We start from the raw sequence: 72089 nt of genomic DNA on the forward strand, positions 1-72089 counted from the left end.
GAATAAATTCATAAAATCTGCTTAGAAATCTTTTATTTTCTCTCCTTTATAGTTTTTATCTCACAAAAATTGATGGAAATACTATATCAAATTTTAAAAGTAATCAATTTCCCAAGAGTTTTAAAAATAACTTTAAATATATTGTGTTAAAAATTAAGCTGTATATTTTAAAAGATCGCATTGTATTCTCTATAAAAAATACAGTTCATATTTGAAATGAAAGAATATTATTTATTAATTTCTACTTAAAGATTCCTTCTAGTTCGAATAGTAGTAGCTCGATAGTGTTCGAAGTTCAATTCTTCTTTTGTATAAAATTTATAATTTAAAAAAAAAAAATGTAGCAATCATAATGCACGCGAACAGAAAAGAAATGCATCTTATTTCTACAGTTGAAGAAATAAACATATTTAAATATATATAAAAGTATAATTAAATATGCTAAATGCTTCTTAAATTATTAAAATTGGAGAAAGAATTAAATAAAAATTCTAGCTAATTTTTTTAAAGCCTTGCGCTAAGGTTTTTGTACTATAATTTGCTTCTGTCGTTTTGGGGAAAATCATTTTAACTTCCGTAAATAATTATTTCATTTTTTAAAATTTTAAATATAATTTTTATTGTGTACTTATCACCGAAGAATAATTATGTGCTGTATGTGGTAGCTCGAAATCGAAAGGACTCGGTGATTGTTTCTATTTAAAATAATTTTATTCACTATGAGCAAACAACTTGCCCTGATAGAATTTTCACAAATCTACTTTATTCAATGAACTCGCTAGCTGTCGGTTTACCGTAATAATGCAATTAAAAATTGTGTATCATTGCATTGCTATATGATGGATTATATTTAGGGTTATTAATTTGAAAGCATTTATCGTAGTTGTGAAAGGAATTAAACTGCACAGGAAAATAACTTTCGCATAGGATATCAATTATAAAAAACAGAAGTTGTGTAAGTAATTAACATTGGATTTTTAGGGGAATTCAAACGTAAGTACGACTTTTTAAATTTTTGATGTCTGGTTCAAACTGATTATAAACTTTTTCAAAATAGATTGATTTTTATTTAAGAAAATGGTTATGGTATCTTCAAAGATTTAAATCAATTACTTCCCAGTTACTTCCAGAAAAATCATAAATAATGTGTTATTTCCCGTACAAATCGGACAACAATAGTCTCATTGTAACAAATCAAAATATAGCGTGAGTAAAGTCTCCATTTTTAAATAAGTATCAATCGGTGAACACGCTTATTTTCCCACAAAGGCAGATAATTCCGTTGGGCGGTTTCTGTCTCGATATATTAATGATTTGAAAGTTTAGTTTGTTTATGGCTTGTTTCTTGTCGACAGCATCCGCTACTGAAATACCATTGTAGAATTATCGTTCGTGAGACGTATTCCTGTTTTATGAGGTAAATATTTTTAAAGAAAGTAATTAACAAAAATCTAAACCATACTCGCGTAGCATATAGATAGATCGCGAGCTGGTATTTGGCCAACCTTATCGTGTTGAGAAACTTTCACTTCATAAAAACAATTAAAACATTTAAGTTTCAATATCTTGTTAATGATTTCAACGTCTGAAATTAATACTTAACTTTATTTTCACATACGAATAATCTGTGTTAACCAATCTAATGCGGTCTTTTAGTCCATTATTTGTCGTTTTAATATATTTTTGATATCTTTTTATATGCATTGTTATTAATATTTTTCGTCCTTTATCCATACAATTGGAGTTACCATTCAGCGAGAGTGAAGAACATTCAACTGGGCTGAAGAAACCTTTGCTGGTCATACCGGACAGGAGTGCAGGTCTGAAACTCCTCTCAATGAAGGACCTTTTACAAGTGACTGAATTGATAGTGTATTAATCAAGGACACCTGTTGACATTTGAAAGGACAATCTGCTGAATTTGTTACTGATCCATGAACAATGGACATTTTTTTTTTCTCAGAAGACTTAAACACACTTTCTTCTCCACTTTCTTGGACTTTTTCCTTTGCTTGTTCTTCGGAATGAGACTATGTTGAAATATCTTTTGTGTTGGATTTCTTCATTCTTTAAATCATTAGGACTTATCACAGATATAGACATTGGACTTTCACAATATGCAAGAATATCTTTTTATAAAAACATGCAGGAGCTTCCACATTATTTTGTAATTTAAATTTTATCTATTATTAGTAAGTGACGAAAGAAAAAATAATATATAACTTCATCTTTCTCCTACAAAAGAAAAGGAGATAGAAAGCCGCCAAAAGGCACCCATAAACCCGCATCACTCGCATCACTCGCATCCAGACGCCGTTTTATGAGCTGGCATGCGACTGCTGTGTGGTCAGTGGGTCTGTGTTGTGTTCTTTTATTTGCGCTTTAGCTCCTTCAATTATGGAAATCTGGTATTATTCTAAATTTGTAGTTGTAGTTTCTACTTCCTGTTTCAAGCGAATTACCTTCTTTCTATTTAAAGAAATTAGTTTGTTGACTTTTAAGACAAATTTGCCATCTTATATAGGGAGTATATATACATATGTTTTATCTTAGGTTTAGAAAAATTTAAATAATTATCAAAATCAAGCCTTATATTCTTATTTTAAATTGTCATTTAAATGAGATTGGAGTAGTGGGATTCTATTTAAACATAGTAAATTGAGTTGGTTTAAACTGCATAAATGATAATTATTATCACTATAGTACGATTAATATTTTCACTTCTCTATTTGAGCATTATTGCATTTAATATTTTATACCAGGTACTTCCGAATGGTTTTTTTTTAAATTTTAATTTCACAAAATTCCTAGCTTGAACGAAAATGGTCAACCACACAATGTTTTCATATCATCGATGTCAAAACTCTATTCTAAAAACTATCATCTTTCAAATCACTAAAGTAAAGGTAGCTTAGACAGGAATTTGCGCTGATGATGGAAACTTGAATTTGTTAAATGAAAAAATAGAATAGAAACTATCTCTAAAACACTTTCTCGCAAACTTTTAATAATGGTGCATTTGTTTATATATACGCCTTTTTCCCAAACGCTTGTAATCAAAATTGCAGTTAAAATTAAAACGTACCAAAATTTAATATATTTAAAAGGTTGCATTTTTGAATTGGCTCTTTTACATGCTTCTGAAAGTACAAACCGGTGGACGTTGAACCTCTCTCGTGGAAATTTAAAATTTTATCTGCGTCAAAGCGACTAGAATTATAAATCTGTGGTATTCATGCTGAATTTAGACGTTTAGTTTTAACTAGGACTCTCCTCTTGCGAAGAAATTTCGTGAAATCTCTTTTTCAAAACAAAACATTTTCTTTAAATTTTTTAAATAGAGCTCCCCAAAGTCACAGGGAAGGAGTATAAAAGGCCCAAATGCTTAGTCTTATTAAAATCATTATACAAATAATTTGAGCTCACCGCGACGATAAAAGCGGGCCTTTTTAATTAGTTTAAATGGTTATTTAAAATAGATTTAAGTAGTGGATTTATATTTAAATACCGTAAAATGAGTAATTGTCCGTTATCTCTTTTAAAGCATGTTCTCTGGTGTACGACGAGTTCATTGTTCACATCCCTGTATTTTTTTAAAACATGTAATTGATTGGACTTGATGACAGAAACTTGACGCGTAAGCCCCGGAAGATTGCTCCTTGATCTCGAATAGGATAGTTTTCAGACTTTAATTTTGTTATTTTGCGAAAATTCCTGGTTAAGTTTTAAAAGCAATAATGCACAAAGATCTCTAAATATCGGGCAACGTTACTTTAAATGAAAGTCGAAAAAATGATGTTATAGAACACCATGAATGTTGACCAATTTTCGAATCGTTGTCAACCATAGAGGCTGCTCAGTACGTAGCAGAAAAACCGGAACTGTTTTCTGCAGTCGATTTTTAAATCTTTAGAATAAATGAAACTTGGATAGAAATTCGCGCTAATGTTGAATAAGACGCGTGACAAGCGTAAAACAAGTGCAGAAAAAAAAATGCGAATTTCAACCTTCAATTAATTACTATTGAATTATATAATATCCCGTAAATAATGGTCAGTTTACTGAATACTATCCAATTTCAGTTTCTTGAATTTTTAAATAGTTTGTAAATTTGAAAAAATAATTACGATATCATCGGAAATACTGGTAAAACTGACCGCTTGGCCGATACACTTATAAAATTTAACTGGTTTGATCATGGTCGTAAAAAGGTTAAGTTCATTAATTATAAATGGTTTATTAAAAAGAACGGAAACAATGTAATAAAATGATCTGAAAATAATTGAAATTTCAAATATAATCCATATATCGTAAATGACCAACGGTCTAGTAACGGGATGTGGCCTTTTGTAGTAAAAATCATTAAAAGGAGAATTTTTTTTAAAAAAATTTCGGGTTTGGTAAATTTTAAATCTTCTCATTGGCAAAATAACGGTTATGGGAATAAGAAAACGATTAAAATTTAGATATGAATAAAAAGCCAAGATTGGGTTTCAGTATTCAATTCATTGCATAGTTGCAATTCAAGTAAACACGTTTCGAATGCTCAAAACATAAAATTCAAAATATACCATCTATAAAATCACTTGGCAGTAATCGCAGATCTTTTAGAATAATATGGCAATTGATTGTAAGTAAATTTTTAAAAAAATAACCGCACTACTTGAGCACGAACTTGATTCAAGGATCGTGTGTATATGTGATATAAACATAATTTTTTTTTTAATTCTGAAATTCCAAACTTCAATTAAAAGCAGGAAGAATAGTCGCATTTGTGATTTCTTACTGCCCTAATGTTGAAAGTTAAATGAAATTATACTTTATTATAAATTCTGTTATATGTACGCACTCCCGCTGGAATGTTAAGAGTTGGCAGAAATTCGAAATGGTGTGCATTACTTTTCCTTGCCGCGCGAAATTTCCATTAAAGGATAATATACGTTCCAAATAAAATTGCAAGGTGGGAAAAAAAAAGGAATAATTTAGAACTTTAATTTAAATTGTAATACTTTTTGGATTTTGTGGAATACTTTTTGGAATACTATGTGGATTTTTCTCGATAAGCTGGTAATTCAATTAATTAAAAACTTGGAGAATTGAACAATTTCTCTTTATGGACAGTTTAAAGGACCATTGAAACTGCATTTCGATAATAATTTTATTTAAAGTTAGATGTAATAGAGGTTCGAAGTTAATATCCAATACGAGGTATTAGTCATCCGTTGGGAATCCATGCATTTTCTCTTTTATTACCATCTAAATGCTAGATAACCTGAAGTGATCGAATGGAAAATGTCTTCCATTACTTCCAGCTGAATTCTCCTCGATTATTTAATTATTTATTCGTTAATTGAAGCAGAGTCGATAGAGACAGTGGCTAGGTATATATATGTAAAAAGGCAATTTCTGATGTTGCATTCATTTTTATGTTCTGTCTTGATCGTTGGTGGGGGGGGGAGGGGTCGATTTAATTTTCAGTACCGTATTCACTTCGAATTTTGAAATATTTATATGTATGTAACTATTTTGAAACTTCAAAAGCTAAAATGTTAAGACAAAATTATCATTTGGTCAGGTTCCTACATATCAATTTACGTTCATTTAATTATAAGAATATATATATTTGAAATTTTAACTTTGATTTATTATACCACGAGAGTCGTATTATGAACATCGAAAATGTGATAGAATTTCGTCTATCTACATCGCGACATAAGAGCAAAATGTTTCTGTTCAATGATTTTACTATGACATTTTGATAGGGATTTTTTGGACACGTGCAGACATGGGAAGGATAATGTTGAAAAGAATATAAAATTTTTTATCCCTTCGTTGTTATGGAATCGGCAGTTTTACTTCGAATGTGTTATAATTCAATAAACAAAGCAAAAAGTAAGAATTAAATCAGGATGCAAGAGAATGTTTCGGAAGAAAAATAATGTGGGCTGAATTAAGATAAAATTAAGAAATCATGTTTTAACTAGATATCATTACATATATATATATATATATATTAGCATAAAAATTTAAGTCTCTTGTAAAGCTTAGAATAGAAATTTACATGGATTAAATTAAAATTATCCGAATGTCCCGAAATCGGTATGAGCGCCATTATTTATAATTTTATGCATTTATGAAAAGAATTTTGTGTTCTTATGAATAAGAATATAATAATATAGTGATTTCTAAATTATTATCCCCAATGTTAAAAGAAATTTTATATATTTATTCCATTTAAAAAGCAAAATTGCATTGCATTACATGGTAAGCTTTATAAGAACACAAATTTTGTGTTTTGCTTTCATAAATTGTAATCAATAATTCATTCTCTTTGTTCTCCATCGTAGAAAAATACTAAAACTTTAGAGGATTTGTTGGTGAGTAGAAAAAACTTCCTCAGTGTAGCTTCATACATTCATAAAAGCAAGCTGGCTTGCAAATGAATAAGTAATCAAAACTTTCTTTCTTAAAAAAAAAAAAAAAAAAGAGATGAAGGTGATGGGATCTTCTTTTAATAACATTATACCGATCGAAAGACTACGAAACGTATTGTTTGATAGATAGCCCCCCCACACACACATAGAATCTAATTTTTTTTTTAAATCAAAAAACTAAATGGGAACGTTGATTTGCATCTTTAAGTATTGTTCTGTTTCTTCAATCATGTAGTTAAATTTGTATCTCTCTTCCTTGGCGTTGATTTAATTTTAGTTTGTTCAGAAAAGTGTTTGGAAATAACGTCGCATCTTAATTGCCTTCATAAACTTTCAAATTGCCAAAAAGGCATTTATATCCAGATAAGAACAATGTGATTGTTTTGAAATTGCTTATTTAAAGAGGTATTTTAATATTAAAATTTAAAGTTTTGAAAATCTGGGAATGCAGTGATATTTGTAATTGCCGTTATCATCTATTCAAAATCTTTTTTCATTGAATAATAAGTTGCTCAAGTTTCAAAAATATGCCTTATAAATTTTTAATGCAAATAAAATCAAAACACAGGACCTTAGCTTTATTATAATTACTGAAAGGAATAAATGTAAAACTGAACACAGATATTTGCTATTTAAGAGCAGACGATTGTTTCGTCGTGAAAAGGATTTTAACCGGACACGTATTCTGTCTAAAATTGTTTGCTTACTGCCGTCGAGCTCGCACCTGTTGTGCACTTCTTGTATTTGCTTTTATGTCGATCGCTCTGTATGAAGTTTATCACATTCAGGGTTGGTGTTCAAGAGAAGAGGGTTGAGGATCATGTCTAACAGGGTGGAGATCAGAAAGAAGGCTCGAGATATAGAGCTTTGGGAACTAAGGCAAATGCTGCAGGTAAATGAATCAATTAATTACTATACTTTCTGGACTGAGGAATATTTCATGAGTGTTTTCTAATTGATTAAAAATTTTCAAATTTATTCTTTAAAAATATTTTTTTTTCTGTTTGAGGTGGAATGACTCGAATTAAAAGTTTTATCTGAAAATTTCCGTTTCGGAAATACGGAAGCTATCGGTGGAGAGTAATTTTAGGCAACAGACATTTTTCAGATTCTTTACATATCTTGTTAGTAGTTTTGGTGCTTTCAACAAACTGGATGGCATGCAAGTAGCATAAGTTCAGTTTTGTTTACATAATATTCCATTATAATGATCAATAAATATGTAAAATAATATCCTGCAGCATAAATTCCTTTCAAATAGCATTGAATATTTCAACAATGCGCTAGTTTCTCAAGGCCTTTTTATATTGTTAAAAAATTCACTGAATTTTTCATGAAATCTTTCTATGCTGTTTTTATTGTTCGAATCTTTCAATGTACCATAGAGATGTTTCATATTCTTTTGAAAAAACTGGTGTAATTTCGCCAAGCGTCTTATTTGCAGAATATGCATGGATTAGAAATTCTTTTGCAACTTCTTTTTACTTGCATTTGCTGAATGAATGCGAAAGGCATCGAGTCAAACTGGAGAGTATTTTCTTGGTTGGTTTCTCATTGGTATGAAAGAGATAAATCCAGATTTGTGATTTGCGTTTATTTTTTAATCCTCATCGGCTTAATCTCAATAAATGTGTGCCATTACTGTTCGCTGCCACTGTCTCTTCTGTTCCATTATAATGCCTTTAAGGAATGGTGTCTCTTGTAGTTCGGATCTTGGAAATATAGATAGGATAATTCTTTAATTGTCTCATTCACATCTCCTTTTATTTACAAGTAAAAGTTTGTATTTATAAAAAGTGTTGAGGAAGTAGAGTTCCTTTAACTCTTTAAATGGCCATTTTTTTAGTCATATTATGTTAAAATATTTTTAGGCTTGAAATTAGAATAAAAAAAGGGATTCATGTAGCTTATTAGATAAATTTAATTTGATTAATTAATTAATTTGGTTATCAATAATTAAGTAACAAATCAAGACGCATCATTTTGTCTGAGATAAAGAACTGAAGTATCTAAGTTTCTGACTTACTAAAAAAATTGTCAGAACTTATGCCAACCTACATAAATTCATACAAAGATTGATAAATTTGGTGAGAAGCATATTTCCCACTGCCCTAGAAAGGGTTAAATTGACAGAAACCAGCATAAACCATCAAGAAAGGCTTTCTTTCTATTTACTTTTATGGATTTAATTTTTATTTATCGTCTTTTAATTCTATCTTAATTGGGAATCTATTTTTTAAAAATTTCAATGTGTTATTCGATACGCCTGAAAAGATTATTTAAATTGAATCTGCCTATTAAAAATTTCTGGCACGAATATTAAAAGAAATGTACATACTTTGAAATAGAATCGGAAAGGAATCGATTATAATATTGGTGGACGCATGCGACTGAAATCAAAGTAAATTTTTAAAAATATCGAAAAAATGTACGCAAGTGAAACTGACATCATTATAAAGGTAATTTTTAAAAAAAATTTAGTAACACACACACACACACACAAAAAAAAAACATGGAATACTTCTAGAAGATATGAGCATCAGTTTTCATAAGCGAGATATAGCAACCATCAATCAAGCGGCGGTTCAGCCTGCTTTCGCACTCAATTCAATTGGTTTATAACGTCTTGACTTCTTTTATATGTTTTTTCCTGGGACTGTACACCGTATATAATGACACAGCAAACCCAAAAATTCTAATACTATTTTGTTTTTCTATTAATTATTTGAACTCCATAAATTGAAAATTGCAGCTCCGTTAAAATGCGAAGTTTTGAATTAAGTGCAGCTGTACAAACGTTCAATAAAGTAGTCTGAAACCTTTGCATGTCGCTTTGTTTACATTAGACTGTTGCCATTCGATGATAAGTAATAAGAGTGATTTCTATGACACGTTAGCGTTATATATAGAGAGAGAGAGAAAGAGAGAGATTCTGTTAATTTAATTTATTAAATGAAACTTAAAGTGATTTTTTTTTCATTTAAATATCCTTAATATATGCATTGCTTCATTAGGATCCGAGTATTGATATTTTGAATGATGTTGATGCCAAGTTCGAGAAAGACCCTGATAGAATAATCACGGAACTTGAATTAAAACATAAAAAACCTCAAAACGATTTTATGAATAAGCTATCTTTACCCAAGTAAGCATCTTTATTATTTTTAGTTTTTTTTTATGGCTCTTAAAACAGAAAATTATTTTTATATTTATGCAAAACAATTTAATCTCAAAGAAAATCAAAACTGTTTCTATACATTTGAATTTTGAAAGATTTTCAGAACACATAAAAGGTGTTATTTCTTAAAAAAGCGGATATTTATTTTAACATGTAATCAGAAAGTGGAGTATTTTTTGCTAAATTATTTTGTTATAATATAATATTATGTATGTTTTAGTGACTTAGAATATCAAAGCAGCGCTTAGATATTTTCTTTAATTTTCTTTTTGATTTAATATATTGAAATATGCCAGATTTTTTTTAGTTCATTAATAGTGAAGAAAAATGCCTCTAAAATGCAAAGAACGAAATAGACAATGTTAATCTAGAAATCTTTTGTATGTATTAGTTTATTATTAGTCTTCCATTAATAAATAAATTTTACATTAATCATATTTTGTTTGCATTTTTATTTCCATTATATCGCTTTTCCTAGTGAATTTTTATGTCCTTCGTGCTTTTCCTCTCAATATCTTTTTAGTATACAAAGTGTCTCAAAAACGTTCTAGTATTATAGTTCCGTGTCTTCAGCGAACTCCACCCTCTCAAGGGTCAGTCGAAAGCAATAACAGTCCTTATCATTGTGACCCAAATTTCTCGCTGTAATTTTCTGACTCGATAGATTTAATGTGGGTATATTTATAATGATGCACCTAAATGATGCAATTTAATGAACTTTAAGGAATATTTACTATTATTTTTAGTTTAAGGATGTAAGAAATGTAGAGATATTTTCTTGTAAAACTGTAAAGAAATTATTGATAATGACAACTAACAACTATGAATATTTATAATTGTATACTATTTCTATCTTGTTATGAAATATTTTATCCCTGATTAATTTCAGCTTAAGGTAAGTGTTTAAAATCTGATCAAACTTAAATTTTAAAACTTTAATAGACATTTAATATATAATTAAATGCCTTGCTGTCAGATTCATAATGTAAATAGTATTAAAAGTCAATTTTTCTTAACATTTTCTGCATTAAATTTTTTAGAAAAACAATACATGATTTCAATTAGTATATTTTTGGCAAAATAAATGAGTTACAGGGTGACAACAAAATTATTTAAAAAATTCAATACATATTAATTCTACAGCATCAAATCTTTCAATCACAGATAAGGTTTTTCCCTATGTCTCAAAACAGTAATTATATCTCTTATTAATATACTGTATGTGAAATACACTATTGTTCTCTTTTGCCTTATTTGACGATGATTATAATACTGTAAAGGGAATCGGTATCATTTCAAAACCAAAAAGTACCTCAAACATTCAAATCCGTCATACAAACAGAATACTGCAATATTTTTAAAGCTGTTGCATGTGTGGTAAAATCCAATTAATATAAGGTAGCTTGATTTTAAAATATGTTCTAATATTTATCACAAGTTTACATTTTCTTTGAGAAACATTTACTATTTGTAACATGCGGTTCAAATCTTCAAATTATGTGGATCTAAAGTATACAAAAAGTAGTTAAAAGAATAAATGTTAGTTGCGTATTACACGAGTGTGACTTAGAAACATAAAAAGTTTGAAAATTCTAACGATAAATGATTCTTTGAGACGCGAAATTGATTAATTAAAAGTAAGAAACCAAACGGTGAACTAGTACCGCTCTGTGAAAGGTCTTAATTAAGAAACCAAACGATAAATTAGTAGCTCTACCTGTCGGAAATGTCTCTTCATAGAAACGACGAGCAAAAAGCATTAAATCGAAAATTTATTCTTCAAGAAATTTCATCTATGAGATAAAAAGCACGATATGGATTCATGAAAGAATCCATATCGTGGATTTAAAACTGGAATGAGTCGTGAACTCTATTCTAAATAGCTAATTTCATAAATTGATTAAATTAGTTTAAAAATCTGATTCTGTTAATGACCTTCCAACAAGTTAAAAGAAGAAGAAGACAGGTTAAAAAAAGTAATATATTTCTGGATCTTGTTTATTATTTTTTAGCGCAATCCTACAAAATAAATTCGTATTGCACCAAAAGAAACATTTCAGGCATCTAGGACTGACACGTTTCAAGGAGACCTGAATTGTGTGCCTATACAGAACAAACTGTTCGGACTTTTCAAGCATTGTTCCTGAGACAAGAATTTGAAATTGAGATTCCCCGTGGAATAAGTAACGACAATCATCACTTAAATCGGATTTGTTCTTATAAATCATCCTTTCATGGCGTCGGAAGGGGTAAAAATGCAAGTAGTGTCCGAGTCTGAGAATTCGAGAATCCATAGGTAGTTCCATAGATAAAGTATATAGCGCTAAGAAATTTAATGCTTAACGAAAGATATATAGCAGAATTTCACTTTTACACTAGCAATAAAAATTATGTTGCAATTAACTAAGGCAATTTGCCTATAAACATATACTAATTATTTACAAACAATAGTAGTTTGTTTAAATATAATATTTCTTTGCTTAATGAATTTTCATAACCAGGGAACGACGCCATATTCTGCCTGCAGTTTTCCATCCACATTTATTCATCTAAAATATTTTTCAGAGGTTCTGAAGCTCCGAGGGAATTACGAAGAAAAGAATTTGTTTTAAGAAATTCAACTTTAACGTAAGTCATAAGATTATTACTTTAATTTAAATATATTTCACTCCATTCAGATAACCATGAAAATGATGTTTTATTTTAGATGCCATGCCATTAAATATTTTTGCTAAAGTATCATTAATTCTTATAACTTTTAAGTTTAATAAATACTATTGTTTCAAAATATTTAAAATTACGAGGAAAACCAAAGAATAGTTCCTTGACTACAACCACTTAATATATATATATATATATATATATATATATATATATATATATATATATATATATATATATATATATATATATATATATATATATATATATATATATATATATTATTTCAAATGAAAGTTCATTATTCCTAGATTTGTATATAAGTCACCAGCCATCTTGGCTTAGTTGAATATTGAACTCGATGTGATTAACCATGGTTCAAATCTTTTTAATGGTAGCTTGGTTCAATCTTTCATTTTAAATGTTGTTTATTGCTAATTTATGTTTCTAGAGAATAATAGATCTTTTTTTACATTTCTGAATAATTATTCCCGAATATTCTTCGAATACATAGAAGAATTTTGAGATGCCCTACAAGTTGTGGACAGTTTTCCTATTCTCGTATGTTACGATATGCTTCAAAATAATAAATTTTATTTTATCGTTAAATTGTATTCTGATTTCTTTGCAATTTTTTTTTCCATTTTTCACTAAACCTGAGGTCATTTCGAAGTCACTTAACTCGATAATCGAAAATATTTGCAATGTTTTTCATTTAACTTGTATGTCAATAGATATTTCAAAAAAATTTGTGAATATCGCTCAGTTATGCTGACTTCATAATAGAGTATAGAAGACTTGAGTCAGGTTTCAAAACAGGGACTTTTTTCTTTTACGAAATTCCTGCAAAATCATAATTTATATTCTATGGATGCATGCAGTTTCGTTGTGTTTATATTATTTTCTTAATTCTCATTTATAGTACACGATAAAACATATGCTATTTTACAAATAAGAAAATGTCTGCAGAAATAATTTCAAAAACGAATTTTTATTCAATTTAAATTTGATTTATTTCATGTTAAGAAGGACTGACGATTGTTATTCCTTTTTAACACGCATTCTGATATGCTGGAAATTAGAAAATTTTAATTCCTGAGTACTTCGAAAAAATGCAATATTTTAATACTTCGAAACTTAATTTCTTATTTTATCAATCAATTCAACTAAATTTGAGTTGAATTTAAATGTGTGGGAAAATGCGAAATATGTGGCTTCACAAATTCAAACTCCCTTTGCGTTGTAAATAATTTCAGAAAAATAATTACCTTATTACACGATAATTTTAATTATGAATGAAAGATTAATAGGAAGAGTAAAAAAAATTAAATGAAAGCTATTCTGAGTTTAAATATATTAATAAAAGTAGCTCCAAAGAATAGTTTTATTCGGTTCATTGTTAAATTTGACGATATCTAATATGGCGAATTTTTAGCGAATCTTAATGCTGTTTAATTTTTAATAAAAATGTCTATACTTGCGCATACGAAGAAATAAAATTGCTAGCATGTTGATACCACCTGAAATGTTAACATGGTTTTTTTTAAACAATATTCTTTTATTGATCAAAATATGTAATTTTAAATAATTTTGATTTCTAATAAAATGTATCAAGAAATTCTTAAGAATCTCTATCTGATTTTATGTTTAAATGTTAAAAATTTAAAACATTAAGCATTTTAAAAAGTTATTTTTATTATTATTATTGATTTTCCGTTTCTATTCAGAAATCTTTGGAGAAGTCCTAATGTACGCTCTTTATACAACTTAATTCTTGCTTTTTTTGTATTCCTGTACCTGCACATCGCTATCTTCTATTACTTTAATGTTGAACGGTAAGTACCAGATATTTTTTTTCTTTTCTTTCTTAGATTCCGTTTGCATTCAGTTTCTAGAAATTACTATGCTGTAATCTTCATTTGAAAAAAATGTATATATAAGCATACAATTCTTTTATTTTAATCGTCTACCATAGACTTGTTTATTAATCACAATACGTAAGCATACCATTACTTAACCCATCTTTGCATGATGATAGAAATTTCCATCATAACATCTAGTGAACAAAAAATGAACTCAAAACAGGTGTACTGTAAATTTATTGACTTTTTCGCACCTATTGCGTAATAAGGAACGTAGCTGTCAAAGAATTTAAATGTCACAATCATTATAGGAGGTTTGAACTTGCCATTTCGCTGCTTGTTGTGGTTGGAAGAAACTTTCTATTTCTTGAATATTTTTTATAACACATCTGATTTCTTTTTCTTTTCTTTTCTTTTTTTCTAATAAATACGATAATGAGTGGAGGAATTTAGAAGAGAGGGACATTGAAGATTTCCTTTAATCTAGAGCAGGAATTATCCTGATTTATTTCACAAAAAAAAACCATGCAAAGGAGGGTTAAAAATCAGTAAACAATGTGATCTGAATCATGCCGCAGAATATAGAAATGCGCCAGTTGATCATTTATGATATGCACAAATTTAAACTGGATCACTGATCAATTTATAATAAAGGTTTTTACTTTTAAATATCATATAAAGCCTAATGATGATAATCCGCATGGAAAAATTTTAATATTGTTATAAACCTAATTCAATTTTGAAAGGTATTCACTGATTAACAATTTAAAGTAAACAATACAGCATGATATCCATATTTTCCTCCCTTTTGTTCAGGGCAAATTATCATTTGCATTATTTTATTCGTTTATTGACAATATTTTTTCTATTATTAATTGGACGATAAATTCTTATAAATTGAATTTTAATCGTTTTTTCTTCTTTTTTATTACTCTGCTTCCATTTATTTAAAATATTTGGAATAATCCCTTTTTTATTTTTACTGATTTTATGAAAATTTCTATTCGCTCATATTTCTTCACTCTTTATGACATATACTTTATTTTATGTCTTCATATATGTGATGGATTTTTACACTTTTGTGACGCAAATTTTTATGTGAATTTTATTATGATATTTGGATAATCTAAACATTTTAACTGTACAGAGTTGACGAAATAAATTCACTGAACGCAGATTTTATTGTTGATTATTTATATTTAAGCACAATAATATACATAATTAACTTTTTATAAAACATATTACATTAATACAATGTCATATGTTCTGTATCATTTTTTTTATTTCTTTCTCGAATTATGTTCTAAAATCACATAGCCACATTTTTTTATGTTCTCTGGATAAACATTTGAAATTTTTAATTGAAATAGTGTGTTCGTGTTTTGCCTTCTTCTCAGTCTAGCTTTTGAGGAATACTATTTATTATAACTGCATTATAACTATTTTCTGTGCTATTCCGATTCAAGAAGCTATTTGTGTTCCAGTCAGGTGCAGTTTTTATAATTATAATTAAATTTAATCTTATTTTAAAAATATGTTAGTAAATTGTTTATAGTTAAACATATTTCTACCTTTAAAATTACATATTTTGCTACTTTTTATTCATTTGATCATGGTTCAAAATTGAGAAATCTGTTCCAAATAATCTTTTGTAGTAACATTATGCAAACAAAACTAAATTGAACTATTTTTTAATTTTTCATTTGTTTTTTTATTTGCTAAAAATTGAGAAATCTGTTCCAAATAATTTCTTATAGTAACATTATTCGAACAAAGCTAAATTGAACTATGTTTTAATTTTTCATTTGTTCTTTTATATAAACCTTTACTCCCATTGAGACTTTTAGGTCGACCCAACTACCTTAATAAAAAAATATGTTTAAAAAATAGTTGATACTTAAAAAACTAAGGGATATATTCGATCAGGTTGCGTAAATATTTTTTAAGTCCATAATCCAACTCAAATAAAGTTTTTTTTAAATTTAAATTATGATTTTATGAATAATTGTGGCATTCTATTCGTTATTTTATTTTATTGTGATTTAAATTTTAGGTTAAAAAGAGATTTAGCATTGGTTTCATGGTCATTTGGTCAGTTTCACATTGTTACTGCCGTATGGATTGGCATCAACTTATCGATTGTTTTCTTTTTACATCCTGTCTTTCGATTCTGGGCTTCTTCTAGAGCATTTGCGAAGAAGAAGGGTAAGTATTAAGTATTTTTGGGTATCTTAAATAAATATGCCATTGAAATAATGAATAGTCCAGAAAAATATGGGATAAAGTAGAAATGAAATGATTTGTGTTGTCTCAAGTGAAAGATATGATGATAGTAAGATAATATTCATATGATTCAAGTGATACTATTCATCCTCTTTATAAAAAGTTAATTTGTATTTTCGTTATTATTTTATATTTTTAAGCTTTCTAAAAAGAAATATTTTCCAAAATGTTCAAAAACATTTTGAAATAAACATATTTAATTTTGAAGTCAGTGTTGCTTTGCTAGATCTTTGATCATTTTTCAAAGCATGTTACATTTAAAAGGAAAAAATCAGCATATTTTATGACTTTCAAATTCAAAGTTTAGTGTTAAGTTGCAAATGGAAAAACTGATTGTTATATAGTTCCTTAGAAAATATATAATTTAATTATTTTGTGATTAAGATCTTATATTTAAAATTTCTATAACGAAAGAGAACGTTGTGCACAAAAGACAAAGGCTTCATATGATGATAGAATTTTTCATATGCTTGTGAAACTGGTAGAATCGAGAGCTGAATGTGTTTTCTGCTCGGAACATTTAGACATAATTTTTATGAAATATGAAATTTAAATTTCCAGATACTTTGGTGTCATATTTTTGATCTTAAAACGCACTAACTTCTTTGAACTGTGATTTACATTTTATATTTTGCTTTTGGAAGTAATTTTTAACTAATCAAATAAGACTTTAGAAAACTCTTAAGATATTTATTTTTAGTTATAAGATTCAGGTCTTTAAAATGATCTCAAATACCTTAGCTAAAACTTAGTCCTTCCAGTTATTCTCGCTTTGTGTATAAAGAAATACAAAAGACCATGTTAGCACTATAAAATTCAGACTCCGACTTCAAGTACATCTTTCCAAAAATGATGATTTGAATAAATCATTTTTAGGACTTGATTCAGCAAATATACTTATGCTACTTCATTCATCTTTACAGGATTTGTATGCCACGATGCGCTGTATTTCTCTCTTAAGCGTTCCCTATTCTATTTGAATTTTTTTTTAATTCCCTAAAATTCTAATTGGATTTTTTTAATCCTTTAAATTCTACTTGGATTTTTTCGTGTATTTTTTTTTGTTGTTGTTATGTGTGAACTTTCCATGACAAAAATAATTTTTTTGTTTGAAATTAAAAAAAAAAAAAAAAAAAAAACTATGAAAAAACTAACTAAATTACATTCCAATATTTCCTTCATACCGAATCGTCGTTTATTGCCAAGAGTTCAGTTTAAAGATTGATTGTTGTTGTTTTTCTGTAGTTTATTTGGCGCAAGAGTCATATTTGGCTTAAAGATTGAAAAGGTTGCTGGATAGAGATTCGATTGACCGCTGGGCTGTTGTATGGCAAACCTCCGTCCACTCCTGCTAGATTTGGACGGAGGTTTGAAGAGGATATGGTGGTTCACTTTTCACCTGCATTTTTTAATCGCGTTCTAAATTGAAAGTTGAATCCTAAAAGAGCTCCAATATAGTTTCAAAACGGGTCGTTATTTTGACAAAAGCTGAAAATCTCAGTTATTGGTTATGTACTTATGCAATTTGATTACGCTTTTATTGAAAGGATTTAAAATTTGAATGCAAAAACATAACATTGCAGATTATTTTTTTTTAATATTTTGTCAAACTCTTTTATCTTAGGGAATTTCTCATTTTTAAATCTGTATTTAACCATAAATTTATTTTAGCTTTTAATTAAATGCTACGTTTTATTTTTTACTTCTATTGCTATTGCTTAAAAAAGAAAAGAGCATCTCATATTCTTAAGAGAATTTAATTGATTTTTGTTTTTTAAATTAATATTTTTATTAATTTTAAATAAGCGTATACAGAATTAAAGAACGTAAATTCTGTATTTAATGCATGATACGTCGTTAAAGGATTCAGTTAAAATAGTAATTCATTTAAAAGATTTAAAAAAAGAACGCTTGTGTGTGACTTTAAATTTCTCAGTTGTCATGTGAATGGAAATGACCATAACCCCCCCCCCCTAAAAAAATTTCTTTTAAGACCAAAAATGAATAAGCTTTGAGGATGTCGTAATTAGGGTTACGTGCAGTTGTGGTTGACTCCAACTATTGCAACATGTTAGAAAAATAATTTTATTTACTTTTAAACTTAAGAAATGAAACAAATAATTTTGATTCACTACAAGCTTCACCGAGGCGAGTGCGCGAACATTCCGAAGAAAACGGAGAGAATAGCTTTTTAGAAGCATCGTGCGTGTCAATACCCGGATGATGTGCAGCGCGCCATTACGTCACACACAGCCTCGACGGAGACTGTAGTTTACAGATTCATATGGAAAGATGATAGGCATTCGCTACAAGATCTTTGGAGGAATAATGTCTGAAATGCGTGCCCCATAACACTAGATTTGAGACTGAATAGCCATTGGATATTTTACGTATCACCAATGTAGCGCATATCTAACTTTTTTAAACTCATTATTTGATATAAAGGAAATAACTCGCAATTTCTTCGCAAAGAAGATATCAAGTTTACACCAGTACTATAATTTACTCATCCTTTATTCAATCCTGAAAGGTGTTTTATAATTCTGCTTTTCAGTACCAAAGGAATGTAATTTAAAAAAGACGATTTTCCAGTTACAACAATTTTGTATACAAAATCTGATATTACATCAAGTCATAACTAGGTAAATTTATTAAGAATACACTTTTTATAATTTATTCTGGTTAATATGAATATAAATCCTCAAATAACGAATTGAAGTTTTTCCATTTTTATTTTTCATTTTTCTGGAAAATTGGTATAAAGTGGCTTACGTTTAAATTAAAGAATTAATTTTAAATTAAATTAAAGAACGTTTCTGAATTAAAGAATTTATGATCGCTCAATATTTAGAACTCTGTATGTATAACGATGGATACTTTAATCTCTTTATAGATTTTGTGATTCAATATTTTGCACTTTATTCATTTCGTATGAAACAAAAACAATGGATAAACATGAGTAGATATGAAAGTAATAGATATTTGAATCTTTTTATAGGCCTTTATGATTTGATGCTTTGCACTTTATTCATTTCGTATAAAGCAAAAGCAATGGATAAGTATGAATGGATATGAAAGTAATGGATACATTAATCTCTTTATAGGCCTTTATGATTTGATATTTTGAACTTTATTCATTTCGTATAAAGCAAAAACAATGGATTAGTATGAATAGATATGAAATTAATGGATATTTTAATCTCTTTATAGGCCTTTATGATTTGATGTTTTGCACTTTATTCGTTTTGTATGAAGCGGCTTTGCTGATAATTCCCCCAAAAATAATCATAGACTGCAATATACCACCCACATCATCTTGCGCGTTAGTAATGGAACAGGTCAGTATTGTATTCTTTTTTTATAAACCAAGTATACATAAATATGAGTTAATAGAGTATACAAGTTAAGAGTTAAATAAGAATTTAATGTTGTCTTTATTTCTCTTACATTTACGTTATGTTATAATTAATACTTCTCTCATTCGGTGAAACATCAGAAATCTATTAATTAATAAATTGCAAAACCATTTAGGGATGATATTCTAAATATATAAAAGATCTGGTTTATCTTTCTGTTCGTTTTAATCGTCGCTTTACACTCTTGGATCGTTTTATATATCGAGATGAAATATGGGTCACAGATGGATTATCCCAAATGGAATTTTTTTTAAAGCTATTTTAAAATTCGAATTAATTTTTATTAACTTGATTCTAAATGATAAATTAGAATTAATAGTTGGGAAATTTTAGGAATCATCATAATTTTGTTTGCAATTGGAGAGCTATAATTTTTGTATCATTCTAGAGTTCAGTACATTTCTAATTATCGTAACTTGAAGTTTGTAACTGAAAATTGATCTGTGCAACTTTTCTAATTTTAGTGTGTTTTCTATTTATTTATTTTACTGAATAAACTTTTTTTCCAAGTTGACCTACGGGACTTAATTATTAATTAAACACCAGGCTTATGCATTAGCATTTCGCGCAATATTTGAGTTCCACGTGTTGCCATTCAATAAAAATAACAATTGAGAGTAAATGAATTATTATTGCATACGAGTTCTTTTCATATTTTTATGTGGTTTTAAAGAATTCTTTTTTTCGCTTCTGTATTATTTAGCTCAGTGGTATCTTGATATGATACTTGATAGTAATTGAATTATGCCTTCGGAGGCATTATTTATTTTTATTTCGCTGATAGTATACATAATAGGCAATATAATGTGGTAACTAAACTACAAGTGTTCAATATTCAATTCTAAGGGTCATTAATTATTACATGGGACCAGTTTAAATATCAAGATCAGAAAAAAAAAACATTTATGTATATAGTTTGTAGATTATAAATTTCTTTTTCAAGTTAATTATTTATGGTTATAAGAAAGTAGTTTTTTTTTACAAATCTGAAATCCAGTAAAAATCGCTTATCTAGTAAAATGGTTAAACGTTTAACAGATAATGGTTTCAGGTACCATATATCTGCTATAGTTATAAATAAATTTGTTGAAATTAAACAGAGGAATAAAACGTTAGGTTTAGTAGATAGTTGAACTAAAGATTGAAACAACAATATTGAGATTGAATCAAGTAATAGTACTGAATTATTGCTTTCCAAAGGAGCTCAGAACTGAAATTTATGGAAATTCCAAGTAAAAGTAATTTTACAGAGCGAAGAACTATTTTAGAATATTTAAAAAAATTGCTCCAGCAATAAATGACGATTTAGAGGAAGACATAAAACAGCTAACTGAATGCAAGAAAAGTTATTTAAATTCATAAGATATCACAGCTAGCTGGAATGAAAATGGACCTGTAATATTGCTAAAGTAATATGTTTTTTGTATCAGCACAAATCCAAAGTGAATACTCACTTTGGATTTGTGCTGATGTATGTTACAAAAAGATGTTATGTTACAAAAAGATGTGTATGTTACAAAAGATGTGTATGTTACAAAAAGATTTTTAATGCTACTTGCGATGGAAAACAAATGACGGAATGTATTCCCAGTTTAAATGAAATTAGAACGTAAAACTAAAGCAATCTACGGGAAATATACGTGACCATATGCTCATCACTGAAGTTTTCGATGATTTGCTTCCAGATTATCAGTATTTCCTTAGTGTCTGTGAATATGTACCTCCTGATAAACAAGGTATTAATGACTTTATTAATAGATTATCAATTGATAGATAAAAAAAGATTGAAAATGCACAGACTCAATAAGGAAATGCTTTCATAAGTAAGAAGTTATAGAAGAAGAAACAATATGAGTCAAATGCATGCAAGCTGTAATATCTATCAAAAAAGTGCTTTTCAAAGACTTTGATTTAAAGTTATGTTTTCTATGTGGGAAGCAAATTATAGAGCCAAAACTTTTTACAAAGGCCAATTCTCGCCTACAAGCAAAGAATAATTTAACCAAAAGAAAAAATATAAGATTTAATCAGTATTGTTTAGCTGTTGAAAAATGAAAGTAAAAGCAGTTGGCATTTCATTTTTATTGGTCTAAATTCTGTGGTTAGGCAGCACATGATATACGACAAAGCATAGATTTATAAAAGAATGCTAAGTCTTATAAAAATAAAGATTGTATTGGAAATACAATAGATGCTTTTGGCAGAGATAGTTTTCAAAACAGAGCATTTGATGAAAGGAATTATATTCCAGTGAGTTGAAAAATGTTTTATATTTTCTTAATTTAAAACGAATTCTCATTTTCGTTAGCTCAATAAAAGAGAAAGTCTGTGCAATCGAATTAGATAAAAAATTTGCAGAATCATGAACGACGAAAAAAAAAAAAATTGGAAATAGAGCGGATAAGTTATGCAAATTAATCCAAAACAAGTCTTTTTGGAACATATAGTGATAGATTATTCGTAGTCATCACAGTTTTTTAATACAAGCTAATAATATCATCTGCATTTTTATAATGCATTTATTCATTTAAAAATGTTTTATACATCTAAAGAAAACGAACTTTATTTTCCTTATGCTCTCTAAATTTTTAATTCTCATAATATTTATTGACGTCCAATTAAAAATGGTTTATATCCTTTGATGTATAGTAAGAAATATTCAACATTTTGGAACTATCTGATGAAGATAAGCCAATAATGACAACGTAAAATACAGAGCAACATAGACTACAGCGTTGATAGCAGATATTGATTGATAAGACAGATCTATTGCTTAGTATAACATACTGATGCCTGGATAAAAAGCATTTTGGCAAGTAAAAATATAGTTAAGACAATTATGATTTTCAAATTATTCGATCTTTCATAGTCTTGAAATATCTTTTTTATATTTTAACTGCAAATTTCATTTTCATCGTTTCATTCATTGTCATTGATATTAAACTGTAAAGGAAAAATATTAGCATTTTTTGTATCAATTTTTACTTATATATATTTTATTTCGCTTTATATCTATATTGACATATGTTTTGTATTTCTTCCATTTCAGTTTAGACTTTTTATGAAGAGTTATGCATTTGTTCGAGAAAACATTAACAGAGTTTTAAAGTATAAGCTCCATCAAGGTATTGTGAAATCTCAATTGATTCGTATTTTTCGTGATTCAATCCTGATAAAGCCATAAAATTATACAATGCCGTTAAAAATTAAGAAAATTTTTGTTTCTGGTGTTTATCGTTAGAATGACAATTTTAATAAAGTTAGATTGCATATACGATATAAAAAAATAGCTATACAACTGTAATTTATGTATAAATTATCGTGTGCAACCATCATTAACATCAAAAGATTTAAAAGAAAATCAGAATAAAGCACAGAGTGGCAAAAAATGTGGCCCTCTCCTAATCTATAGCTCTCGCAATATTAATTCAAATTTCAGTTTTTATAACATAAGGTTTGGTTAGATTTAGTTTGAATAAGTTATATTGACTTTTTCTTTAAATGCATCACGAGGTCCTCTTGTGTACAAGGCCGGCCACCCTGCCAACCACTGTACGAAGGAGTATTGACAGGAGCATCACGTGGGTTATTTGGGATGCAGAATACTTGAAAGATTTGGTACTTACCTGCTCTAAATGTCACCATATTATTCAGAGGATGTTCGGTTCTCGATGTCATATTCAACGTGACTAAGTCCACTTGCACAGAATCTGGAATTCCTTGCCACGAATCCAGATCTTAAACCTTTCCTCAGGCCACCGCAGTCTAATCCAAGATTGATAATCCAGTTTCTAATATGTCAGTTGCTGCCGGAAATATGCTTGAAATGCTCAAGATCTCTAGTAGAATCAATTCATTCAAAGCAATATAAATCTTCTGATATTGTTGATGCTTGCCTTTAACAGTACCTATCATTAAGAATTGAATTACCAATGTCTCTTTTGATTTCACTTTTTAATCAGTCATTTCTACTTTGTGTATGTGTAACACTAGCTACACATTTCTACCTGCGTTTTTCGATAAAAATCTGCTTAGTTTAATTTCATCTACTCGTTTTTACATTTTTGTCAGATAGCTTAGAATCTTTACCTAATATAATACAGAACACGATCTAAGTGTAGAATTCTCCCAAACAACATCAAATTTGAAACACCATTAGCTGATATTTAATGTCAAATCTTGATAAAATATTTCACTTACTATAGGTTACAAGGATGACGATGATTCATTCAGTTGCTTTCCCAGTGCGCAAATCTTAATTGCGTTCGAATATTACACTATTTAGTATTTCAGTAGCAAAAATGTGTCCCACTGAAAATTTTAATACTACAAATAAGATGATTATAAGAATTCCCAAGACTGTTAATCCTATTGTGATATCTCGGCTTTGAGAAGAAAAGATTATAAATATGAGACTCGATTTTTCTGAATATTCACTGTGGGTGTTGGCTAGCATTTATGTGAAACTTGCCGTCGATATTCAAGACATTCTCAAATGTGTGTGGTGTTAAAGTGTGGGGTGTGGCTCTGATGTTTTCCTAATCATCTAATTACGATTCAAAACAATGAGATCCTTTCTCAGTGTAGTCATTGTGCATAACATTCTTTTCATAGTTAAAATCTGGAAAAAGCATTTATTTAAAACACCTACAAAAAATAAATTCAACTTAAACTAAACGTTAAAGCTTCACTAGAATAAATCCGCTGTAATCGTGCGCATTATGAATATGACAATTTTTTAAAAAAATTTTTGACTTATTTAAAATATTGATAGTGATTTATTAAAGAGCCTTCCATTAATAAACAATAAATAAATCTAGAATCGAACATTGGTATTGTGATAATACTTTAAGCATCTTTACTTTACGCAATTGCATCATTAATTAAAATTGGTATTACTGAAAAATCAACTTTTTGAAATTTAAAGCATTGCAAAAGTTTATTGCATTATCATACGCCAAAGCTGTCTGGGAAAAAAATAGATTTATTAATGAATTTTTATTTAAAAATAGAATTAAAAGTTTGATAAATCCCTTTCAGAGAACTTACTACTGAAAAACATATTAGATCTGATTGTTCAGGGTGAAATAATTTGCCTGATCATGAAAATTTTGAATAATTTTTAAATTTGCATGTTGCACCAAATAATATGCAGGCAATATTCCAACCAACAATCATTATCATGTTAAAAGTAATAAAATCCTTAGTACCGTGGATGAATCGTAACAAGCAATTATGACAAATGTTAAAAATGCATTCCAGTTTTTTGAATTTCATCATTTTTTAATATTTTATATACGTTAAGAAGTTAAAATAAGCCTGCATGAAAGTAATTACTAAAGAAATTTCATAATTTTGGTAGCTCTTAATGATCTCTATTTTTTTCTGTACTTTTTATAAAATATGTACTGCTTTTGTTTTTCCATATTGAAAAATTAAAAATCTCTGTTTACGATGAGGAATCAAACTCACCTCCTTGTCTAGAAGTAGGAAAACTGATATATTTTTTATTTGCACCTACATTAATTTACAGAGATAGCTATCCAAGATACAAAAAGGAAAAATCCTTGCATTCATTCTTTCATTTATGATATTTTACGAATTTTGCAAGTCAGTTATGCATATGTTTATATATATATCATCAATAAAATTAGACAAATTCTTGAAAAATGCTTTAACATATTTCTGTCGCTTTAAAATATCATCTCTATAATAGAAAAAAATTACATTCGTTAATTTACGTGCAATGTACTGCGACTGACAAGATAATAACCACATACCTCTGTTTTCCAAATTTCATCATGAAATAAAAAAAAACTGATTTTTTTTTTTTTTTTGCAAGCATGAATGATTGTGGGGGATTTTTTTTTTCTTTTTTATATTTAGTATGAACATGAGACCTACATGCTATGTCTATGTAATAAAAATCATACCATATTCGCTACTGATTGCAAAAAATTCAATTATTTCCTCCAGTTTTAATATTTGGAAAACAGAAATAAAGGACGATATTGCTTGCTATGCAACGGTATGTTGTTTACAAACAATATATCCATTTGTGCGAATTTTTCTGTTGCATAGATGAGATTTTAAAATAGCATGAACACATTCATTCATTTTCATTTATTCAATATAAGAAATAAAAATACACGAAATCGTAGTAGAAATAGTATTAAGAAATCATTTCCTTAATTTGATAAATGTTTTAAAATTCTAAATATTGTAATTATTCATAAATTCATTCGATATTGAAATAAAATTCATCTGCATATCAAATGAGATGTTAAAACTTTAACTATTTACTCAATCTCATCAGTGGCGAATAGTTCTTTTATGAAGCATCGATGTAAATTGATTTCTTTTTTTTTAAAAAAAAAAAAACTTTGATTTAAAATAAATTTAAGTAAAAAAATTATTTCGGAAGTGATCTTGTATGAATGTACTAAAAATGAATTTTCTAATTTTAATTATTTTATAATTCATTAACACAAACATCAGAGAATTTTGAGACAAATTTTTTTCTCAAATTCACTATCAGATAGTGATACTATAGCAAAAAAAAAAATGCATCAGATGATAATTATATTCTGAAATAATTAAATATTGCATAATTTACTAATTTATAAGTATACTTAATTTGAAAACTCTATAATGCGTTCAAAATTGATTATAAAGTTCAATTTTTATTTCCTCACGTAGAAAAAGTATTGTAATCGTTAAAAAAAAATTTTACTCGAGATTTAAATGAATATATGTTAAACTGAAAACTTCCTGAGTTTGTAAAACACATTTTTGGCATTACGTCTGTCTGTGACAAATATAACTCAAATAAGCTTTGAGCTAAAGGGTTGAAATTTAGTATATAGTGTTTGCACAAAATTTGTGTATTTTTTCGAACGGATTTTTTTTCAAAATACGTTCGAAAAATTCTAAATTACTAATACAATTAAAAAATATCTGGCCATCTGTCAACTTTTCAGTAAAATCCGTTCTGAGGAAGTCTGTCTGTACGGCTGTTTGAGGACAAGCTAACACAATAACTACAAAACGAAGAGAGATGTATAAAACTCAGTACATAAATTTAGCAACTGTATTGTAATTACGTATCTAGTTTGGAGAGAAATTCAACAAGAGGTTGACTACTTGTTGGCTTGTATTTTCAGAAACAAATAAACGCAGTGACTTAAAAATATCTAATTTAGCATGGGATTTGTAACTACAAAAAGCAGTTTTTAGCAAATTTCTGTTTGAATCGGTTGAGAAAAACGTGTCAAAAATACAAATTCGATTTTCGGATACTTTTAACACAAGTCAGAGATTTGTCGCCAAAAAAACTCGCCAAGAATGACACGATGCATTCAGTAAAAATGGTAAATTCACGACAAAGTTGAATAGATCATAATTAAAATAGGTCAATACCATGCATGGTGCTCTCTGGGTTAACAGCTTTATTAGGGACTGTGAGTGAAAATTTTTGAAAGACTACTCCCTCTGGTTAAAAATAGGGAAAAGTCACGTTTAAATAAAAGTTTATAAAAGTGTTTCACTTTTTCTTTTATTTTCAGAACATCTGGTATTCGCTGGGGTTTCGTTGCCTGGAATCTTTTGCAATTATTTCTTATTGTATTGGGTGACTATATTGTCTACATTTGTTTCTTAGCGAATAGCTTCCACAAGGCGGGCATTGAACCCATACCCATCACTCATTTTGTGTGTTTGATGGCTATTGCAATCTTCGCAGGTAGTATGATCTCGTTCGTAACGTTTTATCCCATATTACACTGTTTGCCGAATGCTTTTGCTGAAATGCTGAGGTTTGGCGACAGATTGTTTTATGAAGTAAGTATCTTTCTAGTTGCGTGCTGATTTCATATGTTTATAAATGTTCATAATAACTGCTGATGGAGTGACTTCTTTTAAGATTTTTTCTTAAGCAGATTTTAAACACGGTTTTTTTTTTTGTTTGTTTTATGTGAGTGATAAATGTAATTTTCAAAATTCTTTAAAAAAAATCAATCTCACTTGTTAGATGAGTCAGGTATTTCTCATGACTTTGTTTGAATTTCAGTATTCAGTTTTATCATGATTAGTTTTGTTAATGTAACGAGATTTCCCGCTTTCACAACCAGGAAATCCCACGTGGGAGCACCTCGTAATTGAAAGTGAGAAGCGTTTGGCATGGTGGTTGGTTCTCGCCACCCTTGTAGGTATACGAAAATGTGGGGGTGGCTACTTCCTATCGATGACGGGAAGGGCTACTTAGGGAAGGGTTGTACCGTAGCCGGTGATGGCCCTTAGGAAACAACCCCAGTTCCCGACAGTGTTGCTATCACGGCAGTCCAATCATTCTTTTTTCCGTATGCCTTCGAACGGGTCGGAGTAATTAGTCTATGATTCACCACCAAAAAAGTAATATAGCTGACAACAATTAGTTACTTGCTTCCTTTTTGAGTTTATTCCAATGCAGTAAATGAAATAAACAAACAAAAAAAAAGAACCATCTTACTGGAAGCTTCATACAATTTTTGAGGATGAACAAAAAAACTCCTACTTACATTAGCTGTCCTAGTTTTAAACATCGATATTTTATAAGATTAAATACTGTTTTCTATGGATACATCCTAATATTAGCGAACAATTTAAAATTTTCATTGCTAGAAATCCAATACAGATATTTATTGTATATTTCTTTCCCATAAAATTCTGAATAACTTGATTGATTTCCTTAAATATTAAACTCCATTTTTTGTTGTGGTGGTTAGAACTTTGGAAAAATAAGCTTACTTTATTAAATTTAAGCGAATTTTTTTATTAAATTTAATTGCAAGGACTATTTTTATATATACCAATTTTATAATTTCATTTATAATTGTTATATGTAGATATCTTTTCTTTTCCAATATTTTTTTGATATATTTACAATAAATGTTTACAATTTTTAAAATTATAATAGATTGGAGTGTTCATTTAATTGACAATTAGCCGCCTTCGGCGATTAGATGTTTCGTTCAGTATGTTGGTTGTATTTAACTTCAATTAAATATCTTATAATAATTATATTTATGATTTTCTCAAAAATAATTTGTTAACTTCAAATTGTTAGAGATATTAAAGCTTTCTTTAATACCCCTCCAAGGTTTTTTGTATGTTGTATAAGTGAAATTTTCTAATAAAGTCTCAAGGCTTCCTCGCTGAAAACAGAGCTGTTAGTGTAATGGACCTTCTAATGTACATCGTATTTCACAGTGATATCCTAGTCATTTCGGTTTATTCCTCATGTGAATCCCATCTCTACTATTGATATGGATGAATGTGGGCGCGCTCTAAATGACCTCGAGTTACTAAATTTTGCTCAGATTTTGAGAAGTATGAATGGGCATTTCAGAGTGATTTCTATGAAATTTTAATTTAAATTTAAATTAATTAAAATAATTTAGATTTTTGAGGTAACTTCTGAAAAAAATATTTGTTTTGCATCGTTTTAATGTCCAGACAATTATCTTTTTTATCTTTTCAATGATTCAGAATTTAATTCCTGTAAGATTTTCAGATCTATATGTATATAATTAGGCTTTAAATCTATTTTGAAGAATATTTGACAATAATATTTCCATTGCTGTGAATGAAACGGAAATCGGTTTCATTGTTTCTTCCAGTACGTAATCGCATGATTTACTTTCATTGTTTCATGCTTGAGAAGAAGGATTTTAATTAATAGCTGAGTAGTTTATAGACGAATAAAAAATGAAAATCGCGTCATTTAGAAGATGAATGAACTGGACATAATAGAGCTCTGACGTCATGGAGCTGAATTCCATTAAAAAGGTTCTTATACATGATGAACATAACTTATGTAAGACTATTAAAACTACACTGTTTGAAATCTAGATTCTATTTAGTATTGTGCCATTTTTCCTGGAATTGAAAGTGATATCTTCAAAGTTTGGCTCGGAACATTTCTATGAAGTTAAATCTTATGAATGCACGTTTGCTTTAGGAGAACGTTTCTTATTGAGGCAGTAAACTACAAGCGTGTATGCCTGTGAAAAAGAACATCCCTTGCTTTTTCAAATTAAATTTTGTTTTCTTTGATGCTTGTCTTTATCTATTTTACTCTGCTACTAATAACTGAAAGAACTGACGAAATAATGTATTTCTGAAAGTTACTTGCACCCAGAAAAGATGATACCTCGTGTATTTTTATTTAAAGGATTGGTGGAACTGTACTTCCTATACAAAATTTTACCGATCTTGGAATATACTTGTACATGATTGGCTGTACTTCTACATATATTGTGATATGTACGCTGTAAGTAACAAATTTATTTGCATATTTAAATGAACCACATAATGCATAAATGTAATAAGTTCTCTGTTTCGAGAACAGCGTTAGTTCATTTGGAAGACAAGCTGAATGATACGTTTGTGTTTGTATTTTGTGGCAAAAATTCCTCTAGAATTAATCTGCACGACACTGATGGTATTTAAATATTTATATCAAAGAAAAGAAAAGAAATCTTTAATAAGCGTTTTAAGAATTCAGTAATAAGTTCTAAGCTGAAATTCACATATATTATTCTATATATAAACTTAACAAAAATCTTAGATATTATAAGTTGAAAAAGAATTGAAGTGGATATTTGTTTCCAAATTCATAATTAAAAAAAAGCCTATTAATAAAAAAATTTAGTGAAGAAACAATAGTAAATATTAATTTCTTTCTACATAAAATATAACGCTGTATAATTTCTAGATTGTATTAAATCTTTAATATAATCTAATTAATTGTATTAAATCTTTTTTAAAAGCATCAGAATATTTTGCTTTTTAAAGGTATTTGATTATTTATCGCCGTTTATCTTTTGTTTAGATTTTGAAAAGCAGAACTGTTGCTATGTTGTCAGTTTTTCTGCTATCTGCAATTGTTCATGAATATATCGTAGCCGTTTCTCTCAGATTTATATTCCCTCCTTTATTCACATTATTTTACATAGCTGGTAGTAAGTATCCTTTTATGAATTACTTTTTTATTATTCTAAATAAAAACATATTTAAAGCACGTTTATATCTGTGTACTGTACTGCTTAAAGCACGTTTTTTTATAGGAACATCAGAATACAAGATATAATAACCGTAACCGATTATATGTCATATACATAATTTTTTAAATCTGTAATGAATACCCAGAAATTTTCTTCATTTTAATTTGCAATTTCTTTTTCTTTTAATATTAATTTTGCTTCTGTTTCTTTATAGTATTGTTTTCACTACTTCATGATTACACGATTTTGTTTTCACCTTCACATTTTAAAATTATTTTCAAATTTTCAACAAACTAATAAAAGCGTATTTAGAAATTTTTTAATTAACCTTTTAATAAATATTTTGTAATTAGCTATTGTAAATATTATGAAATCTGAAAATCCTTTTTTCTTGAAGATTCAATATATAAATTGAGCCATGCATATGGAGTCAAAACTAAGTATAAAATCGATTTTTCAGTATAACTGAGTATAAAAGTGATTATAAATTTCACGTTTATAGAAGGAATCAAATAAAGCTAATACAAGTATTTAAAACTGCTTTGGCATGTTTTAACAAAACTAAGAATGCGTTTTTTTGTAGAATTGAATACTTTTGAATACGCCTTATTTAAACCGTTTATAAGTGAAATTATTTTGGGATTCCTCAAAATGGATTTTAAAATATCAATATAAAAGTTGAAAGTATTTTAATTAATTTAAATTAAAAAACATTAATACTGAACATTAAACTTTGTCAATAAATATATTAAATTATCTAAATTCAGTAGAAATATTAAATTGAAAAATAACATTTATATCATATCGAATAATAACAGATATGGATTAAACTTCTTTTTTCCTTTGGAGTGGAAATTTATAATAAAGATTTCCTATATAAAATTTGGGATATTTTTACAGTGAGATCTGAGTATAAGTAGGACAATGAAAATTGACTTTGAAAAATAAAAAATAAAGTTCAAAAGTTGACTGATTCGGCCCTGAAAGGCCCTCTATTCGTCATAAAGTGCTAATTAAAAATCCTGACATGTTGTCGAGGTACTCTTTGTTCCTTATCCGTTGTGGCACCTTCCCGATAAGGTGGGAAAAATCGATTTTTAGCTGTCTTTAGACTAAAAACCGTAAAAAAGTAAAAATGAAATCGGTTTTTAATAGTCCCTATGCTAAAAAAAAATTGAAATCTGTTTTTAACTGTATCTAACCAGAAACTGTAAAAAAAAAAAAAAAAAAAAAAAAAGCAAAAATGAAATCGATTTTTAACTGTTTCTAAATCAAAACTGGTAAAACCTTCAAGAAAAGGAAGTTTGGGGATGATTTGCTTGAGAAATTTTCAGTATACTGTCCACCGTTTCCTCCTGCCAGCTGAAAGCGCAAAAACTGCATGTTTCACAACATATCGGAGTGTTTCAGTGGTGATAATATAAATGTGTTGCATAATGCATGTTTGCAATTCACCTAAGACCGCATTCGGACGTCTGTACACAACATTTATAGGTAACTCCACAGGGTTCAAGTATGTTGATCGTAACGGCCAAGCTGTTGGAAAATGGCGACTGATAATTTTGTCATTTCCAAAGTGAAGAATCAAGAGCTGCTTTGCTGTGTTGAAATGTCCTGGGGAGTGCTACCCAGCATAAAAATTGTGATGTCCACATCCACTCTGTTGCAGTGTTGAAATGAGTTGTTGCGCAAAAGAGATTCATAACGTATCCTATTGACTGTACCGGTTATAGGATTCAAAATATCAATCTGTTCAAAAATTAAGCAATCAATAATAAAGCCTGCCGTAAGCTCTCACCACACGGTGCCCTTTTGAAAATGAAGAGGTGATGGTTGCATTTGGAACATATTCTCTCTTACCAGTGTTTTGGAATTGTGAATGTCGACAGAACTTTGGAGAATTAAATGGGCTTTTTTGTCTACAAAATGATTTATGGCTATGCATTGTCCATTTCCTTTGAAGCAAAAAAAAAAAAAGAACCGGCTTCAGTAATAGCTCCTCGTTTTGACAGATCAATAGGAAGTAACTCCTGAAAATGTGTAATTTTGAATGGGTAGTATTGCAAGATTGGCAAATTTTTACGAATCATGCACACACATATGTCTGAAGTCTGGAAAATTCCCTATATACTGCGCATTACCAGAGCAGTACTTGGCACTTTCTATAGTGGTGTAGCCACATCCTCCCCTGATGTCGAAGCAATTGCTTTCCTCTCTATGCCACATTTCACTTGAAATGAGCCCGTCTCTTCAGCTTTATCAATCATCTTCTTCAGACCGAATGCTGTTATTTTACCGGAACCGCTTCTAAAATCCCGTAACGTCCGGGATTACTTGAAGGTAATTTTCGCATAGTCACCATTCTTGTAAAAATATTCATAGTAGAGACACGACTATCTTCTGAAACGCAGAAACTGCTTGTTCCTTATTTTTATCACAAGAATAATGTGAGCTGCGCATATCATGTCTCTGAATTTGCACCTTTAAATTAACACATCTTTTAAAGCAACAGATTTCAACATACTGTGAAGAATACAGCCCCATATATCGGTAAACTTTTGAATTTTTTCATTCATAAAACGAATTTTTCAATATGAAATATTGTGTCATTCTGACCAGTAGTTCTTTATTAACAGCCTTTTGAAAGTGCAATTTTAATTATAATCAACCGATACATTGCTTTACTATTTAAGAAATATTAGCTCCAGTATGCTTTATTTAAGCTCATATTATTAAATACTCTTTTTTATAGGCATAAGAATGATTTAGCCTCTCTTTTAACCCTTATTATATGAATAATCATAATTTATTAAATTTTGGCATGTTATATCTAAATCAAAGTTACATAAATATCTAGTTTTAATTTATTCAAATTTTTCCAATTTTTGTATTCTTTTGTAACTGTCTCGATCTTAATTTTTTTTTTAAATTTGCACCAAACTATTAATAAAAATCCAATATTTTTTTTTCAGTTATATTCATTTTTATGACTCGAAGAAGAACCTCAAACTTCTGGAACTTTTTCCTTTGGTTTACTTTGTTGCTAGGATATGGACTTTTACTAGTTTTCTACTCTTTGGAAATGTCTGCCAGGATCAACTGCCCGAGGATTTTAGTAGGTTTTTCCTCCTTTAACTTAGTTTTACTTCCTACACACGAAGTATAGAAAGAGAAAATATTATACACGTCAAAAAATTGCAAGTCGAGATTTCGTTGAAACTCAACGTTTCAGAACTGCCTGAATCCGAAAAACACGTTTCTGGAAGTATACTTGTCTGTCTGTGAACACGATAACTAAAAAATGGTTTGAGCTAGCCGAGCGAAATTTGTTGTATGGTTTTTACAACAAATTTGAAGATTTCTGTCAAAGTTTGAACAAGATCATTTCAAACGAAGGTCTGTCCCTTCAATTGTTCCAGTATATCTTAACACGATAAATATCAAACAAAAAAGCTGGATGGATAAAATTTGGTACCCAAATTTAAAATTTAAAGTGTAGACCTGCATTTAATTTAGAAATAAATCCGTGCAGGGCTTAACCATCTTTCACAAGCTTTTCTTTACTTTTTTCTACACTTTAACGTGATGACTAAAAGATTTTAAATATGATATGTGATTTTGAAACTATCATTGAAGTTTTATGTCAAATTTCATTTTTAATTGGACGGGAAAAAAGTATATACATTCGATTTTCTGGTACTTTGTACTAACCAAATCCTGGCGATTAATCGCCAAAAATCGCATGCTCTTTCGTAATCATTGTCTAATATCTATTCTCTATCTTTCCAATTGCATTTAAACAGAATTCAAAATCCCAAAAATCTGGACTGAAATTTGATTTATGGTTTTATTATCATAATCACAAATCTATATCCCTTTTTTTAGATTAAATCTATCAAAGAATGAAATGCTTGTTGGTGTATCCGTTTGCTCGTATGTGAATTCGAAAATTTATAAATGCTTTAAGCTAATTTGCGATCAAACTTGCAAATCTGTATAAATTAAAGAATCTAATTGCTCTACTGGAAGTTGACTTGCAAAAGAAGTGCTCGATTCTTTTCTTTACGAGACGGAACTAAGCACAGAACGCGATATATTAGATTGTTGAGATGATACTTCCGTTAGTTGAAAGTTGGGGTATAACGCATCCACATCTCAGACATCAATGTTAATGACATGCACTGTTGCATCCTTGTTACTTTTTTCCTTTATAAATTAATATCTAGAAAAAAGTATCTAGAGTTTTTTTATCACTCAGCATGATTATTTTCACTATCACTCAATGTCTTTCTATCACTTTCAATTTATCACTTAGCATTTTATCTTGTGAGAAAATTATGTTGTTTTGGTTTGGGGTGTTTGAAGCCTCGAAATGCACGGGCAGAAAATCGGCGATTTATCGCTTTTGAGGCACCAGTTTTTTGCTTTTAGGGTTGTTAGAAAATGATAATGATGATTGTCACATTTGGTGACTTATAGCCAACAAAAGGTATAAAATGGCACGAATGTTTGCCATGTACCCGATTCTCCGGTCTGGCCAATAAAGGGGAGGGACGTTGGAAGTTATCGTCCGGAAAAGCGCATAGAAGAAAAGTGAAATGAACGCGGAACAGTGAGAGAAGTATCGAAAGCTATATAATATATGTTTGTTTTTTTTCTTAGTTTTCAATTTTTCTGGCTAGCAAAAATTTTTGGAGCTCGAACGATTTTGAGAATTAAAAAAAAGTCGTTTTCTAAATATCGACGTATATGCGTAATCTGATAGTTACGTAATTTTTTAAAACCGGTTTAAACTGGCTTTGCAAGAAAAAAATCTGGCCTCGCGAAAAAATTTTATTGATTTTAAGATTTATTTATTGATTTTAAGATGGTCAAAAACCATCGCTTTCCTAAATGTTGGTGATTGCGAGATATGAGTCATGTGAGAACATGTTTTTCTATCGGATCGATACCACTTTATTTAAAACAAATAATGTTATCATATGATTACTTGAAATTTGCGATAGCAGATTTCAATTTTTTTTTTTTCCCCCTTCTTTTCTTTCTACGAGTTCTTTTAAAAATGGATCACATATAATTTTTTTAAAAAGTTATATTATGATGAAATTCATTTCAGATTTAGAAATAATTATATTTTAAAACATTTCATGCTCGCATTGACAGTAGATTCGTAGTAATAAACTAATTAGCATAAACTTTCTGCTTTAGATGCGTAAAAAATTTTGAGTTGTATTAAATATATTTCTGATTTCCAAAAATTCCAAACTAAAATGATGGATATAATAAGATTAATTGTGATCGATTACTTTATACAATATCATGTTCCTCAATAATGAATAATTTATTATTTTTAATTTCCTTTACAGGATTCTTGGCTAGACTATGCAGTTCCTCGGTTTCTCCATTGCAATGTGATATCTTTCCCAGTTTAGCGTAAAAGTTTAGTTAAAAAGTTTTTTAGTAAAAATATAACAATCTAACTCGACCTGTATTCTAAATAAATAGAATTCCAGACAATCCAATGAAAATTTAATTTTGAATATATGTCTAACATGTATTTGGAAATAGAGTGCCTCTAATTTTGGGAGACTTATTTAAGTAATATTGTAAATTAGAAATTTTCGAATATGTCCAAACTTATTTGAATATCATTAAGAGTGTATCTCACTTTCTTTAATTATTTTAAACAAACTTTTAAATCGATGAAATTAAGTATGTCTTACTACTGTAGATGTAGAATTCTAGAAACTTTTACAGAAATGGAAGGCCAGACCATTTCACCTACACCTACCAAATTTGGTACATGTATACCTTGGAGGTCGGGAATGTGCACCTGGGGTTCCTTTTTTTGAATTTTTAATTAGAATTTTAACTTTTAATTAAAAACTAACTTTCCCGCCAAACAAATTATTTCTTTCCCCACCGCCAAATGAGTAAGGCTTCAACATTTTTTCCCAACAGCAATGAGGCTTAGGCGTAACATTTTCCTGCCGATTAATTCAAACGATTCTATTCATTTTCTTAATGTTTTATGCATTTAAAATTAAAGATTATTAATTAATCGATCTTTCAGATTCATTCTGAAGTACTTTTGAATTAAAATAACTCAGATTAAAGGAAATTAAAAATTTCTAATCGGCATAGCGTTACCCCAACTGGCGTAGAAAATTCAAGCATTTGCGTTACCATAATTGGCGTTGAAAATTCACGCATGCGTATTGTGTTCTGATTGTCGACAATGGATACGATCTTCGTTTTGAAGGTTTAATATGTTTTCGACAGATTATTTCAAAGGATTGTGTTTATTTTCTTAGTGTTTGATGCATTTAAAACTAAACAATGTTAATTAATCGATCTGTTCATGATGAATCTGAGAAAATTTTGTAGAAAACTTCTTAAGATATTACATAAATTAAGAAAGATATTCTTAATTTTGCATAAGGTTTAGCTTAAATGCAAAGCGACTGTGTTTTTAGTACTCATATTTTAAAAGAAAAAAAATTCATAGTTTCAGTAAAAAATTTCCTGATTTAAATTGCAATTTAACCATTTCCACTTTAATTTAAAGCATAAATTCTACGGGGGCTAAAAGAAAATTAGGGAGATACATATTACGTTATAGTTGAAGGCATTTATAATATTATGAATGAATTATATGACTATCAAAATTTGTAACTTTAAAATATATCCATGAAGAAACTATTAAAATACGAGTTACATAAAATATTTAACTATTAAAATTTTAACGAGCATTAATATTGGTGAACCGGTTGGTCGCCAAGTTTTTTCCCCCACTCTAATGAGGCTACGGTTAACATTTTTCGGTTACAACATTTCTGTATTTTCCGTAAATTTATGCTTTAATTTTATTTTAGAAGTATAATATTTGGAATAGTTCATAGTAAGTGTGGGAATAATGGACAAAAATTACTAAAATAAATTTTAAAAAAAAGAAAAGAAAAATATATTTAAAAAGTTCTCATTTTCGAGACTCAAACTGAAGGCCAGCAAAACTAAGTGGCTCGTTCTGCTGATCTGGCAACGAAGCTTCGTACCCATAGAGCGTCTGAATGGTCTAAGACTCTCATTATGATTATATACTAAAACTTTTAACGTGGTGTCATTCTGGTCTAAAAGCACAATGTTTTGAATAGGAATGAATTCTGCGCATGTGCGTGAACTTGACTCCTAAAATTTCTCTTGAATATAGAAATATTTTGACAATAAAAATTTTTTTTAATAGTATAAGATTTGGAAAAGTTCGTAGTAAGTGTGGGAATAATGGATAAAAATATCTAAAATAAATTTAAAAAAAAAAGAAAAGAAAAGAAAAAAATATTTAAAAAGTTCTCAGTTTCGAGACTCGAATTGAAGACCAGCAAAACTATGTGGCTCGTGCTGCCGATCTGACCACGAAGCTTCGTACTAGCACAGCGTCTGAATGGTCTAAGACTCTTATTATGATTTTCCACTAAAAGTTTTAACATGGTGTCAATCTGGTCTAAAAGCACAATGCTTTGAATAGGAATGAATTCTGCACATGTGCGTGAACTGGACTCCTTAAATTTCTCTAAAATATAGAAATATTTTGACAATAAATTTTATTTAAGTAGTACAAAATATGGAAAAGTTCGTAGTAAGTGTGGGAATAATGGATAAAAATATCTAAAATAAATTTTAAAAAAAAGAAAAGAAAAATATATTTAAAATGTTCTCATTTTCGAGACTCAAACTGAAGACCAGCAAAACTAAGTGGCTCGTTCTGCTGATCTGGCAACGAATCTTCGTACCCATAGAGCGTCTGAATGGTCTAAGACTCTCATTATGATTATCCACTAAAAGTTTTAACACGGTGTCAATCTTGTCTAAAAGCCCAATGTTTTGAATAGGAATGAATTCTGCGCATGTGCGTGAACTCGACTCCTAAAATTTCTCTTCAATATAGAAATATTTTGACAATAAATTTTATTTTAGTAGTATAAGATTTGGAAAAGTTTGTAGTAACCGTGGCAATAATGGATAAAAATATCTAAAATAAATTTTAAAAAAAAGAAAAGAAAAATATATTGAAAAAGTTCTCAGTTTCGAGACTCGAACTGAAGACCAGCAAAACTATTTGGCTCGTGCTACCGATCTAGCCACGAAGCTTCGCACCCGCAGCGCGTATGAATGGTCTAAGACTCCCATTATGATTTTAAACTAAATGTTTTAACATGGTGTCAATCTGGTCTAAAAGCACAATGTTTTGAATAGGCGTGAAGTGACACAAAAAATTTCTCTTGAATATAGAAATATTTTAACAATAAATTTTATTTTAGTAGTACAAGATATGGAAAAGTTCGTAGTAAGTGTGGGAATAAAGTATAAAAATATCTAAAATAAATTTTTGAAAAAAGAAAAGTAAAATATATTGAAAAAGTTCTCAGTTTCGAGACTCGAACTGAAGACCAGCAAAACTAGTTGTCTCGTGCTGCCGATCTGGCCACGAAGCTTCTTACACTCGGAGCGTCTGAATGGTCTAAGATTCCAATTATGATTTTCCACTAAAAGTTTTAACATGGTGACAATCTTGTCTAAAAGCACAATGTTTTGAATGGGAATGAATTCTGCGCATGTGCGTTGAACTCGACTTCTAAAATTGCTCTTGAATATAGAAATATTTTGACATAAAATATTCTTTTAGTAGTATAAGATTTGGAAAAGTTCGTAGTAAGTGTGGGAATAAAGGATAAAAATATCTAAAATAAATGTTAAAAAAAAGAAAAAATATATATATAAAAAAATTCTCAGTTTCGAGACTCGAACTCAAGACCAGCAAAACTAGCTGTCTCGTGCTGCCGATCTGTCCACGAAGCTTCTTACACTCGGAGCGTCTGAATGGTCTAAGATTCCCATTATGAATTTCCACTAAAAGTTTTTACACGGTGTCAATCTGGTCTAAAAGCACAATGTTTTGAATAGGAATGAATTCTGCGCATGTGCGTGAACTCGACTCCTAAAATTTTTCCAGAATATAGAAATATTTTGACAATAAATTTTATTTTAGTAGTATAAGATTTGGAAAAGTTCGTAGTAAGTGTGGGAATAAAGGATAAAAATATCTAAAATAAATTTTTAAAAAAAGAACAGAAAAATATATTGAAAAAGTTCTCAGTTTCGAAACTCGAACTGAAGACCAGCAAAACTAGGTGGCTCGTGCTGCCGATCTGGCACCGAAGCTTCGTACACGTATAGCGTCAGAATGGTCTAAGAATCTCATTATGATTATCCACTAAAAATATTTAACATGGTGTCATCCGTTTCTAAAAGCACAATGTTTTGAATAGGCGTGAAGTTGACACATAAAATTTCTCTTGAATATAGAAATATTTTGACAATAAATATTATTTTAGTAGTATAAGATTTGGAAAAGTTCGTAGTAAGTGTGGGAATGAAGGATAAAAATATCTAAAATAAATGTAAAAAAAAAGAAAAGAAAAATAAATTAACAAAGTTCTCAGTTTCGAGACTCGAACTGAAGACCAGCAAAACTATGTGGCTCGTGCTTCCGATCTGGCCACGATGCTTCTTACACACAGAGCGTCTGAATGGTCTAAGACTTCCATTATGATTTTAGATTAAAAGTTTTAACATGTTGTCATTCTGGTCTAAAAGCACAATGTTTTGAATAGGAATGAATTCTGCGCATGTGCGTGAACTCGACTCCTAAAATTTCTCTTGAATATAGAAATATTTTGACATAAAATTTTATTTTAGTAGTATAAGATTTGGAAAAGTTCGTAGTAAGTGTGGGAATAAAGGATAAAAATATCTAAAAAAAATGTAAAAAAAAGAAAAGAAAAATATATTTAAAAAGTTCTCAGTTTCGACACTCGAACTGAAGAACAGCAAAACTAGATGGCTCGTGCTACCGATCTGGCCACGAAGCATCGTACCCGCAGCGATTCTGAATGGTCTAAGACTCTCATTATGTTATCCACTAAAAGTTTTAACGTGGTGTCATTCTGGTCTAAAAGCACAATGTTTTGAATAGGAATGAATTCTGCGCATTTGCGTGAACTCGACTCCTAAAATTTCTCTTGATTATAGAAATATTTTGACATAAAATTTTATTTTAGTAGTATAAGATTTGGAAAAGTTCGTAGTAAGTGTGGGAATAAAGGATAAAAATATCTAAAATAAAACTTAAAAAAAAGAAAAGAAAAATATATTGAAAAAGTTCTCAGTTTCGAGACTCGAATTGAAGACCAGAAAAACTAGATGGCTCGTGCTGCCGATCTGGCCACGAAGCTTCGTACCCGCAGTGCGTCTGAATGGTATAAGACTCTCATTATGATTATCCACTAAAAGTGTTAACGTGGTGTCATTCTGGTCTAAAAGCACAATGTTTTGAATAGGAATGAATTCTGCGCATGTGCGTGAACTCGACTCCTAAAATTTCTCTTGAATATAGAAATATTTTGACAATACATTTTATTTCAGTAGTACAAGATTTGGAAAAGTTCGTAGTAAGTGTGGGAATAAGGGATAAAAATATCTAAAATAAATTTAAAAAAAAAGAAAAGAAAAATATATTAAAAAGTTCTCAGTTCCGAGACTCGAACTAACGACCAGCAAAACTAGGTGGCTGGTGCTGCCGATCTAGACACGAAGCTTCGTACTCACATAGCGTCTGAATGGTCTAAGACTCTCATTATTATTATAAACTAAAAGTTTTAACATGGTGTCAATCTGGTCTAAATGCACAATATTTTGAATAGGAATGAATTCTGCGCATGTGCGTGAACTCCACTCTTAAAATTGCTCTTGAATATAGAAATATTTTGACATAAAATTTTATTTTAGTAGTATAAGATTTGGAAAAGTTCGTAGTAAGTGTGGGAATAATGGATAAAAATATCTAAAATAAATATTAAAAAAAAGAAAAGAAAAATATATTGAAAAAGTTCTCAGTTTCGAGACTCGAACTGAAGATCAGCAAAACTGGATGGCTCGTGCTGCCGATCTAGCCACGAAGCTTCTTAAACGTACAGCGTCTGAATGGTCTAAAATTCCCATTGTGATTTTCCACTGAAAGACTTAACATTTTTTCAATCTCGTCTAAAACCACAATGTTTTGAATAGGAATGAATTCTGCGCATGTGCGTGAACTCGACTCCTAAAATTTCTCTTGAATATAGAAATATTTTGACATAAAATTTTGTTTTAGTAGTATAAGATTTGGAAAAGTTCGTAGTAAGTGTGGGAATAAAGGATAAAAATATCTAAAAAAATGTAAAAAAAAAGAAAAGAAAAATATATTTAAAAAGTTCTCAGTTTCGAGACTCGAACTGAAGACAAGCAAAACTAGATGGCTCGTGCTGCCGATCTGGCCACGAAGCTTCGTACCCGCAGCGCGTCTGAATTGTCTAAGACTCTCATTATGATTATAAACTAAAAGTTTTAACGTGGTGTCATTCTGGTCTAAAAGCACAATGTTTTGAATAGGAATGAATTCTGCGCATGTGCGCGAACTCGGCTCCTAAAATTTCTCTTGAATATAGAAATATTTTGACATAAATTTTTATTTTAGTAGTATAAGATTTGGAAAAGTTCGTAGTAAGTGTGGAAATAAAGGATAAAAATATTTAAAAAAATGTAAAAAAAAAAGAAAAGAAAAATATATTTAAAAAGTTCTCAGTTTCGAGACTCGAACTGAAGACCAGCAAAACTAGATGGCTCGTGCTGCCGATCTGGCCACGAAGCTTCGTACCCGCAGCACGTCTGAATGGTCTAAGACTCTCATTACGATTATCAACTAAAAGTTTTAACGTGGTGTCATTCTGGTCTAAAAGCACAATGTTTTGAATAGGAATGAATTCTGCGCATTTGCGCGAACTCGGCTCCTAAAATTTCTCTTGAATATAGAAATATTTTGACATAAAATTGTATTTTTGTAGTATAAGATTTGGAAAAGTTCGTAGTAAGTGTGGGAATAAAGGATAAAAATATTTTTAAAAAATGTAAAAAAAAGAAAAGAAAAATATATTTAAAAAGTTCTCAGTTTCAAGACTCGAACTGAAGACCAGCAAAACTAAATGGCTCGTGCTGCCGATCTGCCCACGAAGCTTCGTACCCGCCGCGCGTCTGAATGGTCTAAGACTCTCATTATGATTATCAACTAAAAGTTTTAACGTGGTGTCATTCTGGTCTAAAAGCACAATGTTTTGAATAGGAATGAATTCTGCTCATGTGCGTGAACTCGACTCCTAAAATTTCTCTTGAATATAGAAATATTTTGACAATACATTTTATTTTAGTAGTATAAGATTTGGAAAAGTTCGTAGTAAGTGTGGAAATAAAGGATAAAAATATTTAAAAAAAATGTAAAAAAAAAAAAAAGAAAGAAAAGAAAAATATATTTAAAAAGTTCTCAGTTTCGAGACTCGAACTGAAGACCAGCAAAACTAGATGGCTCGTGCTGCCGATCTGGCCACGAAGCTTCGTACTCGCAGCGCGTCTGAATGGTCTAAGACTCTCATTATGATTATCAACTAAAAGTTTAAGGTGGTGTCATTCTGGTCTAAACCACAATGTTTTGAATAGGAATGAATTCTGCGCATGTGTGCGAACTCTGGCTCCTAAAATTTCTCTTGAATATAGAAATATTTTGACATAAAATTTTATTTTAGTAGTATAAGATTTGGAAAAGTTCGTAGTAAGTGTGGGAATAAAGGATAAAAATATTTTTGAAAAATGTAAAAAAAAGAAAAGAAAAATATATTTAAAAAGTTCTCAGTTTCGAGACTCGAACTGAAGACTAGCAAAACTAGATGTCTCGTGCTGCCGATATGGCCACGAAGCTTCGTACCCGCAGCGCGTCTGAATGGTCTAAGACTCTCATTATGATTATCCACTAAAAGTTTTAACGTGGTGTCATTCTGGTCTAAAAGCACAATGTTTTGAATAGGAATGAATTCTGCGCATGTGCGTGAACTCGGCTCCTAAAATTTCTCTTGAATATAGAAATATTTTGACATAAAATTTTATTTTAGTAGTATAAGATTTAGGAAAGTTCGTAGTAAGTGTGGGAATAAAGGATAAAAATATCTAAAATAAAACTTTAAAAAAAGATAAGAAAAATATATTTAAAAAGTTCTCAGTTTCGAGACTCGAACTGAAGACCAGAAAAACTAGATGACTCGTGCTTCCGATCTGCCCACGAAGCTTCGCACCCGCAGTGCGTCTGAATGGTCTAAAACTCTCATTATGATTATCCTCTAAAAGTGTTAACGTGGTGTCATTCTGGTCTAAAAGCTCAATGTTTTGAATAGGAATGAATTCTGCGCATGTGCGTGAACTCGACTCCTAAAATTTCTCTTGAATATAGAAATATTTTGACATAAAATTTTATTTTAGTAGTATAAGATTTGGAAAAGTTCGTAGTAAGTGTGGGAATAAAGGATAAAAATATCTAAAATAAAACTTAAAAAAAAGAAAAGAAAAATATATTAAAAAAGTTCTCAGTTTCGAGACTCGAACTGAAGACCAGAAAAACTAGATGGCTCGTGCTGCCGATCTGGCCACGAAGCTTCGTACCTGCAGGGAGTCTGAATGGTCTAAGACTCTCTTTATTATTATCCACTAAAAGTGTTAACGTGGTGTCATTCTGGTCTAAAAGCACAATGTTTTGAATAGGAATGAATTCTGCTCATGTGCGTGAACTCGACTCCTAAAATTTCTCTTGAATATAGAAATATTTTGACAATACATTTTATTTTAGTAGTATAAGATTTGGAAAAGTTCGTAGTAAGTGTGGAAATAAAGGATAAAAATATTTAAAAAAAATGTAAAAAAAAAAAAGAAAAGAAAAATATATTTAAAAAGTTCTCAGTTTCGAGACTCGAACTGAAGACCAGCAAAACTAGATGGCTCGTGCTGCCGATCTGGCCACGAAGCTTCGTACTCGCAGCGCGTCTGAATGGTCTAAGACTCTCATTATGATTATCAACTAAAAGTTTAAGGTGGTGTCATTCTGGTCTAAACCACAATGTTTTGAATAGGAATGAATTCTGCGCATGTGTGCGAACTCTGGCTCCTAAAATTTCTCTTGAATATAGAAATATTTTGACATAAAATTTTATTTTAGTAGTATAAGATTTGGAAAAGTTCGTAGTAAGTGTGGGAATAAAGGATAAAAATATTTTTAAAAAATGTAAAAAAAAGAAAAGAAAAATATATTTAAAAATTTCTCAGTTTCGAGACTCGTACTGAAGACTAGCAAAACTAGATGGCTCGTACTGCCGATCTGGCCACGAAGCTTCGTACCCGCAGCGCGTCTGAATGGTCTAAGACTCTCGTTATGATTATCCACTAAAAGTTTTAACGTGGTGTCAATCTGGTCTAAAAGCACAATGTTTTGAATAGGAATGAATTCTGCGCATGTGCGTGAACTCGACTCCTAAAATTTCTCTTGAATATAGAAATATTTTGACATAAAATTTTATTTTAGTAGTATAAGATTTAGAAAAGTTCGTAGTAAGTGTGGGAATAAAGGATAAAAATATCTAAAATAAAACTTAAAAAAAAGAAAAGAAAAATATATTGAAAAAGTTCTCAGTTTCGAGACTCGAACTGAAGACCAGCAAAACTAGATGGCTCGTGCTGCCGATCCGGCCACGAAGCTTCGTACCCGCAGTGCGTCTGAATGGTCTAAGACTCTCATTATGATTATCAACTAAAAGTTTTAACGTGGTGTCATTCTGGTCTAAAAGCACAATGTTTTGAATAGGAATAAATTCTGCTCATGTGCGTGAACTCGACACCTAAAATTTCTCTTGAATATAGAAATATTTTCACATAAAATTTTATTTTAGTAGTATAAGATTTAGAAAAGTTCGTAGTAAGTGTGGGAATAAAGGATAAAAATATCTAAAAAAAATGTAAGAAAAAGAAAAGAAAAATATATTTAAAAAGTTCTCAGTTTCGAGACTCGAACTGAAGACCAGAAAAACTAGATGGCTCGTGCTGCCGATCTGCCCACGAAACTTCGTACCCGCAGCGCGTCTGAATGGTCTAAGACTCTCATAATGATTATCAACTAAAAGTTTTAACGTGGCGGCATTCTGGTCTAAAAGAACAATGTTTTGAATAGGAATGAATTCTGCGCATGTGCGCGAACTCGGCTCCTAAAATTTCTCTTGAATATAGAAATATTTTGACATAAAATTTTATTTTAGTAGTATAAGATTTGGAAAAGTTCGTAGTAAGTGTGGGAATAAAGGATAAAAATATCTAAAAAAAAGAAAAGAAAAATATATTTAAAAAGTTCTCAGTTTCGAGACTCGAACTGAAGATCAGCAAAACTAGATGGCTCGTGCTGCCGATCTGGCCACGAAGCTTCGTACCCGCAGCGATTCTGAATGGTCTAATACTCTCATTATGATTTGCCACTAAAAGTTTTAACGTGGTGTCATTCTGGTCTAAAAGCACAATGTTTTGAATAGGAAAGAATTCTGCGCATGTGCGTGAACTCGACTCCTAAAATTTCTCTTGAATATAGAAATATTTTGACATAAAATTTTATTTTAGTAGTATAAGATTTGGAAAAGTTCGTATTAAGTGTGGGAATAAAGGATAAAAATATCTAAAAAAAATGTTAAAAAAGAAAAGAAAAATATATTTAAAAAGTTCTCAGTTTCGAGACTCGAACTGAAGACCAGCAAAACTAGATGGCTCGTGCTGCCGATCTGGCAACGAAGCTTCGTACCCGCAGCGCGTCTGAATGGTCTAAGACTCTCATTATGATTATCCACTAAAAGTTTTAACGTGGTGTCATTCTGGTCTAAAAGCACAATGTTTTGAATATGAATGAATTCTGCGCATGTGCATGAACTCGACTTCTAAAATTTCTCTTGAATATAGAAATATTTTGACATAAAATTTTATTTTAGTAGTATAAGATTTGGAAATGTTCGTAGTAAGTGTGGGAATAAATTATAAAAATATCTAAAAAAATGTAAAAAAAAGAAAAGAAAAATATATTTAAAAAGTTCTCAGTTTCGAGACTCGAACTGAAGACCAGCAAAACTAGATGGCTCGTGCTGCCGATTTGGCCACGAAGCTTCGTACCCGCAGCGATTCTGAATGGTCTAATACTCTCATTATGATTTGCCACTAAAAGTTTTAACGTGGTGTCATTCTGGTCTAAAAGCACAATGTTTTGAATAAGAATGAATTCTGCGCATGTGCGTGAACTCGACTCCTAAAATTTCTCTTGAATATAGAAATATTTTGACATAAAATTTTCTTTTAGTAGTATAAGATTTGGAAAAGTTCGTAGTAAGTGTGGGAATCAAGGATAAAAATATCTAAAAAAATGTAAAAAAAAGAAAAGACAAATATATTTAAAAAGTTCTCATTTTCGAGACTCGAACTGCCGTCCAGGAAAACTAGTTGGCTCGTGCTGCCGATCAGGCCACGACGCTTCATAACCGCAGTGCGTCTGAATGTTCTAAGACTCTCATTATGATTATCCACAAAAAGTTTTACCATGGTATCAATCTGGTCTAAAAGCACAATGTTTTGAATAGGAATGAATTCTGTGCATGGACGTGAACTCGACTCCTAAAATTTCTCTTGAATATAGAAATATATTGACAATAAATTTCATTTTAGTAGTATATGATTTGGAAAAGTTCGTAGTAAGTGTGGGAATAAAGGATAAAAAAATCTAAAATAAATTTAAAAAAAAGGAAAGAGAAATATATTTAATAATTTATCATTTTCGAGACTCGAACTGCCGTCCGGGAAAACCAGTTGGCTCGTGCTGCCGATCTGGCTACGACGCTTCATAACCGCAGATCGTCTGAATGTTCAAAGACTCTCATTATGATTATCCACCAAAAGTTTTACCATGGTATCAATCTGGTCTAAAAGCAAAATGTTTTGAATAGGAATGAATTCTGTGCATGGACGTGAACTTGACTCCTAAAATTTCTCTTGAATATAGAAATATTTTGACAATAAATTTCATTTTAGTAGTATATGATTTGGAAAAGTTCGTAGTAAGTGTGGGAATAAAGGATAAAAAAATCTAAAATAAATTTTAAAAAAAAGGAAAGAGAAATATATTTAATAATTTATCATTTTCGAGACTCGAACTGCCGTCCATTAAAACTAGTTGGCTCGTGCTGCCGATCTGGCCACGACGCTTCATAACCGCAGAGCGTCTGAATGTTCTAAGACTCTCATTATGATTGTCCACCAAAAGTTTTACCATGGTATCAATCTGGTCTAAAAGCACAATGTTTTGAATAGGAATGAATTCTGTGCATGGACGTGAACTTGACTCCTAAAATTTTTCTTGAATATAGAAATATTTTGACAATAAATTTCATTTTAGTAGTATATGATTTGGAAAAGTTCGTAGTAAGTGTGGGAATAAAGGATAAAAAAATCTAAAATAAATTTAAAAAAAAGGAAAGAGAAATATATTTAATAATTTATCATTTTCGAGACTCGAACTGCCGTCCAGGAAAACTAGTTGGCTCGTGCTGCCGATCTGGATACGACGCTTCATAACCGCAGAGCGTCTGAATGTTCTAAGACTCTCATTATGATTATCCACCAAAAGTTTTACCATGGTATCAATCTGGTCTAAAAGCACAATGTTTTGAATAGGAATGAATTCTGCGCATTTGCATGAAATTGACTCCTAAAATTTCTCATTAATATAGAAATATTTTGAAAATAAATTTTATTTTAGTAGTATAAGATTTGGATATGTTCGTAGTAAGTGTGTAATAATGGATAAAAATATCTAAAATAAATATAAAAAATATATATATATTTAAAAAGTTCACATTTTCCAGACTCGAACTGAATACCAGCAAAACCAGGTGGCTCGCGCCGCCGATCTTTCCACGACTCTTCTTACCAACAGTGCGTCTGAATGGTGTAACAATCTCATCATGATTATAAACTAAAAGTTTTAACATGGTGTCAATCTGGTATAAGAGCACAATGTTTTTTATAGGAATGAATTCTGCGCATGTGCATGAACTTGACTCCTAAAATTTCTCTTGAATATAGAAATATTTTAACATAAAATTTTATTTTAGTAGTGAAAGTTTTGGAAAAGTTCATAGTAAGTGTGGGAATAATGGATAAAAATATCTAAAATAAATTTTTAAAAAAGAAAAGAAAAATATATTGAAAATGTTCTCAGTTTCGAGACTCGAACTGAAGACCTGCAAAACAAAGAGACTGGTGATGCCGATCTGGCCACGAAGCTTCGTACACACAGAGCGTCTGAATGGTGTAAGACTCTCATCATGATTATAAACTAAAAGTTTTAACATGGTGTCAATCTGGTCTAAGAGCACAATGTTTTGAATAGGAATGAATTCTGCGCATGTGCATGAACTTGACTCCTAAAATTTCTCTTGAATATACAAATATTTTGACAATAAATTTTATTTAAGTAGTATAAGATTTGGAAAACTTCGTAGTATGTGTGGGAATAATGGATAAAAATATCTAAAATAAATTTTTTTTAAAAATATATATTTAAAAAATTCACAATTTCGATACTCGAACTGAAGCCCAGCAAAACTAGGTGGCTCGCGCTGCCGATCTTGCCACGACGCTACGTAACAACAGTGCGCATGAATGGTGTAAGACTCTCTTTATGATTATCCACCAAAAGTTTTAACATGGTGTCAATCTGGTCTAAAAGCACAATGTTTTGAATAGGAATGAATTCTGCGCATTTGCATGAAATTGACTCCTAAAATTTCTCATTAATATAGAAATATTTTGAAAATAAATTTTATTTTAGTAGTATAAGATTTGGATATGTTCGTAGTAAGTGTGTAATAATGGATAAAAATATCTAAAATAAATTTAAAAAATATATATATATTTAAAAAGTTCACATTTTCCAGACTCGAACTGAATACCAGCAAAACCAGGTGGCTCGCGCTGCCGATCTTTCCACGACTCTTCTTACCAACAGTGCGTCTGAATGGTGTAACAATCTCATCATGATTATAAACTAAAAGTTTTAACATGGTGTCAATCTGGTATAAGAGCACAATGTTTTTTATAGGAATGAATTCTGCGCATGTGCATGAACTTGACTCCTAAAATTTCTCTTGAATATAGAAATATTTTAACATAAAATTTTATTTTAGTAGTGAAAGTTTTGGAAAAGTTCATAGTAAGTGTGGGAATAATGGATAAAAATATCTAAAATAAATTTTTAAAAAAAGAAAAGAAAAATATATTGAAAATGTTCTCAGTTTCGAGACTCGAACTGAAGACCAGCAAAACAAAGAGACTGGTGATGCCGATCTGGCCACGAAGCTTCGCACATTCAGAGCTTCTGAATGGTGTAAGACTCTCATTATGATTATAAACTAAAAGTTTTAACATGGTGTCAATCTGGTCTAAGAGCACAATGATTTGAATAGGAATGAATTCTGCGCATGTGCAGGAACTTGACTCCTAAAATTTCTCTTGAATATAGAAATATTTTAACATAAAATTTTATTTTAGTAGTGAAAGTTTTGGAAAACTTCGTAGTATGTGTGGGAATAATGGATAAAAATATCTAAAATAAATTTTTTTTAAAAATATATATTTAAAAAATTCACAATTTCGATACTCGAACTGAAGCCCAGCAAAACTAGGTGGCTCGCGCTGCCGATCTTGCCACGACGCTACGTAACAACAGTGCGTATGAATGGTGTAAGACTCTCTTTATGATTATCCACCAAAAGTTTTAACATGGTGTCAATCTGGTCTAAAAGCACAATGTTTTGAATAGGAATGAATTCTGCGCATGTGCATGAACTTGACTCCTAAAATTTCTCTTGAATATAGAAATATTTTGACAATAAATTTTATTTAAGTAGTATAAGATTTGGAAAACTTCGTAGTATGTGTGGGAATAATGGATAAAAATATCTAAAATAAATTTTTTTTAAAAATATATATTTAAAAAATTCACAATTTCGATACTCGAACTGAAGCCCAGCAAAACTAGGTGGCTCGCGCTGCCGATCTTGCCACGACGCTACGTAACAACAGTGCGTATGAATGGTGTAAGACTCTCTTTATGATTATCCACCAAAAGTTTTAACATGGTGTCAATCTGGTCTAAAAGCACAATGTTTTGAATAGGAATGAATTCTGCGCATTTGCATGAAATTGACTCCTAAAATTTCTCATTAATATAGAAATATTTTGAAAATAAATTTTATTTTAGTAGTATAAGATTTGGATATGTTCGTAGTAAGTGTGTAATAATGGATAAAAATATCTAAAATAAATTTAAAAAATATATATATATTTAAAAAGTTCACATTTTCCAGACTCGAACTGAATACCAGCAAAACCAGGTGGCTCGCGCTGCCGATCTTTCCACGACTCTTCTTACCAACAGTGCGTCTGAATGGTGTAACAATCTCATCATGATTATAAACTAAAAGTTTTAACATGGTGTCAATCTGGTATAAGAGCACAATGTTTTTTATAGGAATGAATTCTGCGCATGTGCATGAACTTGACTCCTAAAATTTCTCTTGAATATAGAAATATTTTAACATAAAATTTTATTTTAGTAGTGAAAGTTTTGGAAAAGTTCATAGTAAGTGTGGGAATAATGGATAAAAATATCTAAAATAAATTTTTAAAAAAAGAAAAGAAAAATATATTGAAAATGTTCTCAGTTTCGAGACTCGAACAAAAGACCAGCAAAACAAAGAGACTGGTGATGCCTATCTGGCCACGAAGCTTCGCACATTCAGAGCTTCTGAATGGTGTAAGACTCTCATTATGATTATAAACTAAAAGTTTTAACATGGTGTCAATCTGGTCTAAGAGCACAATGATTTGAATAGGAATGAATTCTGCGCATGTGCAGGAACTTGACTCCTAAAATTTCTCTTGAATATAGAAATATTTTAACATAAAATTTTATTTTAGTAGTGAAAGTTTTGGAAAAGTTCATAGTAAGTGTGGGAATAATGGATAAAAATATCTAAAATAAATTTTTAAAAATGAAAAGAAAAATATATTGAAAATGTTCTCACTTTCGAGACTCGAACTGAAGACCTGCAAAACAAAGAGACTGGTGATGCCTATCTGGCCACGAAGCTTCGTACACACAGAGCGTCTGAATGGTGTAAGACTCTCATCATGATTATAAACTAAAAGTTTTAACATGGTGTCAATCTGGTCTAAGAGCACAATGTTTTGAATAGGAATGAATTCTGCGCATGTGCATGAACTTGACTCCTAAAATTTCTCTTGAATATAGAAATATTTTGACAATAAATTTTATTTAAGTAGTATAAGATTTGGAAAACTTCGTAGTATGTGTGGGAATAATGGATAAAAATATCTAAAATAAATTTTTTTTAAAAATATATATTTAAAAAATTCACAATTTCGATACTCGAACTGAAGCCCAGCAAAACTAGGTGGCTCGCGCTGCCGATCTTGCCACGACGCTACGTAACAACAGTGCGTATGAATGGTGTAAGACTCTCTTTATGATTATCCACCAAAAGTTTTAACATGGTGTCAATCTGGTCTAAAAGCACAATGATTTGAATAGGAATGAATTCTGCGCATTTGCATGAAATTGACTCCTAAAATTTCTCATTAATATAGAAATATTTTGAAAATAAATTTTATTTTAGTAGTATAAGATTTGGATATGTTCGTAGTAAGTGTGTAATAATGGATAAAAATATCTAAAATAAATTTAAAAAATATATATATATTTAAAAAGTTCACATTTTCCAGACTCGAACTGAATACCAGCAAAACCAGGTGGCTCGCGCTGCCGATCTTTCCACGACTCTTCTTACCAACAGCGCGTCTGAATGGTGTAACAATCTCATCATGATTATAAACTAAAAGTTTTAACATGGTGTCAATCTGGTATAAGAGCACAATGTTTTTTATAGGAATGAATTCTGCGCATGTGCATGAACTTGACTCCTAAAATTTCTCTTGAATATAGAAATATTTTTACATAAAATTTTATTTTAGTAGTGAAAGTTTTGGAAAAGTCCATAGTAAGTGTGGGAATAATGGATAAAAATATCTAAAATAAATTTTTAAAAAAAGAAAAGAAAAATATATTGAAAATGTTCTCAGTTTCGAGACTCGAACTGAAGACCAGCAAAACAAAGAGACTGGTGATGCCGATCTGGCCACGAAGCTTCGCACATTCAGAGCTTCTGAATGGTGTAAGACTCTCATTATGATTATAAACTAAAAGTTTTAACATGGTGTCAATCTGGTCTAAGAGCACAATAATTTGAATAGGAATGAATTCTGCGCATGTGCATGAACTTGACTCCTAAAATTTCTCTTGAATATAGAATATATTTTAACATAAAATTTTATTTTAGTAGTGAAAGTTTTGGAAAAGTTCATAGTAAGTGTGGGAATAATGGATAAAAATATCTAAAATAAATTTTTAAAAAAGAAAAGAAAAATATATTGAAAATGTTCTCAGTTTCGAGACTCGAACTGAAGACATGCAAAACAAAGAGACTGGTGATGCCGATCTGGCCACGAAGCTTCGTACACCCAGAGCGACTGAATGGTGTAAGACTCTCATCATGATTATAAACTAAAAGTTTTAACATGGTGTCAATCTGGTCTAAGAGCACAATGTTTTCAATAGGAATGAATTCTGCGCATGTGCATGAACTTGACTCCTAAAATTTCTCTTGAATAGAGAAATATTTTCACAATAAATTTTATATTAGTAATTTAAGATTTGGAAAAGTTCATAGTAAGTGTGGGAATAATGGATAAAAATATCTAAAGTAAATTTTTAAAAAAAAGAAAAGAAAAATGTATTTAAAAAGCTCTCATTTTCGAGACTCGAACTGAAGACCAGCAAAACTAGGTAGCTCGTGCTGCCGATCCGGCCACGAAGCTTCGTACCCGCTAAGCGTCTGAATGGTCTAAGACTCTCATCATGATTATAAACTAAAAGTTTTAACATGGTGTCAATCTGGTCTAAGAGCACAATGATTTGAATAGGAATGAATTCTGCGCATGTGCATGAACTTGACTCCTAAAATTTCTCTTGAATATAGAAATATTTTCACAATAAATTTTATTTTAGTAATATAAGATTTGGAAAAGTTCGTAGTAAGTGTGGGAATAATGGATAACAATATCTAAAATAAATTTTTAAAAAAAGAAAAGAAAAATATATTGAAAAAGTTCTCAGTTTCGAGACTCGAACTGAAGACCAGCAAAACAAAGAGACTGGTGATGCCGATCTAGCCACGAAGCTTCGTACACGTAGAGCTTCTGAATGGTGTAAGACTCTCATCATGATTATAAACTAAAAGTTTTAACATGGTGTTAATCTGGTCTAAGAGCACAATGTTTTGAATAGGAATGAATTCTACGCATGTGCATGAACTTGAATCCTAAAATTTCTCTTGAATATAGAAATATTTTAACATAAAATTTTATTTTAGTAGTGAAAGTTTTGGAAAAGTTCATAGTAAGTGTGGGAATAATGGATAAAAATATCTAAAATAAATTTTTAAAAAAGAAAAGAAAAATATATTGAAAAAGTTCTCAGTTTTGAGACTCGAACTGAAGACCAGCAAAACCAGGTGGCTCGCGTTGCCGATCTGGCCACGACTCTTCTTACCAACAGTGCGTCTGAATGGTGTAACACTCTCATCATGATTATTAACAAAACGTTTTAACATGGTGTCAATCTGGTCTAAGAGCACAATGTTTTGAATAGGAATGAATTCTGCGCATGTGCGTGAACTGGACTCCTAAAATTTCTCTTGATAATAGAAATATTTTAACAATAAATTTTATTTTAGTAGTATAAGATTTGGAAAAGTTCGTAGTAAGTGTGGGAATAATAGATAAAAATATCTAAAATAAATTTTTTAAAAAAGAAAAATATATTAAAAAAATTCTCAGTTTTGAGACTTGAACTGAATACCAGCAAAACTAGGTACCTCGTGCTGCATATCTGGCCACGACACTTCGTACCCGCAGTGCGTCTGAATGGTCTAAGACTCTCATTATGATTATTCACAAAAAGTTTTAACATGGAGTCAATCTGTTCTAAAAGTAGAATGGTTTTCTTAGGAAAGAATTCTGCGCATTTTTCATGCACTTGAGTGCTAAAATTTCTCTTGAATATAGAAATATTTTGACATAAAATTTTATTTTAGTAGTGAAAGTTTTGGAAAAGTTCGTATTAAGTGTGGGAATAATTAATAAAAATATCTAAAATAAATTATAAAAAAGAGAAGAAAAATATATTAAAAAAGTTCTCAGTTTCGAGACTCGAACTGAAGACCAGTACAACTAGGTGGCTCGGGCTACCGATCTGGCCACGAAGCTTCGTACCCGCTAAGCGTCTGAATGGTCTAAGACTCTCATTATGATTATCTACTAAAAGTTTTAACATGGTATCAATCTGGTCTAAGAGCACAATGATTTCAATAGGAATGAATTCTGCGCATATGCATGAACTTGACTCCTAAAATTTCTCTTGAATATAGAAATATTTTAACATAAAATTTTATTTTAGTAGTGAAAGTTTTGGAAAAGTTCATAGTAAGTGTGGGAATAATGGATAAAAATATCTAAAATAAATTTTTAAAAAAGAAAAGAAAAATATATTGAAAATGTTCTCAGGTTCGAGACTCGAACTGAAGACCAGCAAAACAAAGAGACTGGTGATGGCGATCTGGCCACGAAGCTTCGTACATTCAGAGCTTCTGAATGTTGTAAGACTCTCATTATGATTAAAAACTAAAAGTTTTAACATGGTGTCAATCTGGTCTAAGAGCACAATGATTTGAATAGGAATGAATTCTGCGCATGTGCTTGAACTTGACTCCTAAAATTTCTCTTGAATATAGAAATATTTCGACATAAAATTTTATTTTAGTAGTGAAAGTTTTGGAAAAGTTCATAGTAAGTGTGGGAATAATGGATAAAAATATCTAAAATAAATTATAAAAAAAGAGAAGAAAAATATATTAAAAAAGTTCTCAGTTTCGAAACTCGAACTGAAGACCAGTAAAACTATGTGGCTCGGGCTACCGATCTGGCCACGAAGCTTCGTACCCGCTAAGCGTCTGAATGGTCTAAGACTCTCATTATGATTATCTACTAAAAGTTTTAACATGGTGTCAATCTGGTCTAAGAGCACAATGATTTGAATAGGAATGAATTCTGCGCAAGTGCATGAACTTGACTCCTAAAATTTCTCTTGAATATAGAAATATTTTCACAATAAATTTTATTTTATTAATATAAGATTTGGAAAAGTTCGTAGTAAGTGTGGGAATAATGGATAAAAATATCTAAAGTAAATTTTTTAAAAAAAGAAAAGAAAAATGTATTTAAAAAGTTCTCATTTTCGAGACTCGAACTGAAGACCAGTAAAACTAGGTAGCTCGTACTGCCGATCTGGCCACGAAGCTTCGCCCCCGCTAAGCGTCTGAATGGTCTAAGACTCTCATTATGATTATGCAATAAAAGTTTTAACATGGTGTCAATCTGGTCTAAAAGCACAATGTTTTGAATAGGAATGAATACTGCGCATGTGCGTGAAATTGACTCCTAAAATTTCTCTTTAATATAGAAATATTTTGAAAATAAATTTTATTTTAGTAGTATAAGATTTGGAAAAGTTCGTAGTAAGTGTGGGAATAATGGATAAAAATATCTAAAGTAAATTTTTTAAAAAAAGAAAAGAAAAATGTATTTAAAAAGTTCTCATTTTCGAGACTCGAACTGAAGACCAGCAAAACTAGGTAGCTGGTGCTGCCTATCCGGCCACGAAGCTTCGTACTCGCAGAGCGTCTGAATGGTCTCATTATGATTATCTACTATAAGTTTTAACATGGTTTCAAATTGATCCAAAAGTGCAATGTTTTGAATAGGAATGAATTCTGCGCATGTGCGTGAACTTGACTCATCAAATTTCTCTTGAATATAGAAATATTTTGACAATAAATTTTATTTTAGTAGTATAAGATTTTTAAAAGTTCGTAGTAAGTGTGGGAATAATGGATAAAAATATCTAAAATAAATTTAAAAAAAAAGAAAATAAAAATATATTTTAAAAGTTCTAATTTTCCAGACTCGAACTGAAGACCAGCAAAACCTAGCGGCTCGCGTTGCCGATCTGGCCACGAAGCTTCGTACTCGCAGAGCGTCTGAATGGTCTAAGACTCTCATTATGATTATCCAATAAAAGTTTTAACATGGTGTCAAATTGATCTAAAAGTGCAATGTTTTGAGTAGGAATGAATTCTGCGCATGTGCGTGAACTTGACTCCTAAAATTTCTCTTGAATAAAGAAATATTTTGAAAATAAATTTTATTTCAGTAGTATAAGATTTGGAACAGTTCGTAGTAAGTGTGAGAATAATGGATAAAAATATATAAAATAAATTTAACAAAAAAAAAAGAAAAGAAAAATATATTTAAAAAGTTCTCATTTTCGAGACTCGAACTGAAGACCAGCAAAACTAGGTAGCTCGTGCTGCCGATCTAGCCACGAAGCTTCGTACTCGCAGAGCGTCTGAATGGTCTCATTATGATTATCTACTAAAAGTTTTAACATGGTGCCAAATTGATCCAAAAGTGCAATGTTTTGAATAGGAATGAATTCTGCGCATGTGCGTGAAATGGACTCCTAAAATTTCTCTTGATAATAGAAATATTTTGGCAATAAGTTTTATTTTAGTAGTATAAGATTTGGAAAAGTTCGTAGTAAGTGTGGGAATAATGGATAAAAATATCTAAAATAAATTTAAAAAAAAAGAAAAGAAAAATATATTTAAAAAGTTTATTTTTTCCAGACTCGAACTGAAGACCAGCAAAACTAGATGACTCGTGCTGATGATCTGGCCACGAAGCTTCGTACTCATAGAGCGTCTGAATGGTGTAAGCTCTCATTATTATTATCTACTAAAAGTTTTAACATGGTGTAAAATTGATCAAAAAGTGCAATGTTTTGAATAGGAATGAATTCTGCGCATGTGCGTGAACTTGACTCCTAAAATTTCTCTTGAATATAGAAATATTTTGACAATAAATTTTATTTTAGTAGTATAAGATTTTTAAAAGTTCGTAGTAAGTGTGGGAATAATGGATAAAAATATCTAAAATAAATTTAAAAAAAAAAGAAAAGAAAAATATATTTTAAAAGTTCTAATTTTTCAGACTCGAACTGAAGACCAGCAAAACCTAGCGGCTCGCATTGCATATCTCGCCACGAAGATTCGTACTCGCAGAGCGTCTGAATGGTCTAACACTCTCATTATGATTATCTACTAAAAGTTTTAACATGGTGTCAATCTTGTCTAAAAGCACAATGTTTTGAATATTAATGAATTCTGCGCATGTGCGTGAACTGGACTCCTAAATTTTCTCTTGATAATAGAAATATTTTGACAAAAAATTTATTTTAGTAGTATAAAATTTGGAAACGTTCGTAGTAAGTGTGGGAATAATGGATAAATATATCTAAAATAAATTTTAAAAAAAAGAAAAGAAAAATTTTTTTAAAAAGTTCTCTTTTTACAGACTCGAACTGAAGACCAGCAAAACTAGGCGACTCGTCCTGCCGATCTGGCCACGAAGCTTCGTACTCGCAGAGCGTCTGAATGGTCTAACACTCTCATTATGATTATCTACTAAAAGTTTTAACATGGTGTAAAATTGATCAAAAAGTGCAATGTTTTGAATAGGAATGAATACTGCGCATGTGCGTGATTTTGACTCCTAAAATTTCTCTTGAATATAGAAATATTTTGAAAATAAATTTTATTTCAGTAGTATAAGATTTTTAAAAGTTCGTAGTAAGTGTGGGAATAATGGATAAAAATATCTAAAATAAATTTAAAAAAAAAAGAAAAGAAAAATATATTTAAAAAGTTCTCATTTTCGAGACTCGAACTGAAGACCAGCAAAACTAGGTAGCTCGCGTTGCCGATCTCGCCACGAAGCTTCGTACTCGCAGAGCGTCTGAATGGTCTAAGACTCTCATTATGATGATCTACTAAAAGTTTTAACATGGTGTCAATCTGGTCTAAAAGCACAATGTTTTGAATAGGAATGAATTCTGCGCATGTGCGTGATTTTGACTCCTAAAATTTCTCTTGATAATAGAAATACTTTGACAATAAATTTTATTTTAGAAGTATAAGATTTGGAAAAGTTCGTAGTAAGTGTGGGAATAATGGATAAAAATATCTAAAATAGATTTAAAAAAAAAGAAAAGAAAACAATATTTAAAAAGTTCTCATTTTCGAGACTCGAACTGAAGACCAGCAAAACTAGGTAGCTCGTACTGCCGATCTGGCCACGAAGCTTCGTCCCCGCTAAGTGTCTGAATGTCCTAAGACTCTCATTATGATTATGCACTAAAAGTTTTAACATGGTGTCAATCTGGTCTAAAAGCACAATGTTTTAAATAGGAATGAATTCTGCGCATGTGCGTGATTTTGACTCCTAAAATTTCTCTTGAATATAGAAATATTTTGAAAATAAATATTATTTCAGTAGTATAAGATTTGGAAAAGTTCGTAGTAAGTTTGGGAATAATGGATAAAAATATCTAAAATAAATATTAAAAAAAAGAAAAGAAAAATATATTTTAAAAGTTCTCATTTTCGAGACTCGAACTGAAGACCAGCAAAACTAGTTAGCTCGTACTGCCGATCTGGCCACGAAGCTTCGTCCCCGCAAAGAGTCTGAATGGTCTAAGACTCTCATTATGATTATGCACTAAAAGTTTTAACATGGTGTCAATCTGGTCTAAAAGCACAATGTTTTGAATAGGAATGAATTCTGCTCATGTGCTTGAACTTAACTCCTAAAATTTCTCTTGAATATAGAAATATTTTGAAAATAAATTTTATTTTAGTAGTATAAGATTTGGAAAAGTTCGTATTAAGTGTGGGAATAATGGATAAAAATACATAAAATAAATTTAACAAAAAAAAAAAGAAAAGAAAAATATATTTAAAAAGTTCTCATTTTCGAGACTCGAACTGAAGACCAGCAAAACTAGGTAGCTCGTACTGCCGATCTGGCCACGAAGCTTCGTCCCCGCAAAGAGTCTGAATGGTCTAAGACTCTCATTATGATTATGCACTAAAAGTTTTAACATGGTGTCAATCTGGTCTAAAAGCACAATGTTTTGAATATGAATGAATTCTGCGCATGTGCTTGAACTTAACTCCTAAAATTTCTCTTGAATATAGAAATATTTTGAAAATAAATTTTATTTTAGTAGTATAAGATTTGGAAAAGTTCGTAGTAAGTGTGGGAATAATGGATAAAAATATCTAAAATAAATATTAAAAAAAAGAAAAGAAAAATATATTTTAAAAGTTCTCATTTTCGAGACTCGAACTGAAGACCAGCAAAACTAGGTAGCTCGTACTGCCGATCTGGCCACGAAGCTTCGTCCCCGCAAAGAGTCTGAAGGGTCTAAGACTCTCATTATGATTATGCACTAAAAGTTTTAACATGGTGTCAATCTGGTCTAAAAGCACAATGTTTTGAATAGGAATGAATTCTGCGCATGTGCGTGATTTTGACTCCTAAAATTTCTCTTGAATATAGAAATATTTTGAAAATAAATTTTATTTTAGTAGTATAAGATTTGGAAAAGTTCGTATTAAGTGTGGGAATAATGGATAAAAATATATAAAATAAATTTAACAAAAAAAAAAAAAAAGAAAAGAAAAATATATTTAAAAAGTTCTCATTTTCGAGACTCGAACTGAAGACCAGCAAAACTAGGTAGCTCGTACTGCCGATCTGGCCACGAAGCTTCGTCCCCGCAAAGAGTCTGAATGGTCTAAGATTCTCATTATGATTATGCACTAAAAGTTTTAACATGGTGTCAATCTGGTCTAAAAGCACAATGTTTTGAATAGGAATGAATTCTGCTCATGTGCTTGAACTTAACTCCTAAAATTTCTCTTGAATATAGAAATATTTTGAAAATAAATTTTATTTTAGTAGTATAAGATTTGGAAAAGTTCGTATTAAGTGTGTAAATAATGGATAAAAATATATAAAATAAATTTAACAAAAAAAAAAGAAAAGAAAAATATATTTAAAAAGTTCTCATTTTCGAGACTCGAACTGAAGACCAGCAAAACTAGTTAGCTCGTACTGCCGATCTGGCCACGAAGCTTCGTCCCCGCAAAGAGTCTGAATGGTCTAAGACTCTCATTATGATTATGCACTAAAAGTTTTAACATGGTGTCAATCTGGTCTAAAAGCACAATGTTTTGAATAGGAATGAATTCTGCTCATGTGCTTGAACTTAACTAATAAAATTTCTCTTGAATATAGAAATATTTTGAAAATAAATTTTATTTTAGTAGTATAAGATTTGGAAAAGTTCGTATTAAGTGTGGGAATAATGGATAAAAATATATAAAATAAATTTAACAAAAAAAAAGAAAAGAAAAATATATTTAAAAAGTTCTCATTTTCGAGACTCGAACTGAAGACCAGCAAAACTAGGTAGCTCGTACTGCCGATCTGGCCACGAAGCTTCGTTCCCGCAAAGAGTCTGAATGGTCTAAGACTCTCATTATGATTATGCACTAAAAGTTTTAACATGGTGTCAATCTGGTCTAAAAGCACAATGTTTTGAATAGGAATGAATTCTGCTCATGTGCTTGAACTTAACTCCTAAAATTTCTCTTGAATATAGAAATATTTTAAAAATAAATTTTATTTTAGTAGTATAAGATTTGGAAACATTCGTATTAAGTGTGGGAATAATGGATAAAAATATATAAAATAAATTTAACAAAAAAAAAGAAAAGAAAAATATATTTAAAAAGTTCTCATTTTCGAGACTCGAACTGAAGACCGGCAAAACTAGTTAGCTCGTACTGCCGATCTGGCCACGAAGCTTCGTCCCCGCAAAGAGTCTGAATGGTCTAAGACTCTCATTATGATTATGCACTAAAAGTTTTAACATGGTGTCAATCTGGTCTAAAAGCACAATGTTTTGAATAGGAATGATTTCTGCTCATGTGCTTGAACTTAACTCCTAAAATTTCTCTTGAATATAGAAATATTTTGAAAATAAATTTTATTTTAGTAGTATAAGATTTGGAAAAGTTCGTATTAAGTGTGGGAATAATGGATAAAAATATATAAAATAAATTTAACAAAAAAAAAGAAAAGAAAAATATATTTAAAAAGTTCTCAGTTTCGAGACTCGAACTGAAGACCAGCAAAACAAAGAGACTGGTGATGCCGATCTAGCCACGAAGCTTCGTACACGTAGAGCTTCTGAATGGTGTAAGACTCTCATCATGATTATAAACTAAAAGTTTTAACATGGTGTTAATCTGGTCTAAGAGCACAATGTTTTGAATAGGAATGAATTCTACGCATGTGCATGAACTTGAATCCTAAAATTTCTCTTGAATATAGAAATATTTTAACATAAAATTTTATTTTAGTAGTGAAAGTTTTGGAAAAGTTCATAGTAAGTGTGGGAATAATGGATAAAAATATCTAAAATAAATTTTTAAAAAAGAAAAGAAAAATATATTGAAAAAGTTCTCAGTTTTGAGACTCGAACTGAAGACCAGCAAAACCAGGTGGCTCGCGTTGCCGATCTGGCCACGACTCTTCTTACCAACAGTGCGTCTGAATGGTGTAACACTCTCATCATGATTATTAACAAAACGTTTTAACATGGTGTCAATCTGGTCTAAGAGCACAATGTTTTGAATAGGAATGAATTCTGCGCATGTGCGTGAACTGGACTCCTAAAATTTCTCTTGATAATAGAAATATTTTAACAATAAATTTTATTTTAGTAGTATAAGATTTGGAAAAGTTCGTAGTAAGTGTGGGAATAATAGATAAAAATATCTAAAATAAATTTTTTAAAAAAGAAAAATATATTAAAAAAATTCTCAGTTTTGAGACTTGAACTGAATACCAGCAAAACTAGGTACCTCGTGCTGCATATCTGGCCACGACACTTCGTACCCGCAGTGCGTCTGAATGGTCTAAGACTCTCATTATGATTATTCACAAAAAGTTTTAACATGGAGTCAATCTGTTCTAAAAGTAGAATGGTTTTCTTAGGAAAGAATTCTGCGCATTTTTCATGCACTTGAGTGCTAAAATTTCTCTTGAATATAGAAATATTTTGACATAAAATTTTATTTTAGTAGTGAAAGTTTTGGAAAAGTTCGTATTAAGTGTGGGAATAATTAATAAAAATATCTAAAATAAATTATAAAAAAGAGAAGAAAAATATATTAAAAAAGTTCTCAGTTTCGAGACTCGAACTGAAGACCAGTAAAACTAGGTGGCTCGGGCTACCGATCTGGCCACGAAGCTTCGTACCCGCTAAGCGTCTGAATGGTCTAAGACTCTCATTATGATTATCTACTAAAAGTTTTAACATGGTGTCAATCTGGTCTAAGAGCACAATGATTTCAATAGGAATGAATTCTGCGCATATGCATGAACGTGACTCCTAAAATTTCTCTTGAATATAGAAATATTTTAACATAAAATTTTATTTTAGTAGTGAAAGTTTTGGAAAAGTTCATAGTAAGTGTGGGAATAATGGATAAAAATATCTAAAATAAATTTTTAAAAAAGAAAAGAAAAATAAATTGAAAATGTTCTCAGGTTCGAGACTCGAACTGAAGACCAGCAAAACAAAGAGACTGGTGATGGCGATCTGGCCACGAAGCTTCGTACATTCAGAGCTTCTGAATGTTGTAAGACTCTCATTATGATTAAAAACTAAAAGTTTTAACATGGTGTCAATCTGGTCTAAGAGCACAATGATTTGAATAGGAATGAATTCTGCGCATGTGCTTGAACTTGACTCCTAAAATTTCTCTTGAATATAGAAATATTTCGACATAAAATTTTATTTTAGTAGTGAAAGTTTTGGAAAAGTTCATAGTAAGTGTGGGAATAATGGATAAAAATATCTAAAATAAATTATAAAAAAAGAGAAGAAAAATATATTAAAAAAGTTCTCAGTTTCGAAACTCGAACTGAAGACCAGTAAAACTATGTGGCTCGGGCTACCGATCTGGCCACGAAGCTTCGTACCCGCTAAGCGTCTGAATGGTCTAAGACTCTCATTATGATTATCTACTAAAAGTTTTAACATGGTGTCAATCTGGTCTAAGAGCACAATGATTTGAATAGGAATGAATTCTGCGCAAGTGCATGAACTTGACTCCTAAAATTTCTCTTGAATATAGAAATATTTTCACAATAAATTTTATTTTATTAATATAAGATTTGGAAAAGTTCGTAGTAAGTGTGGGAATAATGGATAAAAATATCTAAAGTAAATTTTTTAAAAAAAGAAAAGAAAAATGTATTTAAAAAGTTCTCATTTTCGAGACTCGAACTGAAGACCAGTAAAACTAGGTAGCTCGTACTGCCGATCTGGCCACGAAGCTTCGTCCCCACTAAGCGTCTGAATGGTCTAAGACTCTCATTATGATTATGCAATAAAAGTTTTAACATGGTGTCAATCTGGTCTAAAAGCACAATGTTTTGAATAGGAATGAATACTGCGCATGTGCGTGAAATTGACTCCTAAAATTTCTCTTTAATATAGAAATATTTTGAAAATAAATTTTATTTTAGTAGTATAAGATTTGGAAAAGTTCGTAGTAAGTGTGGGAATAATGGATAAAAATATCTAAAGTAAATTTTTTAAAAAAAGAAAAGAAAAATGTATTTAAAAAGTTCTCATTTTCGAGACTCGAACTGAAGACCAGCAAAACTAGGTAGCTGGTGCTGCCTATCCGGCCACGAAGCTTCGTACTCGCAGAGCGTCTGAATGGTCTCATTATGATTATCTACTATAAGTTTTAACATGGTTTCAAATTGATCCAAAAGTGCAATGTTTTGAATAGGAATGAATTCTGCGCATGTGCGTGAACTTGACTCATCAAATTTCTCTTGAATATAGAAATATTTTGACAATAAATTTCATTTTAGTAGTATAAGATTTTTAAAAGTTCGTAGTAAGTGTGGGAATAATGGATAAAAATATCTAAAATAAATTTAAAAAAAAAGAAAATAAAAATATATTTTAAAAGTTCTAATTTTCCAGACTCGAACTGAAGACCAGCAAAACCTAGCGGCTCGCGTTGCCGATCTGGCCACGAAGCTTCGTACTCGCAGAGCGTCTGAATGGTCTAAGACTCTCATTATGATTATCCAATAAAAGTTTTAACATGGTGTCAAATTGATCTAAAAGTGCAATGTTTTGAGTAGGAATGAATTCTGCGCATGTGCGTGAACTTGACTCCTAAAATTTCTCTTGAATAAAGAAATATTTTGAAAATAAATTTTATTTCAGTAGTATAAGATTTGGAACAGTTCGTAGTAAGTGTGAGAATAATGGATAAAAATATATAAAATAAATTTAACAAAAAAAAAAGAAAAGAAAAATATATTTAAAAAGTTCTCATTTTCGAGACTCGAACTGAAGACCAGCAAAACTAGGTAGCTCGTGCTGCCGATCTAGCCACGAAGCTTCGTACTCGCAGAGCGTCTGAATGGTCTCATTATGATTATCTACTAAAAGTTTTAACATGGTGCCAAATTGATCCAAAAGTGCAATGTTTTGAATAGGAATGAATTCTGCGCATGTGCGTGAAATGGACTCCTAAAATTTCTCTTGATAATAGAAATATTTTGGCAATAAGTTTTATTTTAGTAGTATAAGATTTGGAAAAGTTCGTAGTAAGTGTGGGAATAATGGATAAAAATATCTAAAATAAATTAAAAAAAAAAAGAAAAGAAAAATATATTTAAAAAGTTTATTTTTTCCAGACTCGAACTGAAGACCAGCAAAACTAGATGACTCGTGCTGATGATCTGGCCACGAAGCTTCGTACTCATAGAGCGTCTGAATGGTCTACGCTCTCATTATTATTATCTACTAAAAGTTTTAACATGGTGTAAAATTGATCAAAAAGTGCAATGTTTTGAATAGGAATGAATTCTGCGCATGTGCGTGAACTTGACTCCTAAAATTTCTCTTGAATATAGAAATATTTTGACAATAAATTTTATTTTAGTAGTATAAGATTTTTAAAAGTTCGTAGTAAGTGTGGGAATAATGGATAAAAATATCTAAAATAAATTTAAAAAAAAAAGAAAAGAAAAATATATTTTAAAAGTTCTAATTTTTCAGACTCGAACTGAAGACCAGCAAAACCTAGCGGCTCGCATTGCATATCTCGCCACGAAGATTCGTACTCGCAGAGCGTCTGAATGGTCTAACACTCTCATTATGATTATCTACTAAAAGTTTTAACATGGTGTCAATCTTGTCTAAAAGCACAATGTTTTGAATATTAATGAATTCTGCGCATATGCGTGAACTGGACTCCTAAATTTTCTCTTGATAATAGAAATATTTTGACAAAAAATTTATTTTAGTAGTATAAAATTTGGAAACGTTCGTAGTAAGTGTGGGAATAATGGATAAATATATCTAAAATAAATTTTAAAAAAAAGAAAAGAAAAATTTTTTTAAAAAGTTCTCTTTTTCCAGACTCGAACTGAAGACCAGCAAAACTAGGCGACTCGTCCTGCCGATCTGGCCACGAAGCTTCGTACTCGCAGAGCGTCTGAATGGTCTAACACTCTCATTATGATTATCTACTAAAAGTTTTAACATGGTGTAAAATTGATCAAAAAGTGCAATGTTTTGAATAGGAATGAATACTGCGCATGTGCGTGATTTTGACTCCTAAAATTTCTCTTGAATATAGAAATATTTTGAAAATAAATTTTATTTCAGTAGTATAAGATTTTTAAAAGTTCGTAGTAAGTGTGGGAATAATGGATAAAAATATCTAAAATAAATTTAAAAAAAAAAGAAAAGAAAAATATATTTTAAAAGTTCTAATTTTTCAGACTCGAACTGAAGACCAGCAAAACCTAGCGGCTCCCATTGCATATCTCGCCACGAAGATTCGTACTCGCAGAGCGTCTGAATGGTCTAAGACTCTCATTATGATTATCCAATAAAAGTTTTAACATGGTGTCAAATTGATCTAAAAGTGCAATGTATTGAGTAGGAATGAATTCTGCGCATGTGCGTGAACTTGACTCCTAAAATTTCTCTTCATAATAGAAATATTTTGACAATAAATTTTATTTTAGAAGTATAAGATTTGGAAAAGTGCGTAGTAAGTGTGGGAATAATGGATAAAAATATCTAAAGTAAATTTAACAAAAAAAAAAAGAAAAAAAAAAAAAGAAAAGAAAAATATATTTAAAAAGTTCTCATTTTCGAGACTCGAACTGAAGACCAGCAAAACTAGGTAGCTCGCGTTGCCGATCTCGCCACGAAGCTTCGTACTCGCAGAGCGTCTGAATGGTCTAAGACTCTCATTATGATGATCTACTAAAAGTTTTAACATGGTGTCAATCTGGTCTAAAAGCACAATGTTTTGAATAGGAATGAATTCTGCGCATGTGCGTGATTTTGACTCCTAAAATTTCTCTTGATAATAGAAATACTTTGACAATAAATTTTATTTTAGAAGTATAAGATTTGGAAAAGTTCGTAGTAAGTGTGGGAATAATGGATAAAAATATCTAAAATAGATTTAAAAAAAAAGAAAAGAAAACAATATTTAAAAAGTTCTCATTTTCGAGACTCGAACTGAAGACCAGCAAAACTAGGTAGCTCGTACTGCCGATCTGGCCACGAAGCTTCGTCCCCGCTAAGTGTCTGAATGTCCTAAGACTCTCATTATGATTATGCACTAAAAGTTTTAACATGGTGTCAATCTGGTCTAAAAGCACAATGTTTTAAATAGGAATGAATTCTGCGCATGTGCGTGATTTTGACTCCTAAAATTTCTCTTGAATATTGAAATATTTTGAAAATAAATTTTATTTTAGTAGTATAAGATTTATAAAAGTTCGTATTAAGTGTGGGAATAATGGATAAAAATATATAAAATAAATTTAACAAAAAAAAAAGAAAAGAAAAATATATTTAAAAAGTTCTCATTTTCGAGACTCGAACTGAAGACCAGCAAAACTAGGTAGCTCGTACTGCCGATCTGGCCACGAAGCTTCGTCCCCGCAAAGAGTCTGAATGGTCTAAGACTCTCATTATGATTATGCACTAAAAGTTTTAACATGGTGTCAATCTGGTCTAAAAGCACAATGTTTTGAATAGGAATGATTTCTGCTCATGTGCTTGAACTTAACTCCTAAAATTTCTCTTGAATATAGAAATATTTTGAAAATAAATTTTATTTTAGTAGTATAAGATTTGGAAAAGTTCGTATTAAGTGTGGGAATAATGGATAAAAATATATAAAATAAATTTAACAAAAAAAAAAGAAAAGAAAAATATATTTAAAAAGTTCTCATTTTCGAGACTCGAACTGAAGACCAGCAAAACTAGGTAGCTCGTACTGCCGATCTGGCCACGAAGCTTCGTCCCCGCAAAGAGTCTGAATGGTCTAAGACTCTCATTATGATTATGCACTAAAAGTTTTAACATGGTGTCAATCTGGTCTAAAAGCACAATGTTTTGAATAGGAATGAATTCTGCTCATGTGCTTGAACTTAACTCCTAAAATTTCTCTTGAATATAGAAATATTTTGAAAATAAATTTTATTTTAGTAGTATAAGATTTGGAAAAGTTCGTATTAAGTGTGGGAATAATGGATAAAAATATATAAAATAAATTTAACAAAAAAAAAGAAAAGAAAAATATATTTAAAAAGTTCTCATTTTCGAGACTCGAACTGAAGACCAGCAAAACTAGTTAGCTCGTACTGCCGATCTGGCCACGAAGCTTCGTCCCCGCAAAGAGTCTGAATGGTCTAAGACTCTCATTATGATTATGCACTAAAAGTTTTAACATGGTGTCAATCTGGTCTAAAAGCACAATGTTTTGAATAGGAATGAATTCTGCTCATGTGCTTGAACTTAACTAATAAAATTTCTCTTGAATATAGAAATATTTTGAAAATAAATTTTATTTTAGTAGTATAAGATTTGGAAAAGTTCGTATTAAGTGTGGGAATAATGGATAAAAATATATAAAATAAATTTAACAAAAAAAAAGAAAAGAAAAATATATTTAAAAAGTTCTCATTTTCGAGACTCGAACTGAAGACCAGCAAAACTAGGTAGCTCGTACTGCCGATCTGGCCACGAAGCTTCGTTCCCGCAAAGAGTCTGAATGGTCTAAGACTCTCATTATGATTATGCACTAAAAGTTTTAACATGGTGTCAATCTGGTCTAAAAGCACAATGTTTTGAATAGGAATGAATTCTGCTCATGTGCTTGAACTTAACTCCTAAAATTTCTCTTGAATATTGAAATATTTTGAAAATAAATTTTATTTTAGTAGTATAAGATTTATAAAAGTTCGTATTAAGTGTGGGAATAATGGATAAAAATATATAAAATAAATTTAACAAAAAAAAAAAAGAAAAGAAAAATATATTTAAAAAGTTCTCATTTTCGAGACTCGAACTGAAGACCAGCAAAACTAGGTAGCTCGTACTGCCGATCTGGCCACGAAGCTTCGTCCCCGCAAAGAGTCTGAATGGTCTAAGACTCTCATTATGATTATGCACTAAAAGTTTTAACATGGTGTCAATCTGGTCTAAAAGCACAATGTTTTGAATAGGAATGATTTCTGCTCATGTGCTTGAACTTAACTCCTAAAATTTCTCTTGAATATAGAAATATTTTGAAAATAAATTTTATTTTAGTAGTATAAGATTTGGAAAAGTTCGTATTAAGTGTGGGAATAATGGATAAAAATATATAAAATAAATTTAACAAAAAAAAAAGAAAAGAAAAATATATTTAAAAAGTTCTCATTTTCGAGACTCGAACTGAAGACCAGCAAAACTAGGTAGCTCGTACTGCCGATCTGGCCACGAAGCTTCGTCCCCGCAAAGAGTCTGAATGGTCTAAGACTCTCATTATGATTATGCACTAAAAGTTTTAACATGGTGTCAATCTGGTCTAAAAGCACAATGTTTTGAATAGGAATGAATTCTGCTCATGTGCTTGAACTTAACTCCTAAAATTTCTCTTGAATATAGAAATATTTTGAAAATAAATTTTATTTTAGTAGTATAAGATTTGGAAAAGTTCGTATTAAGTGTGGGAATAATGGATAAAAATATATAAAATAAATTTAACAAAAAAAAAGAAAAGAAAAATATATTTAAAAAGTTCTCATTTTCGAGACTCGAACTGAAGACCAGCAAAACTAGTTAGCTCGTACTGCCGATCTGGCCACGAAGCTTCGTCCCCGCAAAGAGTCTGAATGGTCTAAGACTCTCATTATGATTATGCACTAAAAGTTTTAACATGGTGTCAATCTGGTCTAAAAGCACAATGTTTTGAATAGGAATGAATTCTGCTCATGTGCTTGAACTTAACTAATAAAATTTCTCTTGAATATAGAAATATTTTGAAAATAAATTTTATTTTAGTAGTATAAGATTTGGAAAAGTTCGTATTAAGTGTGGGAATAATGGATAAAAATATATAAAATAAATTTAACAAAAAAAAAGAAAAGAAAAATATATTTAAAAAGTTCTCATTTTCGAGACTCGAACTGAAGACCAGCAAAACTAGGTAGCTCGTACTGCCGATCTGGCCACGAAGCTTCGTTCCCGCAAAGAGTCTGAATGGTCTAAGACTCTCATTATGATTATGCACTAAAAGTTTTAACATGGTGTCAATCTGGTCTAAAAGCACAATGTTTTGAATAGGAATGAATTCTGCTCATGTGCTTGAACTTAACTCCTAAAATTTCTCTTGAATATAGAAATATTTTGAAAATAAATTTTATTTTAGTAGTATAAGATTTGGAAACATTCGTATTAAGTGTGGGAATAATGGATAAAAATATATAAAATAAATTTAACAAAAAAAAAGAAAAGAAAAATATATTTAAAAAGTTCTCATTTTCGAGACTCGAACTGAAGACCGGCAAAACTAGTTAGCTCGTACTGCCGATCTGGCCACGAAGCTTCGTCCCCGCAAAGAGTCTGAATGGTCTAAGACTCTCATTATGATTATGCACTAAAAGTTTTAACATGGTGTCAATCTGGTCTAAAAGCACAATGTTTTGAATAGGAATGATTTCTGCTCATGTGCTTGAACTTAACTCCTAAAATTTCTCTTGAATATAGAAATATTTTGAAAATAAATTTTATTTTAGTAGTATAAGATTTGGAAAAGTTCGTATTAAGTGTGGGAATAATGGATAAAAATATATAAAATAAATTTAACAAAAAAAAAGAAAAGAAAAATATATTTAAAAAGTTCTCATTTTCGAGACTCGAACTGAAGACCAGCAAAACTAGGTAGCTCGTACTGCCGATCTGGCCACGAAGCTTCGTCCCCGCAAAGAGTCTGAATGGTCTAAGACTCTCATTATGATTATGCACTAAAAGTTTTAACATGGTGTCAATCTGGTCTAAAAGCACAATGTTTTGAATAGGAATGAATTCTGCTCATGTGCTTGAACTTAACTCCTAAAATTTCTCTTGAATATTGAAATATTTTGAAAATAAATTTTATTTTAGTAGTATAAGATTTATAAAAGTTCGTATTAAGTGTGGGAATAATGGATAAAAATATATAAAATAAATTTAACAAAAAAAAAAAGAAAAGAAAAATATATTTAAAAAGTTCTCATTTTCGAGACTCGAACTGAAGACCAGCAAAACTAGGTAGCTCGTACTGCCGATCTGGCCACGAAGCTTCGTCCCCGCAAAGAGTCTGAATGGTCTAAGACTCTCATTATGATTATGCACTAAAAGTTTTAACATGGTGTCAATCTGGTCTAAAAGCACAATGTTTTGAATAGGAATGATTTCTGCTCATGTGCTTGAACTTAACTCCTAAAATTTCTCTTGAATATAGAAATATTTTGAAAATAAATTTTATTTTAGTAGTATAAGATTTGGAAAAGTTCGTATTAAGTGTGGGAATAATGGATAAAAATATATAAAATAAATTTAACAAAAAAAAAGAAAAGAAAAATATATTTAAAAAGTTCTCATTTTCGAGACTCGAACTGAAGACCAGCAAAACTAGGTAGCTCGTACTGCCGATCTGGCCACGAAGCTTCGTCCCCGCAAA

At 30.2% G+C, this 72089-nt stretch overlaps 2 protein-coding genes across 2 annotated transcripts; both read left to right on the forward strand.

Moving 5' to 3' along the window:
* The first annotated feature begins 7206 nt into the window (after nucleotides 1-7206).
* LOC129981391 (sterol O-acyltransferase 2-like) lies at nucleotides 7207-20558 on the forward strand. Its single transcript, XM_056092223.1, has 7 exons — nucleotides 7207-7326; nucleotides 9449-9579; nucleotides 12178-12240; nucleotides 14001-14108; nucleotides 16189-16340; nucleotides 19629-19756; nucleotides 20538-20558. Exons 1-7 carry the CDS (start codon nucleotides 7255-7257, stop codon nucleotides 20556-20558), a joined length of 675 nt encoding a protein of 224 aa, XP_055948198.1. The 5' UTR covers nucleotides 7207-7254.
* A 6960-nt stretch (nucleotides 20559-27518) lies between these two features.
* Nucleotides 27519-36383, forward strand: LOC129981232 (sterol O-acyltransferase 1-like). The gene is made up of 5 exons (XM_056091991.1): nucleotides 27519-27673; nucleotides 30045-30143; nucleotides 30705-30834; nucleotides 33849-33991; nucleotides 36243-36383. Exons 1-5 carry the CDS (start codon nucleotides 27554-27556, stop codon nucleotides 36306-36308), a joined length of 558 nt encoding a protein of 185 aa, XP_055947966.1. The 5' UTR covers nucleotides 27519-27553; the 3' UTR covers nucleotides 36309-36383.
* The last annotated feature ends 35706 nt before the right edge of the window (nucleotides 36384-72089 follow it).

The sequence above is a fragment of the Argiope bruennichi genome, chromosome 8 (assembly GCF_947563725.1).
Source record: "Argiope bruennichi chromosome 8, qqArgBrue1.1, whole genome shotgun sequence".
In the NCBI taxonomy this organism is placed as follows: Eukaryota; Metazoa; Arthropoda; class Arachnida; order Araneae; family Araneidae; genus Argiope; species Argiope bruennichi.

What these genes read in the sequence shown, in the direction of transcription:
- LOC129981232 (XM_056091991.1), top strand. Translation starts at nt 27,554, where the DNA reads ATGGCTATTGCAATCTTCGCAGGTAGTATGATCTCGTTCGTAACGTTT. An exon ending in GCGACAGATTGTTTTATGAA is followed by an intron (nt 27,674 to 30,044) that starts GTAAGTATCTTT and finishes TTTTATTTAAAG; the next exon opens with GATTGGTGGAACTGTACTTC. An exon ending in ATTATTTTACATAGCTGGTA is followed by an intron (nt 30,835 to 33,848) that starts GTAAGTATCCTT and finishes TTTTTTTTTCAG; the next exon opens with TTATATTCATTTTTATGACT.
- LOC129981391 (XM_056092223.1), top strand. Translation starts at nt 7,255, where the DNA reads ATGTCTAACAGGGTGGAGATCAGAAAGAAGGCTCGAGATATAGAGCTT. An exon ending in TTAAGAAATTCAACTTTAAC is followed by an intron (nt 12,241 to 14,000) that starts GTAAGTCATAAG and finishes GTTTCTATTCAG; the next exon opens with AAATCTTTGGAGAAGTCCTA. An exon ending in AGCATTTGCGAAGAAGAAGG is followed by an intron (nt 16,341 to 19,628) that starts GTAAGTATTAAG and finishes ATCTCTTTATAG; the next exon opens with GCCTTTATGATTTGATGTTT.